The following is a 71443-nucleotide window of genomic DNA, read 5'->3' on the forward strand; positions in this document are numbered from 1 at the left end:
GGTATTTCATGACGGCCTGATACGATGATGATTTAAAAAATGAACGTGAACGTGACGTTCACTCACGTTCATTATATGAAAACGTATTCGTTAAGTTCACCGTTCGCGAAAAATATGCGCAACATGCATAACACTGTACAGGGAGCCACTGCAGAGGGGCTCCGGAGCCGCATGTTGCCGACCTCTGCACTAACCAAACACACAAAAAAAAAATCATCTGGCCCGCGAAGCGGTTTTCTATTATCTATCATATCACTGTGTGGGGAATTGGCAACTGCAGGCGCCCCTGCTTGATGCTGTGTGAGAAGGGGGAAGGGAGGGGGCGAGGGGGACAGTTCACCTCTGGGTCTCCCAAATGCAGTGATTCTCAAACTGCGCCCCAACTGCGGTAGGGGATATGTGAGGAGGAGCTAATGTTTTGAGTCAAAACTTTTGACGTCCGCATCTCTTTAACGGTGGAACTGTAAACAAATCGTTCTTTCGCCGTAGGCAGGGGTCGGCAACCCGCGGCTCTACAGCGGCTACCTGTACAGTGTTGTGCGGGCGAGTGTGTGCGTGTGTGTCCCCAGACATCACACACACACAGGCCCCGGGGCTCCGCCCTCTCACATTCGCTCAGAGACACACAGTGAGATCAGAGCTCGTTCCTGTTAAGCAGCCGGTCAGTGACAAACAAGACACGGTGTTCAAAAACCAAGTTGAAAAGAAAGTACGATGAAGCCTGTCTTGCTATTGGGTTCATATTGAATGAAGGAGGACATGAGGAGTGATTTATTTGAAAAATAAACAAAAAAATCATAAATACGCCGAGGCCCTGGGCAACTGCCCGACTTGCCCAATGGGACGCGCCGTGCCTGAACACGGAGACGTGCGCTTGGTCATCGATCGCTCTCTCCACCGACCGCAACAGGCTTCAACGTGCAGGTGCTCAGGCCCGTCAGTGCTACAACGTAGCCATAGTTTATGTTGTCATCGCTCAGACCTGCACTCCAAATATATCCAGTAAAAATCGTTGATATTCATGTATGTAGGTAGTCAGGGAGGTCCTGAACACAGGCATATCAGTCTCTCTCTGAACTTATTGAGCAATGTGTTTTTACAGTACTCTGAAGTATCCTGAAATGATCTATTCAACAGTGAAAATGTTGGACTTTACTTTGAAAAATCTCCAAATATTTGGATAATTTTTTTCTGAAGGGACTGAATTTGATCCGTGCAGAAATATTTGCATTTCCATTATATTTATATAGACTGCTTGTTTCACAGACTGCAGTTTTGTTTTGCTCCAATGTGGTGTGCAAATACTAGCTGTATCTGCAATGGGTTGTGCGGCATTAAAATTTTGTAACTCTAATTTTGTTTTGACAGACTGTGCAAGGGCCTTGAGAACATCACCACGCTACAGGAAGACACAGTCCAGTAATGGGTGTTCAGCAGTGGACGACAGGTACCGTGGAAAAAATGTATTTCCTGTTTACACAAGGTCAGCACAAAAAGGTTAGATTGTAAACTGATATTGGCACAAATTCATTTTAATCTCCTCTTCACAATGACTTACAGAATGCCATTGATGGACTCTATTTGAGCAATAAGCAGCAAACCCCTTCAGCTGTATCGTCAGACTGGTGAGACAACAATATGCCAACTTTGAATGCCAATTTCTTTGTGTTACATACTGTGACCAAATGTATTGATTACTATTTGTAGATTGTTAAAATAGCTAACCCATTCATAAAAAAAAAACTAGAATAACTGCACTGCGTTGTATGACTCCGCTAACCAGTGCAGTTTCTGACTACATATTTCTACATACTTTCTGTTGTATGCTTTAACGGTGATACCATAAAATGGTGTCCCTTTCGGCATTCAATAAATTTGGTCATCAAAATCAAATTTAAAATATTAATATTATTAAAATATTAATATTTTTAAATTAATATTAAATCATAACTTTAATAGGTTAAATTTACCTCGGGGCACCACCCTTCAAGGGAAGGGAAAAGATTGCCAATTTATTGATTGAGTCTCAAAACTACTAACTACAAATTCGGAACTCTGATTAATAATTAAATTAATAACTATAATCAAATTTACCATCTAGATAGTTAGCTAAGTTGAAGGATATCGAGTTCTTGACAGTGTAGAGGTATGCAAAATTCACTTATGCAACATTAATGAAACAAACCTTTGTGAAAGAAAAAAAATTATTATGAATATAATAAAGTATAAAAACACAAATTACTATCAACGTACTAAGTAAACAAAGATGTGTATGTTAGTGTCTGTGTCTATGTAAATCAGGGTGCTCTCAAAATGGCGACTGGCCAAAAGGGTAACACCTTAAAGAAACAGCCCCCTACTCCTTTCGAAGTGGTTTTACGACAGGTAGCTGGTGAGGAGATAACTAGGTGAAGAGATATGCGTGTGTCTGTGTGGATGCTAAGTTAGACAAAGTGTGTAGACTGAAATGCAAAGAAAGACCGTGAAGAGCATTACAAACTAACCTTACTTTCGAATAACTTATAACCCAAAATATCACAACACATATCAAACTTATAAACATCACACAGGATCAAATAAACACTCTTGCTTACCCTAGTATAATTGTTAAGCCCAGTTGTGTGACCCATCCGAGGAAAAGGGAAAAGGAAGTTGCAGTTCAGTTCACAGTTCTGTGAAGTCTTCTGCCTGGTCATATGGTTTCAGCCTTCGCGGTTCTGTTAGGCTGTGCAGCTCAAATGCTGGTTGAAGTTTACCTGCAGGACATCGAGTCGCTGCTAGGGGTTTGGTAGAGCTTGGTTTGAGAGGAGGTTTCCTTGATGAGATGAGCCGGAAGATGCACCCTTGCGTTGCTCTCGTTGGATGGGAAGAGAAGATGTGAGCTGGATCATCCAGGGTTCTCCCCTCGGCGTTGCAGGAAGAGAGGCTGGCAGCCTTCCTACTTGGAAGGATTGTGGAAAGAGATAGTGGAGGGGGAGACCTGGCCTTATATTGACCCGGTGACCTCACAGGTCATGGGGCCAGAGTGACCAATTGGAGCTGACCCTGGTGGCTTTTTCACACCTCTGGGGGAAGTTGTCGGGAACAAAAGACATGCAGCATCCTGGGAGACGGAGATCGGGAGGTTTTCTCAAGAACAAAGAAAATGCTGTTTTCAGGCTTTGACTACAATGTAGGCCGAAGAGAAGGCCTGTGGTTTCACAAAAACCATGTCCCAACATTTCTCTCATATAAATGTCACTGTAACCTCTTGGCAACTGAAACCATAAGATGAGGTCATTGAGGCCTTGACCTTTTGACTTTAAGGCAAATAGTCAGTTGGACAACCCGAAAACATACAGTAATGCCTCCGTCGACTTGCTATTGCAGAGGCATTAAAATGTAAGTGTAGTAGACTGGATTTTATTGGTGTTACATTGGACATCTTGTGTGGGTACACAACAAAAATATATCTGGTTTCACATTCTAGATGGCAATAAGCAGAGACATCAACTCAGGAAAAATATTTCTGTAGAAAACAAGCCTTGTATGTGTGTATATACACATACACACAAACGCACTATTGAAACGTTTTTTTTTATCATATACTCTCAGGCATTTACGGAGACGGGACGTGAGTGCTCAAGAGAAGATTGCACAAAGTTCAAGCTCAGCAGGCTGCAGCAGGTCTGACATATTCTGGAACGGCAACAATGTCTTTTGATGACTCCTCTGAAGAGGAAAACATGGCGAGTCACTTCTCCACTGATGAAGAACTGTGAGGGCTGTGATAAGGTAAACTCTGTTGCTGCACTGCTACTGTTGCTACTCCTTGGTAGCCTTAGGAAGGCATTAGCTTGGTGTTGGTTAGCTGTTAGCATTAGCATATTTAGTTTTTTAGCAGCCTTTCTGACGTTTATCTTTAAAAAAAAACAATCAGAGGGAACCACCTCGTAATTTATGGTTTGTTTGTGTCCATCAGTTATTCTGAAGTGAAGCTGTACCCAGTGATTTCACATATCTGTACTTTACTTGAGTATTTATTTTCCTAACGACTTTTTACTTTTACTGGCTACATTTGAACACAATATCTGTACTTTGTACTTCTTATATTCTCAAAACTGGCTCCTTATTTGAGCTGCGGAGGTTGGCACAACATGCGCTTTTACGCGCGGCGCACCTCTCTCGCTCACTCACGTCCCCCTCCCTCGGGAGATATGCAGGCCCGGCGGCGTGTTTGCCGTTGGGGGGGGGCGCAGAGCGAGACCCTAAGCGTCCGGAGGAAACCTTGTTACGAGTTTTACTTCCTCTAGATAGTCAAGTTTGATCGTCTTCTCGGCACTCCGCCATGGCCGTGACCGACTCTGGAGGGGACGATCTGAGGACCTCACTCAACCTTCCAATGGGGAGGAGCGATGTGTCTACAAAGGGCAGGGACTTATCAACGCGAGCACATTCCCCATCCATTTATTCCCTTTAGAATTATCCAGGTGCTCATGCAGGAGCTCGGTTCAGTTCAGTCTTTATTATTAGGCCGGAAATTAGGCCTGTTCTTCTCTGTAGTAGCACTGTGCATGTTGTTAACAAAAGAGAAACTATCCTATTTTGTGTGCCTAGACATTGTTTCCTTTTGCTGAGTTATCATAAGGGGCATTGTGTATCAGTCCTGCTACTGATTAGAAAGTGAAAGGTCCATGTTTAGTGATATTTACAGTAAACTATTTTTTTGTGGTTATACTGTGGACTATTAGTGATCTTAGGAAGACACAAGAGGCCCTTGTTTATTCTGTTGTGTTGCTTCTTTGTTGTCCCTAAAAGATCAGATGCACTAGTCCAACAATATTTTAGCCTCAGCATCTGGGGTTCGAAATGTTTACAAATATACCATATTTGTATATTTTTGTTATAATTTCTCAGTCAGTTGAAATAAATCCTGATGAAAATAATTTTGGGTTGCTTGTGTCTGTATAGGCCTACCATAAAAACCACTTAGCATGTTTACGTTTGGTACTTGTACTTTTACTTTTGATACTTAAGTACATTTCAACACCAGATACTTTTGAAACTTAAGTACATTTAATATGAGCTACTTTAAGACTTTTACTCAATTAATTTTCTTCGGGGTGACTTTTACTTTTACCGAAGTCACTTTCAGGTAAAATATCTGTACTTTTACTCAAGTATGGTTTTCAAATACTTTATACACCACTGGCTGTATCACTGTGCTCCAGCTCCACACTCCCTCCTGCAGACTCCTCTCCTGATGCTAACCTCCTGTCTCCATCACACTAAGCAGCAAACCTGGAGTGACAGAACTTACTGCAGAGCTGCCTCCTCCCTCTGAAACCCCCCTCTCCAAAACACTATTTTTGTAGTTTTTTTAACTCTTTTTTGCATGAGAATTGTTGATCATATCATTTCCAGGAAATGCCTTAATGTAATTTTTGTGCATAATAAATGACATTGATCATAACATATTGAGATGTCCTTGCACTTCTACACCATGTTATTGGCAGATAAGATGCTGATTGCATTAAAGCATTCTCTAGAGAGTAACTCAGTTACGGAAGTGAGAAAATTACTTTCTTTATCTGAGGTTTCAGTCATTTATAGTCACAGCAAAGCAGACAGGTCTGGTTATCTAAGTGGCGCCCATATCATATTGTTTAACATTTGTAACATCAAGCTTGTGTATCAGTGCTAAATACATCCAGTCATAAGTCAGAATCCACCCCCTTTTATTTACACAAAAATTAGGTGACCCAGATGTTTCACAATGCAATCTGATAAGGTCGTATGAGAAACATTGTTAACATTAAAGAAATGTTAAAAGAGTTCAGCAATAGATGGGGGCGTGTGGGATGACACGCCCTGCTTCCCTCTGATTGGCTAGTAATCCTTATTGGTGCCAGAGCTATATATTGGTGTTTAGGAATGAGAACCGTCAGAGTTAGGGTCAGGGGTTAGCCAATCAGAATCAGTGTAGGGGGCGAGCATTGTCATCATCGCGGGAATCCAGCTGATTCTCCTGGACAGGTATGGGCCGAGCAACTCAAATTTTTCAGAATTGAAAAGTATTAGGCATTTGTTAATAATTACCTTGGAGCAGAGTTTATATTAGTTCCAAACGTTTCAGTTTGGTATGAAACGTTAAGAATATATAGTATAGTATATAGTGTGTAAACTAACTTGAATGTGAAATCTCAACATATAGCTCAGTCCGCTGCAAAAAGTCATTGAAACCACATTTAAAGCGTAGACCAAACTAAGTTGTATGGATGTATTTTATTTATATATGTTGAAAATAATGAATATGTTAGTATGCACCACAAAACATTACTTTGATATTTGTTGTTCTATTGAGGTTGGAGTAACCAGCATCCCTCCACTCACCAACCCTCCATCATCCCTGCCAACCAGCCACCCATCAGCCTGTCTTGTGGCAATGTCGATTTATCAGAAGGATAAATAAAGAACAATAACACATCCTCAACAAATCAGGACATGTAGTTTTTATACGAGGGTTAGATATATTGCACTTAGTGAGTACTGTATGAGACTATATTTGTGACAATAAACACTTACATTCAAGAGTTACAAACTAAAGTTTAGGAATCAGTAGTCAATCACAACCGTTTTAAATCTCACTGTATGAAGTTTTTCTTAAAACAGCTCCAGTGGTTAATATTCATCTTTACCGGGTGGAGCGTCTAATGCTTTTATTTTGAAAAGTTGCCAATCACTAATCGTTGAATAAATTTCGAAAAACTTTGATGCAGATGCACGTGCTGGATTTTTGGTAATAGAAAAAAATCGTATACTGGAAACACCGAAAATAATTTACGTATAAAGGTGTTTGTTGTAATTATTATTATTATTATAATTATTATTATGATTAGTAGTAGTAGGAGTTGAAAAATGACGTGTATTGTGTAACACCTGGATCAAAGCCTGGAGAAACATGACAGATGTGTTTTTAAAACATCTGACGCACTAATCATAGATTTTGCACTATTTCCATATTTACTGAAACATTACCTTTGGAAACATAAATATTAAGCTATAATGTGATTTCAGAGGTAAATGAAAGCTGTACGAGAAGTACATCAAAGAAAAAATTATGGAATATGACTAAAATAAGCACTAAATCCAAAATGGCGGGCTTCCTGTTACGTTTTTCATATAGCTCCGAGCGCGTTTTTTGTGCATCTGGTGATGATACACAACCGTGTTCAATTTCGTGAGGATCAGTGAATGCTAAATGAGGTGCTTCTCCGTAAATGAGGGGAAGCTCCGTTGGTGGCGCTGTTGAGCCATTTTGCCACGCCCATTTCCAAAAACCCCAGAATACGTAAATTTTCACGACTTTCTAACCAACTGCAAACTTTTACAACTTTTTGAGAATGATAAAGCCCTCAAAAAGCCAATTCACTATCGGAAGAAATAATAATAATAACAATCCTTTCAATTTCAATAGGGCCTCTCACCATTCGGTGCTCGGGCCCTAACTAGTGAACAATCACAAAAGAACTCAACCATGTGAAGGGTGATAATTGAATGGATCATGTTTGCTGGGACCTTCAGAACATGATTATGTAGTAGGCCTTTAGCGCCACCCGGTGGAGAATTGTCGCCCTTACAGGAGGAGAGAGCGGATCTTCTTTCTCAATAACGAGCATTTACTGTGATTTATTACCGGTAGGGAGAAAAAACTTTATTCTCAGTGGTTTGACATTATTTCCAGCGAATACAAAAAGGAATAGTTTCAGTTTCGGTCAAAGATATATTAACAATGGTTACAAATACATGAGAGTCTCCCTTTATTTGAATGATCAATAACTTTTATTTCACAGAAAGTCATTCTGAAAGAATAAAATATTGTGGCAAAATAGATACATTCACTAGAAATTATATTAAACATTTAAATAACCTTAAGGGATATTTTCACAGATGTTCACCTCACGTCTGTCTTAAAACAATGCACATGTGCCCAAATGTTCCTTAAAATAATATACTGTAATTATTCTTCTTGTCCAAGTAGAGATCATTTCCTAATGTAAAGACAATGTGGGACAAGATCCACCTGGGAAAAAAATACGTTCAACAGAGGTTTCTGTTTCTGAGTTGGACAAACCAAGTAGAAATCCTCAGTCCTTTGGATCTCACAGGGCGGGACCTCTACACACCCAATATGGACAGGAGGAACAACTGTGTTCTCGAAAACATGTGAGTATTGTAGTCAGTCAGACGTGAAACAAAGCCAACCTATCCTTTAATGGTGAAGAAATTTTGATATTTATTCAAACTGAGGCATATTGACATTTCGTTTTTCTACTGGCTCTCCAGGATGGTAGAGAGGACTAGCAGCCATCACAGCTCAGCCCAGGGTGGATCTTTCTTGATGGAGTGCGGGCCATGCCTCGCTGTTTGAGAGTCACCATCCGGAACGCAATCAGATATAAAATCTCACAGATGTTAAGCACCACACACGCAACAGACGCCCCCACCATGAAGTAGGTGAAAACGGTCTTCTCTGTGGGCCGGGAGATGTAGCAGTCAACCAGATTCGGACAGGGACTCACATCACACTGGACCTTCCTGGGCAGCTTGAAGCTGTCGTAGATGTAGTGGAGCACGTACAGGAACAAGACCTCAAAGGTGGTTTTGATAAACAGGCTTATCAGATAGGTCCACCAGAGGCCGCCGTGCTTTTGGCCCGTGTTGTCGTACAGCCGCGTGTGCTCCCCGTGCTTGGCCTGGTACTTACGCTCCCGCTCTTCTCGATAGGCCACGTGCAGCACCACCATGAATGAGGGGCAGGTGACAAAGATGAGCTGGAGGGCCCACAGGCGGATGTGAGAGATGGGGAAGAAGTAGTCATAGCAGATGTTGGTGCAACCCGGCTGGCGGGTGTTGCAGTCAAAGTGTCCCTGGTCGTCGGCCCAGACACGCTCAGCGGCCACCACGTAGACCAACACCCGGAAGACGAAGACCACTGACAACCAGATGCGCCCGAAGGCAGTGGAGTACTTGTTGACTCCACTAAGAAGACCCTGGAGAAACCTCCAATCCATGTTCTTTTGAACGGCGACTGTTTAGATCTCTGTCTTTATTAACTATATCAACTGCAGAGCTGAGGAAAAATAAAAAAGACAAAGATGAACTTAGTAAAAAAATACAAAAAAAGTTTATTTACAGTATTTTTTCAATCTGTGTGATTGAACATTTTGTTGATACTCCAAAACCTCAATAATCTTCATCTCACAGTTAAAAATGTTTATAAAATCTGGTATTTTAAAGAGAGATACTTAAGAGAAAATAGTTGCTTGTTCATTGAAATAGAAATACTTGGTTTCAGCCTCTTCCCACTTCTTTCGGAAAGTTTAGGCTAAAGTGCGTATGTAGTTTTTTTTTTCAATGATCCCACACTGTTTTGAATTAATGACAGTAATCAACATCCAAATTCTTCTACTTTATCTCACATTCTTTGACTGAGCTAAAATATTCATTCACAAGACATCACAGAAATCTCTTTGCCTACCTTAAGAAGTGTGGTTTTCCACTCAGTGCATGATGTCCCGTCTTGGAAGCAGACTTACTGTAGGAACACGTTCCACAGGAGTCCTCTCTCATACAGTGGTTCTCCAATATTGACTGGGTTGAAGAATCAAATCTTGACCATAATCTGGAGGTGTGGCCAGTTTCGGCTTCCACCCTGATTATTCCGTTAAAACTCACGCCTCTTATGATTAATATTTTTTTAATGTTTCCTGGCAACAATTTATCATTGAACTGACCCTGAGGTGAGCCGAGGATTTCAGGAAGCATTGATGTTAATGTCATTTCTAATCTATATGTCCCCTACGTAGTGGTCAGTGCTATGACCAGACAAGGAACTCAGATACTGAACTGCAGTTTGTGCAAATAATAAAGGGGATATGATGATAATAATAAGGAGAAGAAACTTATAGCAGTTTTATTAATAATGTTGCAATGTGCTTAACAAGAAGAATGAGATTCAAAAGATTAAAAGCAGACAGGGCAGATATGGCACAATGCATAACAAGTGAACCATAGTTTGCCTCCGATGTTTGTCTGCTCTGCTCACCACGTTTCTTCACAGGTGACTTCATATCAGTTCCATTAGGCGATTGCGATGTGGAAATATGCGTCTTTGTCGCCTTTAACTAATCAGGATTAAACAGGGCCACCACCTAACATTTGTTTGAGCAAGCACGTCCATTAAGAAGCACCAGAGATATGGGGAGCCTTTGTCGCAGAATCAGATAATTACTTATTCATTTTATCAGGTGAAAATGTACAAGAGGCACTGCCTTATTAGTACACGTTGCTTCATGATACAACCCTTTACAAATCTGCTCTCGGTCTGTTGTTCTGAGGAACGCAGGATGGTTAATTGCTCTGAAACTCAGTGTAGGAGTGGTGGTTTTATCAACTTTAGTCAATAATGCTACTCCCATCAATAAACAAACGTTCCTCATTCTGTACCCAGGTCAGTTTGATACGTCACGTTGTGGTTTCTCTGATTATTGAACACGTTTTAATACAGATACTCGATCTGTAGTCATAATTTTACTCTGCACCCATATTTTTATTGTGCTTGCATATAGTTAAGAAATCAAAATATTATAATTATGATACACAAGTCAGCATAGTTTAATAGATACAACTTTTCAAAAAAGGAATACAGAAGAAAGGGCAAAGGCAAATTTCACATGATGGTCATTTATTTTAGAAAATATTACAGGCATCTAGATGTCATGACATGGTGTTTGTTCTTACATATATATATATATATATACCTCACTGCAAGGTTATGTTAATGTTCACACTGCAAGTCCAGCAAATTTATTTTGTGGCCAGGGTAGAAACAGATAATACAGTTTTATAATCATATAAATAGACAAAATAAATCACGTCTAATATTTATCAGTCATTTCAGATCACAAGCTTATAAAAAGTATATATATATATAAATTCAGTTCAACCATATTACAGAATGAAAACATTATGTATTTCTATAAATTGTTACCAAAAAATTGACCTTTGTAAACAACAATTCCTTAAAACTGCCTTTAATTTAAGCCAACATTTTAGCCAAAAGAACTAAATCTAATTTTCTTTGGTTTTTATTTTGTTCTATCAAGCCAAACTCCGACACTGGTGTCGCTCAGGACACTGCGATGCTGTACGGTGGAGATGAACTCTCTTTGCCAACTTCTCCATTGCCCTTCTCCATCATCTTTGGCTTCTCCAGGGCAGGCTCTTTGTACGCCGAGTTCTCCCGTCCCGTCAGAGGAGTTTTGACCATCATGAAGGAGTTTGGTCTAGCTGATTGCTGGCCTCCTCCGGAACACTCCCAGAACCTCTTCCCGACCAGGTAGAAAATCTCACAGAAAGTGAGGAAGATGCACACAAAGCTGGTCACCACCATGAAGACAGTGAATATCTTCTTCTCAGTGGGCCTGGAAAAGACATGTTCAAAGGTGAGAGTTGGTATTACATTTAGATTCAGTCCAGCCATTTAAATTCCAGGATCTTTATGATTTCGAATTTCAGAGCTTCTCTTACCTGGCGATGTAGCAGTCCACCATATTCGGACATGGATCTTCATTGCATTTGACCAGTGGAGGGAAGAAAGTGGCCTCGTAGATGTAGAAGAGCAAGAAGACAAACACTGAATCCACTATGATCTTGAATAGCAGGCTGCAGAAGTAGGTCCACCAGAGACCCCCACGTTTCTTGCCTGTGTTACTGTACAGAGGGGTGCAGTCTTCCCCGTGCTTCAGCCGGTGTTTGCGCTCGCGATCATCCCTGTAGGCCACATGGAGAGTCACGAGAAGGGACGGGCAGGTGACGAAGATCAGCTGGAGAGCCCAGAGGCGAGTGTAGGCGATTGGAAAGTAGTGGTCATAGCAGACGTTGTGGCAACCGGGCTGGCGAGTGTTGCAGTCAAAGTCCTTCTGCTCGTCACCCCAAACCTTCTCGCAAGCCACAAGGAAAACCATAAGCCTGAAGATAAAAACAATAGCGAGCCAGATGCGACCGAAAGCTGTTGAGTACTTGTTCACCCCGCTGAGGAGGCCCTCGAGGGAGGACCAGTTCATGATGTTGTCTCTCTCAGATAAAAAAGCACGAAAACACTCGGCTGAGTGCTTGAACACAGAACTCTTTGACTCCCTGAACTGAGCAAAGGCTTCTATATGTGGCACTTAATACTGCTGCCTTCTTGGCACAGTTAAAGGGGAGGGAGGTATATTGAACAAAGCAAACATAGACGCATTCTTCAGCTACAGTCACTGCTGCAGGTAGTCAACACCTTGACTAACAGGATGGAGAGATTGTTGGACATGATTTTCCAAAGGAGTCCAGAGCAAAGATTAAAAATAAAAAACACCCTACAGTAAACTTTATAGGCATCTACTTCAGCCAGTATTTCCAGGTTCTTACTCTAAGCAAAGGTAGCAATCTATAGTTACATGGTAATTTAGCACCATTAGCAGTGAATGGGTGAACTGGACAACGTAGTCAACAACATGATCCAACATAAAAGCTCCAGCTTGCACAGCTGCACATACAGCTTGATACCATGTGTGTCCATGCAATCTCCAGACTTTACAATCCCCACTGGCTGTGCAGAAGAGAATCTGTGTTGTAATGCCTCGATCTGGAGCCTCAAACAGTTGGTTAGGATGAAATTCTTTGTGGACTGTCCAGCACTCAGACAGGAGTCCCAGACGATGAATATATAAAAATCTGCTCCAGACAGAATCCAGTAATCCTTTGGGTTTGGGCTAGACTGTATAATATGATTAGGATATTGTCTGTGTGAAGCTGGCATCAAATCTAAATGCATTATATTACAATGGGTACTCACTCTATCCACGCTGGACAGCTGAATGACCCCGGCACAACGCAGGCATCCATTTGAAAAGGTTCTCTGAGCGAAAGGCCCAAGCTCTCCGCCAGGACCCCGAGAGCCAAAATCTGGACATTTTGCCAGGTTTTGTGGACCGACCAAATATGTGACATGACGGAAGCACAGAGCTGCAAACACAGGTGAGCCAGTGGAGACCTCAGTGGGTCAGATGGCCACACCAAAATCCTTCCATTTAAAATGTAAGGATTGTTTTAACCTTTTCAATAAATGTTTGTATCTGTATACAGACCATACACCACGGGTCTCCAGATACCTTTTTCCTCAGAGCTGCTTTGAAAATTGACTTGTGTTATTGGCTACATTCTCCAACCCAAACCAGGTGACTGAGCTCATTTTTGTGTTACCGGGTATTTATATCCAAAACTCAGAATGCCATCAGTGTCAATGATTGTGTTAGGATTGGGAGTTATAACCCAATCAAACCTGAACACACATAGATTGTTAGACTCGTTGTGAGTTATAATTCTATCCATTACAAATAGACGCCCCTAGATCCGCTTAGAAATAGAAGGAAAAAATAACTAATTTGTATTCCAGAACCTGCCTGGAATTCCTCAAGTTTAAATTTTTATAGTAAAAATAATATAATGATATTTTTCAGTACATCTGCTGGTATGCCGCAAACAGAGATGTATTATAGCTAATTAGGCATTCTTGATTTTCCAAAAGTCAAACAAACTACAAATGTTGAACCCACTATGTAACTTACTTCTAATTGATTTATTCTTTTATCTATAACTGTGAGATTTTACATTAAAACAGCAATGACACAAACAAAAGAGTAGTATTATCTACTTTGACTGACAGCTGTTTAACCAACTGTGGTGTGGTGTTGGAATAGGGGGTGGGACGTGTGTGTGTATGTGTGTATGATTTGACAGGGGCGGATCCCTGAGCTTGTGTTGTGGAATGTTTGTACTGTGTGTCCCCAGTCTGTACCGTACATGATATGCTCTGCTGTGTGTTGGTTGGTGGTGTTATATGCAGCCTATAGTGGAGCTGAATCAAGTCAGACACATTCAGTGGAATTATTTCCTTTTGCAAAATAAAAGAATACAACTCTCAACAGAGTTCCTCTCAAACTGCATAAACTAAACATAGAAGCATTGTTTGTATTTTTGATTTGAAAATGATTGTGTTATAACGACTTTACTCATGTGTCTTTCTGTAAACCGGGGGGTTAACGTGTATATGTGGTATTTTACAGCAGGTACAGTAGAACCGGAAACCATGAAGATAATCGCCGCTGTCTTGACTGGTGTCGGGTGAAGGGTCATAAATTGAGACAGACTCCCCACATCTGCATGTCTATTCCCCCGCTGCATAGCTGGAAGACAACATGACCCTGCGCCGTCCACCCTCTGCCCGTCACTGAGCCACCAGCTCCGGCCCGTTGTTTTCGGTGGGGTCCGGTGGAGCGACACTTTTCCTCCACACTTCCCACCACCGTTCCCTCTCCGCCCGCCTGGCCGGCCGCTGCGCTCCCTCCCCGGCGACGCGAGGTAAGAAGCCGAGGGGGCTCCGCGCTGGGACAACCCGCCGCTAGCTGCCGGCTAACTTTGCTAGCCTGCGAGCTAACTCGTTAGCGAGCTAGCCGAGTCCCAGCCCCTCCGGCTAAAAGCAGCAGATGTTTGCTCACAGTCCCGTTGAACCTTTAAGCTTTGGAACACATCAGCTGATCTGAGATCGTGTCCCGCTGCGTGTGTGACCTCTGTGGCTGAAGTTTCACAAGAGTTCATAGCCGAGACCAGACACACTCAAGTGTCAAGAAACCAACGCTCACTGCTTCTTTCCTAGATCGTCCAAAATAAAATGCAATTCATTTGTGCAACTGACAAAGGATTCATTATACAATTATATGTCCAACATCCATCCACGATTCCTGAAGCAGTAAGAGGCACATGTCCTTTCCTGTTTACTTTGTGGTTTATAGTTTTGATTCAAATCCACACATCATTTGATATAATCCAATGAGTACAAATTGTCCCTTGTTCACGCACATAGTGTACTTTAAAAAAAAAGGCTAGAAATTTAAAGTATTTAATTATTTTTGCATTGATTGATAGAATTGTTTGTATGTGATTAGTTTATTAAAAGTATCGTGGTGAGGACAGGGGCACTTCATGGGCCAATTCGTTGCCCCCCCCCCCCCCCCCCCCCCAGCCCTGCACATGTCAATAACTACCATTAAAGTACAATTCTTCCGAATTAATTGGTGAGACTTGTTACAACACTGCAAAAAACGTGTAAAAATAAATAACACGTTATCATATTTATTGTAAACATTGTTAGTTCGGGCCGTTTTCAGACATGAACTCCGGAGAATATCCGAGCGATTGGGTCGGAATTTTATGGAAGTAACATATTAATTCCGCTGTGAAGATTCGTTTTTGTGTGCAGCACATCGTCACCTGCATCGGCTCGTATCATCAAAATCTCTCTTAACATGTTTGACAGTGTCTTCTACATGGACTCTGGTCTTTTTTTCATCTTCATCTCTGTCTCCTGTTAGAAACGTCACCGACACATCCAGCCGCTCACTTTGAAACTTCGGCAGAATCTTCTGTTGTTTTCTTACATGAGCTCATTCGGATATTCTTCAAAGTTTTGACAAGAGGGAAAGTCCGGAGCCTCGCACTCGGACATTTCCATTCTCACATTCAGCTTCTCCGGAGAATGTCAGGAGATTATCCATCACCACTGACGAGTAGCAGACTTCAATAACTTTACACCTTGGTTCCCCTGGAAACATTTCCCTTGTCGTTTTGGCAATTTGCAGCACGTTTGTGTATTTGCACGTGTTGTGACTTTTTGCAGCACATGTGTCGTCAAATTGATGAAGATGTTTTCTTAATTTGCACGTGTTTTCTCCACTGTGCATGTGCTTTCTTAATTTGCAGTGTGTTGAGCTCTCAGCCGCTGTAGAAAACAGCCTATGACAACTGACAGCACAGGGGGCACTTCAGGGGCCAATCACATTTTGGCTGGGGCCAGTGCTCCCCCATAGGCCCCACCCCTGAATCCGCCCCTGTACACTTTCATCCTGTCTGCTCTTACATGAACACAATCAAACACACAGAAAGTCAGCAGTTAATTAGGAAACTCTGCAACGCTCACACTCAGCCTAGTATAAGGGATGGCAGAATATGCTTTTATTGTGAATGCTTCACGGCAGTACTTCCGCTTTGTGTGTGACTGGTGGTGAAGCTCACTTTATCCAAACAGCAGCTATGGATGTGGAGGCTGGTCTCCGGGGAACCGAGGAGTTGATGCCGTTAGCTTAGCCCACGTAGTCTGTTAGCGAGTGATCCGCCGCTGTGGGGGGTGTTTGACACTATGCTAATGTAGCGGCAGTCTGACCGCAGCACACCGCAGTGAGCCTGTCGTCTCCCTCCGTAGAGAACCGGCCGAGCTCGAACTCCGACGAGGAGCCATGCGACAGTGGTGCGTCCCCGCTGCGACCCCACGCACCGAGCCACTCCCGGAGCGCCTGTCTGTGTCCCCCCCTCCGCCAGGTAAGACCCCTCAGTGACGGGACACGCTCTGATTTACTGCTACAGACAAATCCAGCCCTGCTCTTTTAAATCTTTTATCATTGGGATCAGTTGCACAGGAAGAAAAAAACTAAACTCTTCAGCTCGATCATGTAAACACAGAATGTGCATCCTGTGCACAAATCTGGCAACTTTACTCCTGTCCTGCAAAGGCAAGGAACAGCCGAGGACTTGAAGCATCCCAGAAATCGTTGTCCCTCCGGGTGAAATCGGGACACATCCCATTTAACAAGATTAACTTTTTTTTATGGGCTCAGCTTGTTGGAGCTCACTGCAGCTGCTGTGTGTTTTAGTGGAAGCGTGGCTGAGAATACACCTCCTGCTGGGTTTGTACAATGTATGATGTATTATGTTTCCCCCCTTTTTTCAACCTCGCCTGGTCACATCATATAGAAAGACTTAAAATGAGTAAAATGCGATGTTTATGGTGTATGTGTGTATGTGAGGTTCATCTTCCCTGCAGCCCTGCACAGGTACACAAAGTAAAAGGACAGATGGATGTGACTGGGCTGAGGGGACCTGATGTTAGACTATGTATGCCAGGGTGATCTTACTTTAATTCCACTCTGGACAAATGGAACAAGGTTAGCCCCAAGTGCCTGTGCCAAGTGTTTTGAAAGGGTGCCAACATTTTGAATGACCCAAGGGTTCTTCAGAGGAGAATGCAGTCTCTTTCTTTTCATAAGTTGAGTTTTGTAAGTCAGTGAGTCTCGTCTCAGCTCAAAGTTATTTGGTCGTTACAAAAGAATACAATTTTTTTTTTTTTTTTTTGACAGTTGTGTTAAAGATAAATGAACCACAACAAAGGTAGTGTAGTGTTTGAATTGAGCTTTGCTCGTCTTTTTTTATTTGTGTCTTTGTGTCTATTAATAATGCTTTCATCATTTATCAGTTGGTGTGCTGGTTTTGAAGAAGTCTGCATCATATTCTCTAAATTTAAGGTGTATCAAAGATGCAGAGTAGGGATAAATATAGCTGTGTAGGTCTTGGTAACACTTTGTGAGGACTTGCTGTTTATCTGGTGAGAAATCCACCCAGCCTTGCTATATTAATAGAGCTGCTGTTGGTTCATATTCACTTACAAAACTGGTCTTGTATTTCCTTCACAAAGCCACTCTCAGGTTCACTCTGGCAAAATTTACACCCCTAATGTGCGCAGATGCCAGAATGGAGTGCTGCGACGTGGAGCCACGCTACACAATCGAACAGATCGACCTCCTGCAGCGCCTGCGTCTCTCCGGCATGACCAAACCTCAGATCATCCACGCTTTGGAGTCCCTGGAGAGGCTCGACCCAGACCACCGCCCCTCGCACTGCGACTCTCACCCGGCCCCGTCCAACACCACCCCCACCACAGCCGCTCCGGCCCCGTCCTCGTCGTCATCCTCCTCTTCCTCCTCCTCACTCTCCCTGGCCTCTGCTACCACGCAGACCTCCGGCCTGGACGGCGCCGCGCTGTCCCCCAGCCACAGCTACGAGGCCTCGCCTCCGCCCCTGTACACTCCCAGTGTGGCGGTACAGCGGTCGTTCAGTTACGACATGATGGGTGAGGAGGAGTGGGACCTGGAGGAGAAGGTGGAGGAGTACATGAGGTGAGAGGAGAAAGAGCAGCACAGTGGTGCTAAATGTTGTCAGAGAGCCAGAGATGAATGAGTGCTGGGTGGGGACGAGTTTAAAGACCAAAAGAATAGTAGAGACAAAGAGGGACTATTATAACATCACATAATGACAGCTACTGTCCCCAGAGGTGCAGACTTGTTCTGCAGAATATCAGTGGAGTTAATTCAGGTCAGGTGTTCAGGGATGGCTGTAAAAAGAGAATCAGTGAATAAGGTTAGTCGGGTCACAGGCTCATTTTTTAACCACAGTGTAATGGTTCTGATGCCATGATGGGGTTTTACTGCTTTTACAGGAAAGACAGCAACCTGGTGAAAGAAGAGATCAAAACGTTCCTCAACAATCGCAGGATCTCTCAGGCGATCGTAGGCCAAGTCACAGGTACTCTGCTTTCTCTGTTGTTTTTACAGCTCGTTAAACTGATACAGCACATGATGCATAACATAAAAGTGTATCGTTAGAAATCACACTCCAGTTTGATTTTGATTCATTCAAGATATAGATTTTATTCTTCAAAAGGAAAGCGGGCACTATTTTAATTTTCTTATTCCAGTTCACTGTGTCATGAAAAATCCTAGGACATTCTAGGATTCAGTGATTGTTCAAATCTCTTCAAACAACCTCAAACAAGCTCTACACAAAGCAGTGGATCAGACCTGCGCAATGTTCAGGAGGAATTCTGAATATTCTTCCGACAGAGCTGCTTCAGGTCCGACGTTATTTTGGTCTGTTCTTGTGTTAAGACCTGTCTGTGGTCACTCCACAGTATATCGTCAGGTTATTGTACCACTCTAAGAGATTGATTCTCATTTTATAAAGTTGGTCTGAAGCAGATTAAATTGTATCGAGTTGTAGTTCTGCTTCATCACTGGATATTTAAATTGTTCCTCAGCTAGTGGACAGGCCCACCCAGGTTGAACACATAACCTCCTTGGTGGAGGTTGTTATCAGTAATGACATAATAACATAGATGGGCTTGTGCCTCTGCAGCCATGGCTCCACTTATACACAATAAATGCTGCACTTTGCATCAACAAAGGTTTTTTCCTCTCTGTCCTCCCTGAAAAAGGTTTTGCATCAAATCACATGTCCTTAATTCAAGTATAGACATTGGATTTCATTATCTTAACAAGTGTATTCCGTGGTTGGCTCGCAGCCGATCTGTGCAGATGCCGTTGTTGCAGCATGAAATAAATCAATGTCTTAAATGTGTCAAGATAACATGTCCCACCCTCATGCACACAGGCATCAGCCAGAGCTACATCTCCCAGTGGCTGCTGCAGCAAGGCCTGGAGATGAGCGACTCCAAGCGCAGAGCTTTCTACCGCTGGTACCTGCTGGAGAGGAATAATCCAGGTGAGATGAGGGTGAGGGTTGTAGAGGTCTTGTGTAGAACATTGGGCTTTCATAAGTATCTTGCTTGGTTCGGATTTATAAACCTTTAGTCCAAACCCAAATAACAGGTGTGAAAGGTCTTGTTGGACCACAAGAGTTGGTATCGTTCTGGATCAAAATGAACCATGGTTTGGTTCATTTGCAGTGGTAAAAAACTGTTTTGGATAGTTCTGACTTTTGGACCAATTGCAGAAAGTTGAGACAGAATAAAACAGTAGAAGAAGAAAAAGTAGCGGAAGCCTTACTGGTCTTGAGTTGCCCAGGCTCTCAGTATTTCTAGTATTCTTTGCCTCCTATTACTAGGACTTGGATGTCTCATTCGAGCTAAACCCAAGTACTGTGCCTGAAATGAATAAGTAAAATGATGTTACAGTGGCAACGAAAATTTACGAAATGAACAATCTGATTAATTTTCTCCATTCAGTCGGAAAGACTACTTTTTAAAATCTGCAATCTATTCAAAAAAGTTAGCGAATACAATAGCCGAATTGGCAATACGTGAACGTCAGATGCACATCTGTCTACAAACCAATCAATGTCAAGGATAGGTAGACGCAGCCCATGCAGGTGTTGAAGACAGGATGTATGTATGTCATACGTCTCAAATGAATTGCCTAAATTGCAATGGGAAACCAAAACTAACCAGATCAAATGTGAAAAATACAAACAAAGACACTTGGTTCAGACTTTCAGATGTGAAAACGCTCTGATTATTGTAGAGCCAATGAGTGATAAATAGACTGTTGCAGGGATGATGGATGTCACTTACAGGAAGACTAATTATGAGAGTGAAGATCTGGGCCTCAAGGATGAATGTCAGGTGAACAATGGCGGATTATTCTGTAGATACGATAAGGTAGAGAGAAAGGCTTGTATTAAAAAGAGATGGCTTTTGTTGTGTTTTGTTAAACGTGAACCACTTGCTAACTAACCTTCCATCTGCCCCGCTCTTTACCCACCATCCTCTTGCATGGTACACCCACGCCCCTCTAATACCTCAAGCTAACGGCATCCTGGTCCCCGAGGGCTGTGAGGTCAGGGAAGGACATGAGACTGATCTATAATTTCAGAGGAAAGACAAATGATAAAGGTAGTCCTGTCACAGGAGATGCAAATCAATAATTTTGAAGGCCCCTGGTTTGAGAATGAAACTTTAGTGCATGAGAGTGGTTTGTCTGTACAGGCTAGAGTAACAGCTTGGGTTGGTGTTGACCTCTCCATGTCCTAGGATACAGGGACACTAACACAAATATAGTGTGGTTTAAAAAGACGCTTTTACTGGTTTGTGTGCCTCCACAGTAAATCATGTACAAAATGATACATTACAATTTAATGCTACAAGTTTTGCAAACGTGAACAAAGCCACTGACGGACCATCTGCTATCCCCGCTCTCTTCCTTCATCTTAGTCCTTTACTTTCCCCCTCTGCCCTCCCAAGCTTGGCTCCTCTGTAGTTCTCAGCCCTGATGCTGGAGGTATTCTGGTGCTGGTTTTCATTCCTAACAAACAGGCTTTTAACAAAGATACTAACATTTACTACGTTTCTCTGCCATGTGTCAAAGCAAAAGCGGTCTCAGTGCTTTGCTTCTGACGTAGGCTGCTATTGACCTGCTCGTCATGAAACGTGAAAGTTTCAGAACGCAGTGTTACCAGACCAAATCTTGATTGGGAAATACCAGTTTGCAATAGATTGTTAAATTTATGACTGACGGGTCAGTAAACCTATTTAACTCGCCAATGACATGAGCCAAACCTGTCTATAATCTGATCCATGGCTGTGGCCTGCCTGACCATTGGTTTTGTCCCGACTGAAGGGCTGAGGTGGAGTGAAAGCCAGCACAGCGTGAGCCCCATGCCCAGGGCCAGGGGAGGGGACAGAGACGGGACGGTAGCAGGGGCAAGTGGCAGCCTCCCCAACATCCTCCCCAACCCCAACACCAACCTCAACCCCAACCCTGTGTGGAGCAGACAGAGAGAGCTGCTGATGCACTTGCTGCCATGGTACACTGCTGCCGCTGCAGCCGCCCAGGCCCAGCCAGGTAACCAGTCCCTCCCTGCCCTGGCCGCAGCAGCTTGCAGCAGGGGACACCTGCACTGTAGCTGGCCTGCATGCCATTAAAACCAAAGCTACAATGACACTGTTGTATCCTATGCTGATGAACTGCTATTCGATTTCTTAGCAGTGATTGCACTCATAATGCTACATTGGCAATGTTCTATTGAAATCCTCTTGTAAGAGAGTCAGTCCATTTATTGCTCACAAATACTAAGCAGACTAAAGTTAAAAAAATGCTTTCATATTTAAGATAATATCAACTTTATTGATCACATGACAGTGAAATACCCTATAATGGGTTGAGTAAGAAAATGTGTATCAATAAATTGATCTCGCTAAATCTCGGATCACTAAATGTGTCTCTTTAAAAAAAACATATTGGTCGAGCTCTGTTAACAATGTAGCGTAAAATATAAATCTATACCAAGCAGGTGCAAGTCATTCCTTTGTTATTTTTAATGGTGAAAAGGTTAGAGTAATGGTAGCAGACACTTTAATGATAGTAGAATTTATGTACATACATCCCCCAGATATTTTGTATGTTGTGTTGCAGGTAATGATTCCACAGTGACTTTCTCTTCATAAAGATGTTTATTTTGATTGGACAGATGTTTCAGAGCAAAGGATTTAGGCATTATTAGAAGTGTAGTAATGCTAGAATCTAAGACTTCAGGTCTTATTTTTGCAGCCAGATTAAGTAAATCTCTAGTTTGAAAGTCACGCACACACACAAACGAGTTGAGATGATACAAGTGTGATTTCATGCTGCATTCACTGGAGATGGGAATTACTGCTGCCACCAACTGGTTGCGGTTGGTTTCGATCTTTATTTTAGCACGCCTCAGGAAAGACTTGCGAGTTCAACTGAAGCAAAGTAGTATCGACAGTGACTTACGCTGACTTTTGTGTAACAAAGAGGCGAGTTGACAAACTGGTGACATCGAAGCAGTTAGTGCTGACTTTGCTCTGCAACTCCAAGATCTGCCGTTCAGCTGGTGATCACTTTCATCTTTGTCTTTCCACAAACTCTCAACTGTTAAATTGCTTCATGTGCTGCGTTCTTTAGGTGCCACCTTATCAATGCGCTCTCTGGTGAAGGAGGAACCTGACTGGAGGACAGGGATCATGTCTGGCGACAGGACAGGGATAGTGGGTGGACCGCTGAGGCTACGCAGAGGAAGCAGGTTCACCTGGAGGAAGGAGTGCCAATCAATCATGGAGAGGTGAGCGAGTCTCTTTGGACTTAGGAGATAAGGAAGAGACGTCTTACAGAATACTGTTTGACTCACATTTAAAGGGAACTCATGTCAGGAACTCAAGGTTTGCATCTGATTTAACCGTCCTTCATTCTAACAACTCTAAAGTGCCCATATTACAAGTAAAAATTCTGAAACATTAAAAAGTCATAGTCCACAGCAAAACAAGTCCTTCTCTCTCACAGCAAAATAAGCTCCTGAAGAGCCTAACATATCTTGTTTACTTGCTGGTTTTCAGTTACTAGTCTGTGTCACTTGTTAATATGACTAGAAGTGGTACAGCAGAACCGAGGCCATTGTTATCGTAGCTACAGCAGTGTTAGCAGCTGATCAGGAAGCCAGTTTGTAAGGGCTTGAGATGGTTGATCAGTCACAGAGGAGTCGAACCTGTGCTCTAGGAGAAAGCTCAAACTAAATGATATACCTGTAGAGATTTAGAGGTGTCTGAAATGTTCCCCATGAATCAAAGCTTGTTGTTCACTATATTCAGTGACAAAGGAGAAGGAATAGCCGCCTTGGTTCTTCTTGAAAATGGCAAAGTATGATGAAATATGTATTTTTCTGCGTTTTTTGTCACAGTATGCCTGTAATCATTGTGCCAAGTAAAATGGGATTTTTTGAAAAATATTTCACTGGGATTGAGTTAGTGTTTTTCACTTAACTAATAAAAGTACATCAAGTTCTCGTGACTGTCATTTCCATATGATAGGAATGCAGTGTTGCCTGAAGTTAAAGTGTAGTATAAATAAAAATAAAAGGGTGAATGTCCTTTAGTGTCTTACTGTTGTGACGTTCTGCTGTTTTTGTGGCTCAGAAGCATTTGATTTATGATGCATAGAGACAGCCCGTCTTTATGTGCTGTATTACGTCCCTGCTTCTCTTCATGAGGATGCAGAGAAAGAGGAGAGGAGTAGGTATACCTCTACCCACTGCGTGCCATTGATTTCTCTATTACATGGCTGCTGTAAGTATAGGGTGCAGACTGGACACTCGCCTAATAAGACCACACAGGCCCTCATACAACACTCACGAGCAGTACCCACCGGATTATGCAATTCTACCGCAGTGCTGATCCTTATGAGCTAGTTTCGACCCAAGGACGATACAGCAGAGCTGAAGGTGTGTGTGTGTGTGTGTGTGTGTGTGTGTGTGTGTGTGTGTGTGTGTGTGTGTGTGTGTGTGTGTGTGTGTGTGTGTGTGTGTGTGTGTGTGTGTGTGTGTGTGTGTGTGTGTGTGTGTGTGTGTGTGTGTGTGTGTGTGTGTGTGTGTGTGTGTGTGTGTGTGTGTTGGAGCGGACAGGGTAGGGCAACTCTGAGGGTGAGAGAATAAGGAGGCTGGAAGAAATTGATCCCTGTTTGTATTGTAATGTGAGACAATGATTCTTTTTTTAAACGTGGATGAAAATAAAGCGCGTAGACATGAATATGGATTAAAAAGGTTTTCACCTGGTAATGTAAAATCCAGTTTTTTACAAGGAGAGTCTTCTCATTTATAGACATAAGTAGAGATTTAAGTATTTACCAAAATTAATCCACTTAATGCATCCATTAATCTATTCCTGTACAGCGAGGCCCTCTCCTGATGCTCCTCCCCTGTATAAATATTGTCCTTATCTCCCCTCTTGTTCAATACAAAAACTGAGAGTTGATAAAGTGTAAAATGAGACCCGTGTCATTTTCTTATCAATGCGTGGCCTGTGCTGCAAAATGATTTAACCGTTTCCCATACTGTGGATCTTTGTCTCCCACAGCTTCTTCATGGAGAACCAGTATCCAGATGAAACCAAGCGAGAAGAGATTGCCAGTGCCTGTAACTCTGTCATTCAGAAACCAGGTACAAGTGAAACCAATGATCAATAATTGACAAACACCAGTTGTATCATGTCTTCTCTAGTCCAAATAACTTGTTGTAGGTTTCAACTAGCCATAACTTTGTCACTGGTTAGTAATGTCTTTTTCTCCAATATTATGTTCATGAATCACAAACAGTGAAGCAGTTAGTGCTGAGTTCAAACTCCAACCCTCAGATCCAGTGATCCTCACACTTTCATCTTTGTGTTTCCACAAACTCTGAGTAGAGTCATATTGCTCCATGTGCTGCGTTCGTTAGGTGCCACCTTGAAATACGCTGTATAATGAGAAACCCGACTCAAGGACATTTTTCTTTTCTAAATTTGCTGACATGAAAATGACACGATTTTCTTTGTCTGTTTTGTTTAATCAATCAGGTTGTAAACTGTCTGAGTTTGAGCGTGTCACGGCGTTGAAGGTCTACAACTGGTTTGCCAACCGCCGGAAGGAGATGAAGAGAAGAGCGAATATTGGTGAGGATTTGATAACTGACGGTGCTTGACATACAACTGGTGGATTCTTATGGGGGAAGCATTTGGTCTCCGTCTGTGGACACTGGACCATTTCCAGGCACATTTACACTTTATATGCCTTAAAATCCCCACTTTCTTGTCCCACACAACTAGAGGCTGCCATCTTGGAAAGCCATGGAATTGAGGTGCCAAGTCCAAGCTGCCACTCAAATGGTGAGGAAGGGGAGATGCAAGAGTTTGCTGACCAGGTGAGTCATTGATTCTCAGGCAAGTACGCCGACATGGAGCAATTTAACTGCTACTGAAGAAGAAAAACCAGTAGGCCCTGACCATGGTACTGCAAATTCAAGCTGTTTGTGGCACAAAGGATTACACTTTTAGAGAGTTGTATGTCTCAGAAAAAACCCTTTCAATAATTTAAACAGTTAATATGAAACATTTTTACTCTACTAGTTGGACTAATGTTATATTTCAAAGACCATTTATCAAGATGGACAATTATGGTAAATGGTCTGTATTTATATAGGGCTTTACTAATCTTGATGACCACTCAAAATGCTTTTCAGTACAGTTTTTGCCATTCACACATACAACATAGACTCACACATACAACATAGACACACACACACACTCGCATCACTCACACTCTGCTATCACAGGTAATTTGGGGGTTAATTGTCTTGCCCAAGCACACGGAATGGAGGGGACTGGTATTAAACTGCTGACCAACAATTTACAATTTACAATTTATTTTTTTATTTTTCTCTGGAAACAGAAATATGTATTTACCTTGTGTACAAGAAGTCACATTGTGATCTTTTCCATAATAATTCGATATATTTTCTAGCCCTTGGACGTGGACACACGATACAGACCAGACTATACGTCTGTGTTAGTTCACCTGTAACTAGACATATCCGTCATGGGAACTGACATAGAATTTGTCAGTGTTTCTGTTGAGGCCGTGCTCGCCACTGATGTTACTGGCATCACTGCACACATGTTGTGTTTCACCCAGCTCAGTGGTAGGTGGTCATAAAAGCCACACTTTACTACACTGAGAACAAATTGAGAAATTGCCAAGAGGTCTCAAGGGGTCACAGCAGAAACTCCGTCCAGCTGTTAGCTGCTCACAGCAGGTGGGAGGACATATACGGCATCGCTTCACTAACCTCACGAGTGGACCCAGCCAAAAACTGCTAGTGGTGACATGAAGGCTGTTACAGACTTGCAAGACTTTAAACAACCGAAACTGTTTTTTATTGGTAAGAATGAGCTTGTTGCCAACAGGACGTATCCAAATAAGGAAAGATGCATATAAAATATATAATTTACTCATATTTGTACTGTCTGTCCTTCCACAGGAAGACCCATCCTCCCAGAGGATTGTCGACCAAATAGACTCCTCCTCACTGGCTACTACAGAGGTGGCCGCCCTGCCAAGCCCCACCCCTCAGGTCCTGGAACAGAAAGAGGAGGATTCAAAAAGGGAGACTGTGGATGAAGAGTGACCAAAGCCAGGGAAGTCTGGATCGTCATGTTTGAAGTTTAATCCGAAGAAATAGTTAAACAATAAGTGTCCCCTCCTCCACCTTTGTGTGGGGCCTTTGGGGGCTATGACACCCAACAATCACAGGCAGAAGGGTGCTGAAGCTCACTGAGGTGCCTCTGATGGTAAGGAGGCCACTGTATTTATCAACAGTAATCCTGCTTATAATAACGGCAATATACAGTATACATACATATATATATATATATAAATATATAGTGCATTCCAAGATGGTATTAAAAAGCCTAAATTCCTTAGAGGGAGAACTATGTAAAGGATACCTCGCCCATTTGAAGCTAAGCTTTTTCTGTTGTCTCTGCTACGCGCCTTCTTTTAGCTTTTCTTTTTAAAGAGCGATTGTTTGATGGACTGTGGCGACACGAACGTGCTGAGCCTGCAGGTCAGGTTGTGATCGGTGGAGAAATTAGTGAAAGGATCTGGCTTGTGGTGACACGAACACCCACTGCTTGCTTGAACGTCTTCGAGCCCCATCAGGTTCGTTAAGACTCTAACCTCAATCAGTCGACTGATCAAATCAGTCGATCAATCGACGAGTGCTGTTGCTATCAAACCCTGAGGGACAACTGGAATCTCAGGTAATCCCCAAAAAATGGTGGAAAAAGTCTGAGGAGAATTGCACCAGTTTTCTTATTTGTGTCTTAACATTTGTTGCTTTGTTTTCTTCATCTTAAATCTGTATTTAACCAAAACAGGATGTGTTATTTATACCTTTTTATATTAGCCAAACAAGCCTAGGACAATATATCGTATTATATCATAGTATCTCTTTTGTCATCCATCTTCTTTGTTATACTTTATACTGAATGCTGCTTTTTGGTCATTTTTGTAGTCCCTCATTTCAAAGTCTGTCTCAAACCTCAGCCAGTGACGTGAAGCTAGACGGGTCTACTGATGTTTTTCTGTCTTATTTTGTAACGTTTGAAAGAACGCTAAATCAAATGTGATAAAAACTCATCATGCTAGGAGCACCTTTCTCTATTGGAATAAGCTACAGCCTAAGCTCATGTTAAGTTTGTATGACTGCAAAGCTGCACTTCAAAGTGGATCTCACTATAACTGAAAGAGGAGCGACTCAGACTCCACCTGCATTTGGGCCTAAGACATGTACATAACCCAGAAAACACACACGTCTACAGGTGCTTTCCTCCACATTGCAGTAGCAGTATATAGAAACTGTTATTTGTCAAACTTGAAATATGAATAGCTGACTCTAACTCTGCATTGTGTAATCCCTTATTATATTATATCCACTGGCCCAAGGCCTCGGGAGCTCCTCCCTAAAGGTTCATGAAATGGACACAGGCGCTTGTTCTCAAACAGCCCCCAAGAGGGCGCTAACATGTTACCTCCTATTGCCAAAGCTATGCCAAGGTAGAGATGAGCTACAGTAACCTGTGCTTACAGGAACAGGACCAGACGGTCACTACAGTATAGACATACAGAGCCTAATAGATGTTTATTTGCTCAGTACAACACTAGCCAACTCTAGTTTACCTCAGAATAACTGTGTCCTGAATGTGTAACAGGCTGAGTGTCAGCCGACACGTAGCAGCCGTCATTGTGACTGTTTATGACGCGGACAGTGTCATGTAGCATTTCTGACCGCGGGGTTTGCCTCGTATCGTATACTCACCTCAGACCGGTCACTCGTCCGGCTCTGGACAGGAACCCCCAGAGCTGCACGCTGTTTCTGACGAGGACGCTCCTCTCTATCTGCTTTTATCTGACAATGAGAAAAAACGACAATAAAATTGTAAACAACCCAGGTGATTGTGTCTTGATTTATTCCCAGTCAGCGTTCAGCTGGTGCCAAGACGAAGAGCTTTGGTTGAAAACTCTTGGAACAAGTAGAGTCACATTTGAAGCAATGCCAGGCTGAGGTGAATCATTCGATCAATGACTCCTCAGTTCTGTATCCATCACTTTGTAATTCAGTGGCGGACCAAAGGACTTGTTACAAGGATTTTTTTCGGTGAAAGCTCCGCTGGTTTCTAAAGCAGTGCTGATGTCAGGAGAAATGTCAGAGTTGTGTGATCATATCTGGTAAAGCTGAGGATGATGTGGGCTGATGAATGTGAAGCAGCTGAACAACAGGGTGAACATGAGCGGGACCTCTGAGTTTGGTTCAGTCTCAGCAGCTAAAACTTAAAATCCTGCATAGATTTGACTCACAGGGAATATGTCCCCTTTTCCATCTACCTGACTTGAAGCACAAAAGAAGCATGATCTCCTTTCCTTATGTAATTGAATACATTTAATACCATATCTGAAGACATTACCTTCCATCAAAGACGTGTAAAGCCTACGTTTGTACCAAGTGGTAGTTGCTCACTTTTCAACACAAGATGGCAACAATTTCCCTTATTAATAAATCAAACATATTTGTTTTACATTTTACTGTAAGTGATGCACTCTACAGAAATGTCCATCTATAGCTCCTCATTCAAAGTAAAGGTCTTTGCACTTCATAGTTACATTTACAGCAATTTCATTCTTTTACATAAGAAACATTTGTATGCTTCTCTAAATTCAGCATCATTGATTGTGGTCTTTTTGTTCACATTTAAAGCTCTGAAGACTCAACGTCTTTTATTTTTACATATTTAGCTGAAGCTAAAAGGTCCATAGTAGAAAATAAATGTATATGCTAAATAAACAAAAACGCAATTTAAACAAGGTTACATCCCCGAAATGAAGAGCTAAATGAAAGAGCTGTCACATGTTTTTCATAACACGACATTGCGACACACAAACACATACGTGAAACATTTCTCGTTCTAATAATATGGAAATGTATCATGTTATGGAGAAGGTATTACATTATATAATAAATTCCCTTATAATTACAATATGAAATGTCTTGTGTAAAATATTTTTGTCACAGGTTTGTAAGTTGTAATGACGTGAACATCTTATTCCAATAGGCTTAAAGTTCAACTTTTAAGTTTTTACATGTCCTAACATTGTCACTTTTTTTTAATCATTTTCATAGTCTTAATGAAAAAATAAAGTTATTAACGATATCTGAATAGTTGACAACATACAACATTTCCGTTAAAAAATGTCGGTTCCTCTACATTAGTGAAGCTTTGCTTGACTGATGTGTCCTTTCTGCTATGAAACCTCTGTGGTCTTGTTGCTGTGCTGTGGAATATAATCTGTAGATTAGGTGAGGATGCTACGGTTTGCCAGGTCTCACATGTTATAACCACACAGCTCTCAGTGCAGGTGTAACTCCACCAAGGCTGAACAATCCTGATTGTCAAGCTCTAATAGAGGTGATAGATGAAAGAAGGAAGTGCTGACAAACCGAAACTAGGATTTATTTGTCATAAAACAAGAGAAAAAAAAAACAAATTCCTGGGTAAACCTGTTATTCTGCGTCTGCATCAATACAGACTAGAAATAGAAACTAGAAATCCACTCAGTAGAGCTCATACGACCGTCAAGGCCCAAATGTCCCCTTATGAAAGCACATAGAAATTCAATAAATCAGTATTTGAACTTAGATCTGTATCAAATTGCCAAACTCATAAATAAACATTTCTAAATTTTTTCTCTCTAAAATCTATGAATTATTGTTCACTCTAAAATCTGTGAAAATGTAAAAAAGAGCAAATAATGCTAAAGAAGGGGATTAAAACAAATTGCCCTTTTTTGTCATGATTCCAAAAATGAAATGGTTTCTTACTTGGCCCATGTCCCACCCCCCAACAAAGCTTGAGGCAAATCTCACCCGAGTGTGATTTTATTAAGTTTGACCACACAATTGTTTATCAGTACTGGAACTTGTAAGTACCCTATGTAGTAATGTGTTCTTCTTTACCTTTAATATTACAAGTTTGTTCTTTAAACCTTTTCACATCTGATTATTTGAAAGAAATCTCTTTGTTATATCCTACAATTAATGTGATTTCTGATCAATGCCACATTCACTTAATGAGCAGCCTGTGCTCCATCAGACCAACACACAGACCACTGCTTCTGACTCGCAGTGAAGCCTCATTCAAGCTGTGTGTAGTGCGAACGTTTCCAAAGAGAACATTTTTGCTTCAATGTTGCCAGAAAGTCATTAAACCCTCTCCTATTAGTCTTTCCCTCCCGGTTAATTGATTATGAGTTGAGCTGTGTCTGTGAAGCAAGAGGAGTTGGCAGAATGCAAAGATGTGAAATGAACTCATCTTGGGAAGTTGGCATTTGGAAAGGAAACACTGGTGCCTCGTTGCCCATGGACCCGCTCACTGATGTAATGTTATGGCAACATGATACAATTTGCCCCGAATCCCTCAGAAAGCTGTTATGTGCTTTGAGTTTGGCCTGAAGGCTGAAGTGTGGAGCTGCTCCAAATGTTTGGAATCCATTAATTAAATGAAAGCATCGCCTTGTGTGTGTGTGTGTGTGTGTGTGTGTGTGTGTGTGTGTGTGTGTGTGTGTGTGTGTGTGTGTGTGTGTGTGTGTGTGTGTGTGTGTGTGTGTGTGTGTGTGTGTGTGTGTGTGTGTGTGTGTGTGTGTGTGTGTGTGTGTGTGTGTGTGCAGAGGTGGGTGTGTGCTCATATGCATTCATGCTTGCAGGCTTATTCATGCCCTTTACAGGTTGGTTGTATCCCATTAGAATGCACCATTCCTGAGTGAACCGTTCCCCTTGTTCCCTGTGGTTCCTTCTGTACACCACATGAGGGCAGTATTGTTTACTGCTGATGTCTGAGCCCAGGAGTTTGATGGAGCTGTTACTTATGTAGTAACAATGTTTATGTGCTGCACCTACTTTTTTATTTTTGAACAAATCAGAAAAAGTGGTCGATAGGAAAGGACGACGTGATGATTGTCATCCCATTCCGGCGACCACACGTTTTTTTACAGCTCTGTGTTTTTCTTGGTGCCTGCTGCTCCCTGAACACTTGCTTTGCAGTAAAGCCCGACCATCTGGTTCGTTTAAAAGCCTGAAGCAAACCGTCCGACAGATTGTGTTTGACTGTAACTCTGCTGTGCAAAAAATCTGAATGTGGACTGGATCAGTGTCGGCTGCTGCCTTTCCCTTTATACAAGTCCTGATATCAACAGTCCCAAAAATTATTTTAAAAAAAAGTTCAAATGAAATCATATAGCCTACCATACAAACCAGTAGCCAGTCAGATTTACCTTGAGCTTAGTGTACTCCCAAGTTCGGCCTGTATCATTGTATCATTGATTACAAGGTAAAACCCCTGATGACACTAAGACACAAAGGGAATTTATGACACACAGAGCTTCTCTTTCTAGCTTCTCCTTCCTCTTCTTCATCCCTATCACATCGAAGTAAGTCATATCTCATCAGTACAGGTTACTGACTTGACCCCTTCCCCGAGTCCCTTTGCTTTATCGCCCGCAGATCCGTGCCCGCTGTGGCCGCACCATGGATTACGATTGTGGATCGTGCATCAGAGGTTGCAATGGTGGATCCAGTATGTTGAATGTATGACTGACTCCTCTGTGCAGGGAGAGCAAACACCGGCTCTGGTCCGGTACTGTGGTCTCCATAGCTGCTCTCAGATCTGCACTGAACTCTTGAAATTATGAAGGGCCCCTGGTAAGAACTCCGGAAGGTGTCAAGAGAGCTTTTGCTGATAAGTTTTGACACCAGTGTCAATAAAACAAAATAAAACACATGATCTCAGCATTTACACGTTACACCTTGCCTCTCCCTGCTGCACCACCCCTCACCGGAACGCTGCAGGGATTTCTGTGTTGTTGTGAACGCGTCGGAGCGGAGAACCTCCAGCTGCGTGTTTCGTGTGTGAAAGGCAAACTTCACAGAAACACAGGACCTGATTGTGCGGACATCCTCTGAAAACCGACATTACACTTACACGAGGGTTGTTCTAACCTAAACAATAACTGCTGCTGAATATCCTAACACTTACTTTAACCTCAACCCAAATCTAACGGTAAAAAATGTCCTCATCTTAAAATGTTATTATTTTCCATTATGTCTTTCTGCCCCATAAGGAAGACAAGTCACCATAATGAGACAGATTTAGGTCCCCACGACACTGGTGATCCCTGGACCACACACACACACTCACACACACACCACCAGGCGCACAGTGGTGTGTTTTGGCAGCGTCAGGCTTTGAGACCAACGTGGCTCTTCTATCATTCATTCCCCTCAGAAGTGTGTTTCATCTTCGTTTCTTCCCCCGTGGAAAACAGAATTCATGACCCGTCACCTTTTCTGCTGACTGCATAGACCATCTGCTGCCTCGGTAAACGATTTCCCAGCTATTTTCGTCGCCTCACAAAACGCTTGATGACACAAGTGGCATGAAAAGTATGCAATTCAATTTGTCAGTGGATATTACTTTGTAGCGAGGACAGTTGCAGTTATGTTTGGATTACGGGCACTTTCTGTCGAGGTGGACCGGTCCCAATTTTTTTTTTTTTTACTTTGGACCGTTTTGAGAAGCAGAGAAAAAAGTGTTTATGTGTCTCTCTTCCAGGCAACCTATATATGTCGCCTTCTTGTCTGATTACATTGCATCTCATTGCCAAGCTCACCTTTTACAGAGGACAGAGAGAGAGAGAGATGAGGAGGTGAGAAACGAAGTGGAAAGCGAGTGTTACACAAAAGAATAGAAAGGGAGGAAGCGAAAAAAGTTACTTTCAACCCAGCAGTGGACTGGAGAATATGTGTGAATGTGAGAGAAAGTTCAATATACTCCATATACATCCTCTTACAGCTACAGGTCTGTGTTTTAAATAAGGCTGCAGCGCCAAAAAACGAGTGTTTGCCCTTGAAAGAATGACACAAGAGTAGATGAGTAGGCAACCTTTTTGAATCATGTCCTATTTCACAGGACATATAAAAGGGAAAACACACACGCACACACACACACACACACACACACAATGACATGCTGTGCCCTGAATCTGTCAGGGCCTTGGTCCCGTTTCCTCCAGTCAGATAAGGATTTCCTCAAGGACTTGTCGCAATCCCTTTTTTTTTCCCCTTCCAGACTAATTTTACCCAAACCTCAGAGCATCTCTCAGCAGCAGATCACAACTTCTCAAATGAGCGCGAGCAGGCTCAAATAAAACTAAACTCGTCTCCCCTCCGAGGCCCCTCCTCTGAGCTATATATGAGTTTTCTTTTTAATTCCTACTCGCACCTGCTGTCTTTCTCTCTGGCCCCTGAAACGTTTTCTCTTTACTTTCCATCAATCCCCCTCACTAGGGTTGAAGAACCAGAAAAAATGTAAAAAGCCTTTCATGGTAAAATAAATCCAACCTCTGGATATTTTTTAACATTCACTTCATTCCCTTGTTACACCTTCACTGTGAGTTCAGTTTCCTGCTGCTGGCCCCTGGATGAATCCACTGCTGGCTGCACTTTTTCTCAAGGACACCTTTTTTTCTGATGTTCCAGTAGGATCTATTCATTCGCTCTACTCAAATCCTCAAATTTCCCCATTCGGTCCTGAAACCCGTGAGACCTCACCAGAGAAGCATCAGCCACTTTACTCAAACACTTAATATGTGTCGCGAGCTTCTGTGGCCGTGTGAATGAAGACTGTGGTCTTAAAAAGCCAAAGGCAGGAATTACAGGAGGAATAGAAAACATCATTAAAATTGTACTCACTGAAGTCACTGCCGAGATCTTGGGACTCAACGGAAAAGTCACAGCTCTTGTTGAAGTTGAAGAAGCTGTTAATTTGGCCAGATGAACTAGAACTCACTATGGAGGTCAAACTAGAACTGAGCACTCCTGTAAAGTTGTTAATGACAAATCGGTGGTGCGGTGATGTCTGGTGGATGTTAGCAACGTAGAGTTCAGGTCATGATTTTGCCGGGTGATAATTTCAAATCCTAGCAAAACCTCTCATGTTATATGTAGAAATTTGATCTACTGTTATTATGAGATTGAAAATAAATTTGTGTTACTAATTCAAGCTAAATTCAGAGGCAGTATGATTAAGATGAAGATTAAGATTAATATTAAGATACATTTATTTATCCCAAAAAATGCACACACATGCACAGACATGCACAGGCACACTCATGCAATTGTAGGGAAATGTAACCTCTGCTTTTGACCCATCTGGTGCAGGACACACAGAGCAGTGAGCGACCACGTACGGCGCCCGGGGAGCAGATGTTGGGGGAGTAAGGTGCCTTGCTCAGGGGCACTACACAGGGTAGGGAGAATCTTCTTGGATTTTTGGACAGATCAATCCAGGTTTGTCTTTTAGTTTTTTCTCCGTGGAGTCGAACCAGAGACGAACCAGAGACCTTTTCTGCCCATAGTCCAAGTTTCTGCCACTAGTCCACCGCCTCTCAATGATGTACATATCATCAATGGAATATAGAAACAAATTAAATTCTAGTGCCAACAACGTTTGCCAACCAGTGCAGCTTCAGTCCCTGAAGGTGTTCCTGACAGGTTTTGCATTCACGCTAATATGAGGTCAATTTGACAAATCTAATCAACTCATCTTTGAGTCCAAGTGAACATTTGTGCCAAATTTCAAGAGATTAGGAATGGCAGACTTGTTCAAAAAAGGCCAATTGCATGTTACGTGAGGCCACAGTGACCTTGACCCTTGACAACTCAAATCGAATCAGTCTATCTGTGAGTTATGTTTCTGGCTAATGGTTTTGCATGATCACTGCAAAGACAAATGAGCAGTCAAACGTGAACAGTCCATCCATCCAGCCTGCTCATTCATTGAAGGGTTGTGAGGTGTGTGCCCCTTTGTGGTGGGCTACACCCTGGACAGGTCCGTAAGAGTATAATGTCAAGCACAAATGTGTTTCAATCTAAACATACTGTTATAATGTAGTTAGAGCTCAACACAAGCTCATCTCCCAGTCAGCTTTAACATGATCATCCTCATTTACTAGCCTCAACCATCATTTTTCTAATTTTTATCATATGGGCACTTGTGTGGAATTGTGTTGAACGTCTTTTACTGTAAAGTACGGAGGACATGTTGGACCTCAACACTCACACCTGCCTTATCTCTCCCGATATCTCACGTCTTTGTGTAACATTAGCACTAGTGGCTCACCAGACGGCGCTCCTTCACAAGACTTCGTGTTCCAGCCACCCCGCTGTTTCATGAGGGTTTAGGCTTTGCCTTCAGAGGACACAGGAGATGAAGCAACCTGCGTGCGCTGAGCTTCACAGGGTGTTACTCTGACCACGCCAGATAAGACCCCGTCTCCGCCGTCAGCCTCCCTCGCCACACGCTCATCCCTCGGTGAAAAAGATTGTAAAGGAAGATTTGCCGGAAAATTTCAAAAAGCAGCAAACAGGATCAACAGCTTAGACGGCTTTCACTTCTCAGCGACTTCCTCGTGCCTAATGTTTAGGGTTTTTTAAAAGAGGGATGCTGCTGCTAGTGTGTGTGTATGTGTGTGTGTGTGTGTGTTTGTGCATGTGTGTGTGTGTGTGTGTGCGTGTGTGAAAGGGTGGTCTTGTGAGGGAATTTATTCTCATGTGTATTGGAGTGTAAAAGATGCCAGAATGCTGTCTTTCACTTCACTGATGATGTGCAGCAGCCACATGAAGCAGGAAAGTAAACCTCCCTAAGCGCACACACACACACGCGCGCGCACACACACACACACACACACACTGTAACTCCTGGCTTTTTACCATCGCACTCATTGTGACATTCATCCAAATATACCCACTCAGTACATTCGTATTTTAAAACAGGCCCTTACATTATGCTCCTGCCTTTTATGGCCGCTGCTCCATCGTATGAATCCAAATGAGGTTTATATCCGGACACACAGCAGATGCACAAAAAAACAACAACCTGGAGATAAAGGCTTGTAGCAACCGGTGCCAAAACCCAGTGTCTTTCTGCTGCCTCTAAATTCCTCAGTCTCATTATTGTTTTCTTGATGTTTTTCAGCAGTTGTGCCCTTGCGAGGGATTGAAGTGATTTCTTACATCTTCTATGTTTGCACCCAATGTTTTGTTCCGCAAGCATCAAATTCCACATCAGCGCCAGAGGCTGTTAATCCATCAATCAGAAGAAAAAAAAAGGAGACAGAGGAAGGAAGAGGGTTGGAAGACACAGAGCAGCACACTGGCTGCTGACAGCTGCAGCTGTCGGGGTCGGAGAGCTGTAAAGCAAGGTCTCAGCATCGATCTCTCCAGCAGTGTCTTCAAACCGGGGCCTCAAAGGCTTCCATAGAATCCATGTTGAAGCACAGAGCATGCATGAAGCTGGAAAGGTCGGAACACGTCAAAAGAGTCAGATGCATGAAGCTGTGCGGATGCAGGACCCTTTGTACAGCCCGAACAGGAAGCTGAGCACTTACTGTGTGCAGGTATCACCACACTCCAACCTCTCTCCAACCCGAATGTTCGCACAGAGTACAAAGCTTTATCTTCGCTTCCCCGATTGACACAATTTGTACAAACAGATAGATCTTTCAAGATAGATAGAAAAGTAATGTGTTGTATTATCTCACACTGAGGTTCATCTGTTTACCTTTCCAAGATTTTTTCAGGTAGGGACAAATGATGTGCGAGCCGGGTGCTGCAGGCAACTGATGCCATTGTGCAGCCACAGAAAATGGCTAAAGCAAGCCTCTAATTGGCCAAATAGAGAAATCTGAGGTGGAGGTGCTACTTCAAGAGTTAGACGCCAACATTTTTTTTATTTTCATCTGACACACTCTGTCTGCTAATATTAATACAAAAAGAAAAAACATATACAGTGGGAAATTGTAGAGTAAGCACATTGGATTTAAAAAAGGTCATCTATCAGATCTATTTTTCTAATAATTTTCATTTTGCTAGGTAATATGGAAGAAGATGTATGTTTTTAGTCTGGTAGGGGTGTCTTGTATTCCCAGAAAGGGATGGGCCACATGCACTAGCACGAGACAAAAATCAAGATGTATGAATGAACCATGGGATAACAGATGTGATGTTGGCTCCCCATCCAGATTTATAATAAATAGGCTGCATGAAGCATATGTTATTTACTCTAGTGTGATTTTTTTTTTGCTCCCAAGAGAGCGAGTGGTGGCAAAGCTTTTCAGGTCGGTATAGAAAACATACAAACACTCCTGTGGAGGCGGCGCCACCTCTTACTCTCTCAATAACTGACTGGGTGAGGGATTGCAGCTCATTGTACCTTCGCTCTGGGTCAGTCATGAGTGGGGGGGGGCTGGCGAGGGAGGTTTACAGCCAGGACTATAACAGCAGAAACCGCAGTCTCTTAAACAAGTAAAAGACCTGCACACACACAACTTCAGACCCACACATAAAATTGACATGTTTTATCATTAAACCTCACAAATATCAGAACGACTACAAGACTCAAAATAGCGTATATTAGCACAATGACAAAATAAACACTGCAAACTATGATATACAACACACTCAGCACAGAAAGTTGCACAGATATCTTTGCACTGTACTCAGTTATATGAAGCTTCTTTTTCCCCTGCCTCCATGTCCCTGAACACAACGTTTACCTGACGTATAATACCTGCATGGATGGTCAATCTCTTGATTGAAATGATGATAATGGTTCACTATAGTATTTGCTTTATTAATATATATATAAGTTATTATTCCACCATAAACTATTTTGATTTACTACATACAGACAAAATGTGAGACGGTTCCTCTCTTTTCCAACATTACGCAGTAGTTTATTCAAGGAATTTAATTACTCACAAAGACAAACGGATGCTTATCAGAAATCACTGATTCTGTAATTCTTCAGGGAAACATGCATATCGTGTTATTTCGGGGGTGAACACTCTCTTGGGTCTACATTTCCCACAATGCAACTCAGTCACAATTTCTGTCTGAGATAAGGTTGAAACCTGAAACCTCCCATCAGTCAGTTCGGAGTGAAGAGGCCCATCGGCTGAGATGTGAAACGTCTTCAAGAAACACAAGCAAGTCAAGTTGCCTACGTGCGCCTGCACAGCTCCTGAAGATGATATCAACAAAGGGTTCATATTAGACAAAAGGACTTGAGTGTTGCATTCTGTGAAAGTCAAGATGCTGTGATCATGACAGCACCGGTGTGTGCCAATTCCTCTAAGCATTCAGAGGAGAGAGTCTGCAGCTGACAAATGAAATCCTGCTGTTCCTTCTGCTTGTTATTTGGGTTGTGGGCAGCTCCTGTGTGCTGACCTGTGCTGACTTCTGGCTGTATGCACTTTACACACTGAGCTGATGCTCTTCTTGTCAGGCGGCACTGCTGGCCTCCTCCAGCATGTCGAAAATTCCATATCGCGATAACGCTCAGCGTGTGTGTGGCATATACAGTCGGCACATCAAGAGAATCTGTGAAGTTTGACACTTTGTTTTTTTGCAGAGATGCTGAAGGCTTTTCAAGCTGCGCTGTGTGTGTGTGTGTGTGTGTGTGTGTGTGTGTGTGTGTGTGTCCGTGTGTGAGTCTGCTTGGGTTTGCCAAACACAAACCTCACTCTCTGACAAAGAGATAATTAGAAACTTAAGAAATCGAGCCGTGATCACATCCAGTCTCCGGTAGGATCACATCCATTTCCTCTCTCGCCACTTCCCGCTCTCTCTCCCTGCCCCTCTGTTGTTTCCTCTGTCGTCCTGATTGACCTTGTATTATTCTAATTACGCTCATCCCTGCGTGACTGTAGCAGACTTCCCGTAGCAGGTTGCGCTGCTAACTGCAGAGCCTCGGCCGACCTTGGAGACAGTCGGACAATGATGGCTCATTTAAACACAACGCCGACAGTCCTCGGTCGGTGTGTGGGAGGAAAAGAGGTGTGGGGGGGGGGGTGTGGGCTCGCTCTGGGAGCTGGTTTGTCTCCTACACAGGTAATTAATATGCTTATTAACTCCTCGGCTCATATCATAATCAAAACCACTAAAGAGAGTGGTGGGGGTGGAATATCTTAATGGAATTCACACAGCTTTAAGTTACAGGGTCGAGCCTGATGGAAGAGGAGGGAAAAGAAGTAATAAAAGTTTAGAGGTGACTGAATCACTGGGTCGTTTGATTGAGTGGGCTGTGTCTGGTGTAATAGGGATATGCACGGGGTCAATTGGGAATGACAAAGTGTGGGCAGCCGCCATATCTCAGCCTGTAAGGGAGGACAAACTAGATTTCTTAAGCTGATTTCAGACATGGACGGAAATCTTTGACCTTTTACCTGACATTTTTTTAAGGAGCTGCACGTGGGAACACAAATGCACGAATCAGCTGCTCCGGATATTTTCCAGGACTCTGGTTAAATGTTCGAAAAACACCGGCTTATCCCATTTGATAACACAGAGGGAAACTGTGCGAGTGGGTGGACGTGCTGTTGATGTTTTGAATGGCGCTTTCAATTTTGTTTAGTCTGAACCAAAATAAAAGGTGTGAAAGGTGCTTTGGATCATGTTCCAAACCGAAAGACCAAAATTAAGTCTGGCCAAAAGTGGTTTCAGTCTATATCAAATGAAAGCATATGAATAAAGTTGAAACAGCATTAAACAGTAGGAGCGGCTCGCAGGAAAGTGAGGATTCTTCATAAGATAATGTTTAAACGATGATTTTGATTTTGCTGGAACTAACAGCACAATATATAAATCATATCCTTACCCAAACTGAGCTGATCACATTCATACAATGTAACAAATACATGAACCTTGGCTCGGACCATGGTGGAGACATTCAGGTGTGAAAACCCCCTTCCATGGAACAAACATGAAACTGGATGAATACAAGTTTCTCAGGATGAAAAAGAAGCGTCACACACGTAAAAGGCGCAGACCAACATGTCACCTTGGACAATACATTTCAGAGCTTTTGGATGAAATTGTGCGGACTTCAGTCTGAAAGAAGCTTGAGTTGGTTGTCAGCTGGTTGGAATTTTTGTGAAATCATTAAAGCTGGAAGAATTAAAGCATCAGCTGAAGAGATTTGTGTGTTGTTGTTGTATCTAAATAAAGGAGCCAATATGTTTTTCGACTTGATTTTTCACAATTTGTCACCACACAAGGGGAAGTGTGTATTATTCAGAGACGTTTCCAGTGATACAGGCTTCACCAAACTGCTTTTCCTGTGTGAAGGAGGACGATGAGGGGATTTAATGCACAAAGCTTCACAGAACACTGCAAAAGAAATGCAGAAAAAATAAAATTTGAAAGTCTTTCTTTCAAATTCATCTGAAGTAAGCTCGTGAAGTTGGATGGTCGGCCTGACCCCACTACTGTAGGAAACACTGCAGGTAAGTCCATTGAGAATGCAGGGTTTCAGACACCCGAGGCCACATCACACCTCATCAGGCCAGCTGTCTGGATCCAGGTGTTGTCTGAGTCGGGAGGCCTCACCCTCCGCTTCGCCCACAGCTTATGTGTGAGTCTATTTTTATTCAGGCACGTGTGGACATTGTTTGGGCTGCGTGCGTGTGCTTTTTTTTTACCAAAGGCCAGAACAGACAAATCTAACTCGACACTCAAGAAGGACCTTGTAACCTCAGCGTGAGGGGGGGGGGGCTGCCAAACCATCAGATTACCCAGAACGAGAGGGAGGAGGTGGGCTGCCTGATATGTTAACGGACCGAAAAACTAAAGTTCTTCAGGATTTTGATTGATGTGTATGTGAACCTTACCCCAAAATTTGATTACATTCGATTTTAATAATGCATGCTTAGTGAGGCGAGCAGCGAGGTGAGAAACAGAACACTGTGTTTTAAATTAACAGGTGAGACGATTTTCCGCTGGGGGGGGGGTTCGCCGCCCTGAATGCAAAGCAGCATCCACATATCTAACATACAGTTAACATACATTGCTTACGTTTCCCCTTCCAGCAGCGGGGAAGATAAGTGGAACATTACATGTCGGAGGAACAAGGACGTTGCAAAAAATGCTCTCGGGAGAAAGCCAAATGTCACGCGGATGTGCTCCTACACTGCAGAACGCTGAGTCAGAACATGAATATTGTTCTAAGGGAATGCACAGGAACATGTCTCCTCCACCCATGAATAATTTTTAGCGACACGTGGAGCAAAGAGGTGATGAATTGCATATCACTGCATTTGTTGCGGGCACAGAACATTCAAAGCACCGTGAAGCAACGGTGGAGGGGATGTAAACTGTGGTGGCGGCACTTTGTTTATTCTTTTTGTTTGCATTCAAAGTTGCGGTGTCTGTGATTAGCTCAGAAGAACCAAGCACTCATTTCCACGCATGCACTCTCTCTCTCTCGCTCTCTCGCTCTCTCTCTCCCTCTCTCCCTCTCTCTCTCTCTCTCTCTCTCTCTCATATACTTCAGAGGGTTGTATTTGATCACACATATTTGGCTCTCAGGATATGGTGTTTGGTTTGCTGTTCATATACACACACACAGACACACACAGACACACACAGACACACACACATACCCTGACATGGATCAAAGTGAACCCTGAACAGAAGCTCAAAGGCAGGATTTCTCCTCTCCTCTCCTCTTCTCTATTTTACCTTAAAAGAATAGGCTAGTGCTTTGAAGAATCAGTATGAAGACAGGTATATATCATTTACAACCATTAAAAACTGAATGTGGGATGAGTAACGGATGAATTTTCATAAATACCCTGAAGGTAGAAAGCAGGCAAAGGGCTGACATTTCTTTACAGGGCTTTAACGGCTAAGAAAGGGCTCTGATCTCCATCTGCAACCAGCCTTTGAAGGCCTGGATGCATTTCTAATTGCAGGAGCCCTAAACCAAGTGATAAATCCCCTCTTGCTTTCAGAGATTATTTATAGTATTTGTGCTTTATAGGCCCTATTCAGCGGATTCAGGCAGGAGAGACCACGGTCTGACATGTCAAATGGCGAGGAGCCGATGCTGCACTGTGACTGAGCCAGCAGAGTCTCACCTTTTGTCCAGGACGGCCCACTTGTTGTGGGTAAGAAGGAGCTGAACCGACAACAAACAGTGACACAAATAGAGAGTAGAATGATGGTGATGCTGACTCTTTCTCTTAATTTAAGTTACAATAAATGGTGAATTTGAAAGAAGATGTTTTGGGGAGATTGTCCTGCATCCTTAAAGTTCAGTATTCAGTCCGTTACCAATGATTGTCTCTAAATAATCTAGTCATTTATCAAATGCCTGACTTTGGCTAACCCATCCATCCATCATCTATATCGCTTATCCTGTGAGGGTGATGGTCAGGGTCAGTCCAAGCTGACATTGGGTAAGAGGTGGGGTACACCCTGGACGGTTCGACAACATATCACAAGGCCACCAGCAAACAAAGACACACAACCATTCACACCTATGTTTGGGGTCTCCAATCAACCTAATCAACCCAACCAGCATTTATTTGGACTGTGGGAGGAAGCTGCAGTACCTGGGTTAAAGACCACGCATACACATGGAGAACTTGCAAACTCCACATAGAAGCGGGATTTGAGCCGGGAACCTTCTTGCTTTGAGGCAACACCACTCCACCCTATTGGGCCAAAATTGATTCTGTGACCTGACCCCCATCGAATCAAGCACTGAATGAAAACAACAACTTTCATCAAGATTAATCTTGTATTTCTGCCAAACAAGAAATGATGCCATCAGATCAACTTGAAATAAGACATAATACACAAAAAGAAACTACACACAGGGAGTGTAAGTATTGCAACAACCTACTCCATAGAAACTGAAGCAAACATACAAGAGAGACTACTAAACTCCAGCTGAAATGTGTCTAAAACACAATGAAACCTTCACTCGTGTATGTTTGGCACAACAGTCCCGTCTGAGAGAATAAATATGTCCCACAGCCGGTTTACTGTTTGCTTACTGAGGGCATGGAACTAGGGTTACCGGAGTGATCTCTCTGAAGTAACACTGGATATGAAATGTAACAAGCCTCGGGACATTATGTGATGATATATATATGTGTCTATAAAGACCTCATTGGCTTTCATTTGAGTTTGATGAAAGTGTGAAGGAGAGAGGGAAAGCCCCCTAAGTGTAAAGCATGTTCTAAATAAATCATCACACACAAGTGCCCACCACACAAACACACACATTGCTACACACCCAAAGAGACAGAATAATAATAATAGCTGCACTCACAGAAAACACGTTTAGGAATTTTTTAACCTTCCACATACATTACTGTATATGCCACTATATATTACGTATATTTTATATTACACTATATCTGTAAAGGAGAATAGTGCCTGTCTAAATTCCACAGATACTCCCTTCTCTCTCTAAGCAGCACAAGGTCAGTTTATAGATAAAGGGCCATCCAACTGTTCATTGTAGTGTCTACGTTGAGGGACTTTCATATTTAACTCAGATGCTCCAGACAGAGAGACACCAACTTTCACCAACTTTATGTCTTTTGCATATTTCACCAGTGGCAAAACGAAAGGACAGAACAGGATTTAGTTATGCATACTTAGGCTTAACTATCCAATAGGACGCAAACACCTACATGTAACATAGAGAGTGACAGCAATTCTAGCCATTCATGGATAGGCTGTTAGAATGGGTGATGCAGGTAGAGGGAGATACACTGGGATGCTGTGCGAGACATTTTCAGACTTGGTGGTGACAATTTCTCATTTTGCTCTGTTAGCGTTTGTATATTGTTTCACCTTCTGATCTCCTTGATGCATCAAGTCTACTTGATCTATCAAGTTGCATTGGTAAAGTTGGGGGGAAGTTTTAGTATATATGTCTGGTTCTACGTCATTACATAAATCAGGCCAAGTTCAGAACCCTGAGGGACCCCACAGTCCAGCCTAGAGGTGGAATACCTCACCTAAGCAATACTGACAAAGAGGGTCCTTTTTTTTAATTTATTTTGGGTATTTCCCCTTTATTGACAGGACAAGGCAAGTGCCCAATGGGGAGAAAGAAAGGGAGAGAGATGCAGCAAAGCACCAGGTGAGAATTGATTACCTTCAAGATTTAAACCATTCAAGCCACAGATGATGAACCGTTGCTCAGAATGTGATTTTGTGCTACGTGTGAGTCACTCAACACTCAATGGCTCTTTATGGACCCTTGTATAAATATATAACCCATAATACGATCAATATAGGGTTTGACAAAGTGTGAGCGTGTGTTCCAAGTGCATATTTATATTATATTTATATTAGTCTCACCATATTTTTTCCCATAAATATGCTGCACAGATGGGTGGAATAATGGTATCCACGTTTCAACAGAAAAGACATGAGTAGAGTTATTATGGCATAAAATATTCTCACCTTTTCAACCTGAAATTTCACATTACTTATTTATTGACCCCCCATGTTTTTTTTTTTTACCTTTCTGGTTTATAAAGAAGGTAAATGAACGTTTTTGGCAGCTGATGCCATTTTTTTACTCCTGTTTTTGCAGTACCAGCAGAATATATAAGTGCCCACACTAATGGGTTTTCCAAGAACTCCTCTGAGTTGTGGAATCAGACTCAGATGCAATGTCTTTACTTTCCAATTCACATATAGAGTCAGATAGATGGTCATCAAAATCCAAACAACTAAACATTGATCATCAACATCGATAATCATGCCAGCGACGTAGAGAGAGCACCTGGGGGATGGGATGAAGGGCGAACTTGTTTTCTGTGTTGAGTGGGTGATGAGGGAGAAAGGGATGGGAAGTGCAGGAGTGCGGGAAGAGGGGGAGATGGAGTAAGAAGGGGGTGCGGGTGGGGTGGTATTACAGACCTAAGCAAGTGTGACAGTTGTGAAAGCTTTCAAGGGGAAAAAAAGGTTTCCCTGGCCTCGTAGCAATGCTAAACTGAGTGTGACCCTCGGACTGAACTCAGCCATCTCTCTCAACCGTGCGAGGACAGGAAAACCCTCCACTGACGGTCTGTGGGATTTCAGCTTACAAATACAGATTCTCCATGTTTGTCTCCTGACAACTTCCATTTGAACTGTATCTTCTGATATGAGATTGGAGAAATAAACTGTAGTGATGACTTTCATATTCAACTTTTCTGTGCCTTGAGATGATCATGTTAAGTCAATATGTATTTATTTATCTATTATTTAGATTTATTTTTATGTCAGATGTCTGAGCATAACAAATTATTCATAAGCAGTGTAGGATGGCAGGAGCAAACACTTGCTCCACCACTTTGACTTCACCAGTCAAGACCTGCAGAATGTCATTGTTACCAGAGGATGAATCCAACTCACATTGGTGTGTCCATGAATATATTGCAATAACACCAACATGAGGTCAACATCTTGGTGATTCTGTAAAATGTTTCAGGTTATTTTGTGGAGATGATCCCCACAGAATGCGTTTCTATTTACTTCAGTGATCTCTTGACCTTTCCTGTAGCTCTATCAGCAAGGGAACGACTTAAATTTGTCCATAAAAAAAAAAAATGATGTCATCTAGCTTCATAATCAAAATTCTAGTAGTAGAAGTAGTAAATTGGAATTTCTTTAATAATTTCCCTTACAATGCAATACCTGAAAACTCAGCCTTAAGGTCTTTGCATAATAAGTCCAGATTTTTTTTTATTGCAATTATTTAATACCATCATCCAATAAAAATCATTACACATAGAGTCATTTAAGTAGTAGCAGTCGCAGTAGGAGATAAACCAAGTCGAGCGGTGAGAATGATTTTGTGGTCCTCTCACTTCTGGAAAAAGAAAGCCATCTGTAACAAAGAGAAAACATAATCTTCTGATTAAGGAGATGCAAAATGATCCTGTTGGCCTTTAAGTCTATTTCAGGATGTCAGTAGTCCAGTTTGATACGCTGCAGTACTGACACCACACATTCAAAAGTAGAAAACAAATTCCTGTGATCCAATTGATCACGAACAACGGCTGGCAGGTTAGGACACACACACACACACACACACACACACAGACATACACACTAAGCATATATGTTATCAGCTGTTATCAGTGCAACAGGGCACAAACCACAAACAGGGAAATCTCGGTGTAACATCTTAAATCTAATGCCAGATGAGCTCAAAGATGTCTCTGAAATATCTTTGACAGAAGCAAAAATGTAGCAAATCAAACCTGTTCCAAAAACTCTGAAACCGGATAAGGTTTGGTGTGTAAATGTGATTGACATAACACAAGGTCGTATTTTTTTATTTTATGTGCAACAATTTCAGATTTGGCGTGCTAAGATATTTAGCCATACATGTGTCAAGTGCAAATTCATAAATTGTAGCATAGTGCCAGACCAACCAAAGATGGTCCACATGGTCAACATTACACCTACAATGATGGAGGACTCCACCTCCTCCTGTTGTACAAAAGAGTTGCATTTTTATTTATGTAATTTGGAGCTAGAAGCCAGAAGCACTCGTGCTGTTGAGCTGCGGTGTCAAGGTCAGACAATCGCGAGTGAGTCTCATCCTGACATTTCATCTCGATTTTATAGCATCTGTGATTAAAAACTACCAACTTAGAACGACAGAAACCATTTTGAATTCAAATAATCGTGACATTGACTTTATTGTTTGGCCCATGTTCAATCCACCAACATGGAGGACATTTGGCTTAAGTTTTGGAGAGCAGTAATGTTGTCTTTATATACAGTCTATGATTATATCTGTTAAATCCACCATGTTAGCATTGTCATTGTGAGCGTATTAGCATTTAGATATAGGTCAAAGCACTGTGGTGTAAGCACAGCCACGCAGGGCCACTGATTTGGCTGCAGACTATATGTCTTGTTGTACTTCCGTTTCTGATAAAAAGGCAAATAAATCTGCCATAAGGAGCAGAGAACAGTTTCATTTGTTTGACGTTTAGTGCACCTTCAGACTCCCATGATGCTTGATATGCCATTTTGCAGGCTCCTCTGCTCTAACAAGGATGAAACTCTGGGGGAAAACTGATATCTTGCCCTTTTTTGGGGACTATGTCGGGCATTGCAAAAAATGCCGGAAGCAAAGATCTTCAACAGCTGTGCCGCTTACAAGCCTAAACCCCAGTGTTTACCCCCTTCCATCTGCCCCTGTTTACCCCAGACCGGGGCTCTGTATGTTAGGGGACAGGGGAAGTCCACACTAGCAGAAGGCAAGAGTGCGAGCTATCGAATTGGAACTCCTCCACCTGCCAAGAGAAGTAACTCTTCCTTTTATGAGCCAATTGAAATTCAGCTCACAGGCTATCCATTCTGTCAATGACAAGCAGAGTCAGGACAACCTTGCAACCCCCCACACTAATAACACTGTAATGGTCAGAGATAGATCATGCTGAGCGCTGATAGTTAGAGCGGGTCTTCGGCCTCCCATAAGTGTTTATTGCAGACAATTTTTGCCTTCATTTGTTTTGAGCAGATGCATGCCTGGGTACACCTGCGGTCGATCTTAATAGTTTTCACTCCGGCAGCGAACTGACAAATGATCTGCTGTTTTTGCTGTTTGTTCAAAGAGAGCATTCCTTCTGCAGAGGCTGCACACTGCAGTATGTGCTTAAAGACCCGATACACAGGTAATGGTCTGCTCTTGAATTTGTATGCATTAGGCCCACTCTGACCTCTGACCTCTGACCCCTCGTGCTCCACTCACCGACTTGACAGGTTCATTACCAGCATCTGAATCTGAGAAAACAATCCCGCACCTTCTCTTCACGGCGCCTCTCACTTGCATATGGTTGTTTGTGGAATCAATAGAAGCGGAGAGGAAGGTGGGAGACAGGATTAAGAACACTTTTCTTCCTCTGGACCCAGTTCATTTTTGAGCAGTGTTTGGCCTGCTTTGTCGTGATTAGCACTGCCACCAAGGGGCAGTAGAGAGCCTGAAATGAAAGTGCAAAAACTTCAGGGAATGCAAGAGCTGAAATCATAATTACAAATTAAATACTGAAGATGTTTTCCCCATTAACTATTATCACATTTACACAATATAGCTCTTTTGAAAATGTGTTACACTATGATACATAGCAACTCAATACACATGGCAGTATAGTCTATCCATCTATATAGTATAAAGTGACATGTATAATCTAGTAATTTATCTTTTGAGATATTTTCTAATTAATAGCCACTCTATGATGAAGATAATGAACTTTATCAATTGGTATCAGTGAAACAGTAAATCTGACATAACCTGCACTAATGGAGCTGACCAATCAGTCTTATTAAATATATGAATACATGACAAACCCCTTTTTGTTACAGAAAAAATGCATATTTACTTGCTATTCACCATAACACATGTGTAACACCTTTAATCCAATACAGATTGAGACGTCACATGAAAGATATGACCGCCTATAGCAGTGTAATATAGTGCCACCGTATTACCATATATTCCATATGTGACCATATCTCCGCGATCGTAAATCTGAGTGAGGGTTATCTCCGCTGGAGGCGGCGCATCCTCACAGGAGAGCGGGGCTCACGGTAGGCGGCGTCAGTTCGGACAGCGACGTCCTTCTGAGCTCACTTCCGTCGGCTTGACTCCGATCACTATTCCCCCCACTAGTCCCACTCCCCGCTTTTGTTCTCCCAGTCCCATTCAGCCATCGCTGCCGAGAGCAACGGAGCCAGCCGGTCGGGAAACCGCGAGCCACCGCAGAGTAGCGGACTCGTATTACGCAGAATAAACACCCGTCCGGTCGCCACATGCTCAGCGCAGTCCGCACAGAGGATACGCGGCACTCCGTAGTTACATAACTGGACTATTTCTTTTTTTTTCTGTCACTGTTTGGGCTTTTTGTCACGCTTTCTCTTTTTCATCGCACCGAACACTGACCTACCCCCGGTGTCTCAAGTCAAGATGGAGAACGACGACAAGTACCTCCCCGAGCTGCTGGCGGAGAAGGACAGTCTGGACGCGTCGTTTACGCACGCCATGAAACTTTTAAACGCAGGTAAAGTCGTGGTTTTGCTTGGTGCTGTGTTATTTTCCATCCTCGCTCTCGCGGGGCACCTGGCTCGGAGCGCACCTCCCCGCGCGCACCTCCCCGCGCTCCGAGCGCCATGTGTGTGCGGGCGGGACGTGGACGCACTGCCCCGGTCGGCAGCGGCCACCCCGACACTGAGCGCCTTCACGGCTCACTGGTTTTGGCTGAGTGCGCTGGTTGGCCCTGTGGGAGACATGCAGCAGTTAGTTAGATGCGAATCCCTAGTGTGTGGAAGTGTAAACAGCCTGAAGCCGCAGCGCCACGGGATGAGCCGCACTTTGACGTGTCCGTCTCCTCCCGGAGCAGCTGCTGTCTCCAGTCACGTGGAGGCAGGTGTGCACTTCAAACTGAATAACACAAAGAAAGTGTGTGTATGGCAGCAGCTTCATAAATGAGCCCGGGGCCCCGGGGGGGTCACTCGCGCTGCTCCCGGAGCTGTGAGGCGGCAGCGGGCAAGGAGACCTCCTGGTGCTCGCTGCCGAAGTGTCTCTGAGCAGGAGGTTGCAGACAAGTAGCAAACACAATTTGCTCTCTTTGCTATTCAGCATTTTAAACATGCCCTCACATTATTATGAATAATGTATTCTCATAGAGGAGCAGCAGCGTTAAAACCAATTCAGTTTACCTCCTGTAATGACATGGAGGGGTGATGGGTGAAAGCAGCCACACGTGTTTATAAATACACAACACAACAGAGGGACATTACAAGCTGTGGACACCAGGTGCACCGGAGGAAACTGAAGGAGAGTGGTTTCTTTCATTTTGTTCATCTTGTTAATCTATTTATAAAGTAGTCTTTTATTGTTGATCACATGAGCAGAGCGCCCTCCACATACCACTGCATGTTTTACTGTGTGACAAAACCAAATCCTTGAAGTGAATATTTAGTGACGGTCTGTGTTGTTGACCGTGCGCCCTCTCAGTGGCCGTGAGTCGTTTACTGCCAGCGACTTCTTATCGGCTGCTCGTCTCCCTTTATGCTAAACATTGAGTTTGTGTGACAGGATGTGCGATATCTTCCCCCCTTTAAACTTGAGAGTAAAAGTGTGTCAGCGTGCAGTGTGTGTGTGTGTGTGTGTGTGTGTTGTGGGTTCCCTCAGTTAAACATTCAGTTAGGTTCCTCCCCTCTCTCTCCTCCTAAAACCTGCAGCTGGTAGACTGCGGTGGATCTGACATGTTTGCACACTGCAGGCTCAGGTGTTGTCATGACCAGGAGAGAGGAGGTGGTTGGAGATGGTTGCAGTTGGTGCCGGGGGGCCAAGAGAGAGAGGTGGCGGGGAGGTGTCGAGAAGAGCCGGGGGCTGCTTCTCCTCTGGAGCCGTAGGTTATGTGTTTAAAGATTCAAAATTACATCTAAAGCTCCTATTGATTACCGATTAATGTGACAATTTTTTATAACACTCTTTGGTGTGTGAACGGCCACTTGGTGAAAAAACATCTCACACCTTCTCAAACCTCAGAATAATGTCTTTAAATGTTCCAAAGCCAAAGATGTTGGGTTGAGAGTGACAGCTTTCGCAGATGAGCAACAGATCCCCATGTGGACGAGGTGCAACCAGAGTGTGTGTTCTTTGCTGCAATGGTTAATGGAATATCAGAAGAGCAAAAAAAACTCTGGCTCTGCTCTGTGTGTTGCCAAGATCACAAAAAAGTGCAAAATGAAAAACCCATTGCGTACATTCTGTTATCATCTTTTATTTATCTGTGAACAGTGTTGTTTGGGAGTTCAGTTAACATTGATCCGGTGATTTGTCGGTGTGAAGAATTCAAGATAATGTTAAAAAACAGGAAAAACTTGGAGAGTAAAGCGAACACGCGTTCCAAAGAACTGCAATGGATAAATTACAAGAGGTGGCGAAAATGATAACTTCCATTAATATTTGTCGTAGACGACACAGTGGTTTTCACCATAAATCACCAAAATCACTGCTAACTTACCTCATATGAATCCACCTGATGATGATGTGCTCTGTCTCTCTGCATCCTGTTAAATTGCATGAATGCTATGCCTGAAACAATGCCTCTTCCCCCCCTTCTAGAAATTGATAGAATCCAGAAAGGCGAGACTAAAAAGGAGGCAGAAGCGTACCTGGACCTTTTCACAACAAAGAACATCAAACTTAAGGAACGAGTGCTCATACCTGTCAAACAGTACCCGAAGGTGAGCATCCTCTGCCTCCCCGCTTGTCTTTCCCTTCTCTCGCCTCTTTTTCAGCGTGCACCCCTCTTGATTTAATTCATCCTGCAGCCGGGTTTCGATTATACAAAGCCACAGGGTTGCTCTGGAGTCTCAAATTACTCCTCTCGACCCCGATCTTTAAGCTCCAGCGTATAATTACAGCTCATACTGGCATGTTTTAAAATATCACAGTGAGGATCCAAATGTTAACCTCGCTATGGTTGGGATGGATCTGTGTGTCGGTGTAATTCATATTGTGTTCGGTGGATTCGATGTTGGCTAGTTGCACAAGGCTCAATCTGCTTGTCGTTAAGTTTATTCTCATCAGTTTGGGTCAATCTCTTCTTTAAGTATAAGGATTTTTTAACAAAAGTTTTATAGACTTGGATTTTTTTTTTTTCAAGCACTTCTAACAAGTTAAAATCTATAGATGCTGCCCCCTCCAAGCATCAGATCAATATGATGTAGGAGTCTGCTCTGTGTTGGTCAGACAGCCCTCTGATCTCCCAGACTTAGATTTAATTTGTGCATCAGTCCTCTGTGTCAGGAATGACAAAGCTAATAAGCGTATTACGATTACAAAAAGCCACCTTTACAACTCCAGGAGGAATTGCCTTTTTTTTTTTGCTACATGTACATGTAAAATGTTTGGCAGTGACAGCTTATTGAGCGACGCATCATACACACAGTAATTACATTGTTCAAAGATTGAGGGGGTCAAGATTGCAGCTTTTGATCACAGGCTGGTTCTGGCTCATTGCTCAGATGATCGTAGCAAATAGTAACTGACGGTATTACTGCCCTCAAGGGCTCCTATCGACCTCCTCTGGTAAATCTACTCCTTAGACCTGCGGTATGCACAATAAGACCCCTGCCAGCGATGGCTCCTTCACTCTCCTGGTATTAAACTCGCCTTTGCTTTGATTGTCGTGCTGATTCCCCCCCCCCCCCCCCCCCCCCTGCTTTGTTTTGTCATTAGTTCAATTTTGTGGGCAAGATTTTGGGACCTCAGGGCAACACAATCAAACGGCTACAGGAAGAGACTGGAGCCAAGATCTCTGTGCTGGGCAAAGGATCCATGAGAGACAAAACCAAGGTATGACACACACACACACACACAGACACACGTTATAGACCTACAGTAGGAAAAGGCACTTAAAGCCATAAGACATCTGGCCTGTACTTGAGAAGGATGGCACGCAGTGAGTCCAGATGGCGTCAACTCGCGGGATCGCTCGGCTGAACGTAAACGTAAAGCCAAGGGCGGCTACGCAGCGCGCAGCTGCTCCGGGAATCTTTAGGGAAGCCCATGAGACCTTTTCTCCACCAGTGTGTGATCATTAAACTATATAAAGATAGGGAATGAAAAACACATGCCTAAGGCCGAAGAAACACAATTAGTTATTGCATAATTCATTTAATCTGTGTGCGTTAGCCTTGTGCTCTCTTTGATTCGTGGACAATCCCTTGCGCCTGTGTCAGGAGGAGGGGCTGAGAAAAGGCGGCGAGCCCAAGTACGCACACTTGTCCATGGAGCTGCACGTGTTCATCGAGGTGTTCGCCCCCGTGCCCGACGCCTACCTGCGTATGGCCCACGCCATGGAGGAGGTCAAGAAGTTCCTGTTCCCTGTGAGTCTGACTTTGCTGTTGGCTTGTTTGTGTCTGTTGTCATTTGTCTGTTCGCCCGCAGTTTTTCTTTGAATTTGTAAAAAATGTAACAGCAAATTGTTTCAGATGATAACTGATCAAATTGGTTGACAGTGGAGTTGACTGTAGATCTGCAGTTTTTCCTGATCCATTATCCTACCTGATTATTTCCTTAACTGCACATGTCAAATGTTAAAGTCATGTGAAAAATGCTACATTAATATAATTCCCTTAATTCTATGTTGATATTTTCAGTACCTTGAGTTTTTCCAAGCGATACTTTAAACCCTATAAGGATTGATTCATCACGTAAGATGAGAAGATTAAATCGGAGAATGTTTGCTCAAAAATTACATAAAAGATTGAATTTCAAAGTAATTTATTAATTATCTGCTAGACTACTTATTAATTAAGGAACACTTTTTTTCAGTTCTAAATGGAGCATGAACACAGCAATATACAGCTTTAAAAGTCGTTTCTCCCAACCTGGGATCTATGATGGCAACAAGTCTAATTGCTGCTGTTCTGCGAATATGGGCCGGACTACAAATTGAGTATCTGAGTTTGCGGAACCCAGCTGGAAGTGTTTTTGAGTGACTGAGGGTCACCTGTCCGAAAGGTGAGCAGTCACAGTGTGTGAGTAAGACGGCGCTCTGGGAGTGGGTCCCAGCAGTACATCTAGAGGAGATAGAGTGGGTGTTCACCCGGTGCAGACAGACCCCATGGCACAGTCCAGGCACGTAAAGCAATCGGCTTAAGAGGAGGAATTGGGTTGCTTTCACTGTGTCAGCAGGGTTACCCCATCATGTTTTGCGCCTGCATGTCTGTCCATCACTGTGTCTTTAACCCAAGTCTCATTCTTCAGCGACTGAGAGGAGTCAGCCTGGAGACGGCTCCGAGACAGATATGTGGGCTTTATTGGTTTTATGTTGAGAGGTTCTTGAGCGCCGGCCAAAACCCGATCTGCTGTCAAAACCCGGCTGAAGCCCATAGTGCCGGAACAATGGCTCTCGCCTTGGGGTCTGTGAGATGCCTCACAGTTTTTTAATTAGTCTGGAGGGTTCTTAAGAAGAAAGAATAAGTTAAAATCAGAGGCGGGATGAATTGACTGATGAAGCAGCTGCTGTGTTAATTCTGCCATGTTGTGCAAAAAGCAGAACTTGTCGAATTTAAGGCTCTAATCTGCTGGGCTTGATGTCCCTCATTGGAAAGAGGACATATTTTAATGAGTGATTCTCAGAGACTGGGTGGATGTGACTTGTTGGAGAAATGTTTTATGTATTACCTGTACTTCTCAGGTATTCCACTAGGCTTTGTCCTCCCTCATCCTTTTTATGTCTGTGTACCCGCTTGTCTGCCAATGTAAATGCAAAAGCAGTGCCTTGCTCGGGTGTGAATGATTTGCATAGCTTCTTATGTGTCGACATTGACCATTTTTAAAAGCGAAATGTCGTCCATAGAATGTAAGGTCTAAAGAAACCTCATTAATCTGAATACCTCGATAGGTGAAGATACTGTATTTCACCTCACTGGCTCGTTAAATGCAAGCGCTGCCACACTGTTACTGGCTGAGATGAATTAGTATCAGTCAACGGGTTTGTGTTTTTCTGCTTGTGTTGCATTGAAAAAGACTGAAAGCTGCAGTATGAGCTGCATATTCTCTCCACCTTTCCCTTTCACCGTCGTTAGTGCGCTGCCACTACTCCAGTCCAGGGACTGATTTATGAAAAAGGATTGATTGGGTCACTATGTGCCTCTTGTGATTGCTCCCTGAAGGAAAGTCGGCGGATTGTGTTGCTGGATTTGTGCTGCTCCGACAGGCGGCCACGCTAATCCACCGCCAACTTATTGTTTTTTTGCAGCTAGAATAAGGCAACCGCTGATGCAGTCATACCAGGCTTGTCAGGAAGTGCAGGCAGAAGTGATTTACATTTTGTGCATGATGGAGAGGAACAGGAAGGCGGGGAGTGAGGATGGATGGTTTCCAACCTCCCACATTCACGACCCCCCTCTCTCTTCACACTCTGACTCACTGGCGCTAAGACTTTTTCTTCCACTCGCTGTGTTGGCCATTAGGGGGATGCCGTGTTTTGATCTGCTCTGTAATTGTGTCTCACTCTTTTATTCAGCACTCCTCCTCCCTCTCTTTTCTTCCCCCTCTTTATCATCTGCATGGCCTCACTTTTCCCACGTCACATGCTCTTGTTTCTCACACTCGCTCGTCTTTTTCATTTTCTACTCCTTCTCCCGTGTGTGTGTGTATGTGTGTGTGTGTGTGTGTGTGTGTGTGTGTAGGATATGATGGATGATATCTGCCAAGAGCAGTTCATGGAGATGAGCTATCTGAACGGAGGCCAGGAGCACGTAGCCCGAGGTCGAGGGGGCATGCCGGTCAGGGGCCGTGGGATCCCTCCTGCTGCAGCACACAGGTGAGGAGATGCAAACACACACACACATACACACACACACACACAGGCTTTGTCATATAACAGCTGTCGATTCAGAGAGGCAAATCAAAGACACTGCTGTACATCTGCTACTGTATCTATGCATCAATGAAAATGCTGAGCAGGGCCTGGAGTAGATTCATATTTACTCCTTTTTCTTTAACGGTATAGTTTTTGTGCACCAATATGCTGAGTGACAATTTATGGATACTGGGAAGCTTTTTGACTGAGAATACCTTCAGGAATACACAACATACTGAATCAAAGGTTCTAAACTAATGACTTTTCACACAAAGCGTGAGTTAGTAATGGTAAAACGTATATAACAGTAATTGAAGTTTTCCTTTACCCATCATGACCTTTAGTGCCCTCTAAAGAAACCAAAGCATTTAATGAACATGAAAACTCTCCTAAAAACCTGTAGGTTTCCTCAAAAAACAAACCTTTATTTTATATCAGTTTCCGACTAAAACATGAAATGAAAACCGTTTGACAGCTTAAACCTTTGGCTTTTATTTTAAACCATTTCCCTTGCCTCAGAAACTGGATTTGACTTGAAACAACAAGCACATTTGTCAACATATTATTATTTTTTTTTGCTTATTGATTTGTTTTCATCTTGATGAAAATGCGGGCAAAGGCAGTGACTTACAATGAAAACCAAAGATTTGAGCTTGCAAAGGTTTTTATTCCATGTTTCTTTGGCTTCAGAGGCTCAGACATAAAGGTTGACCCTATAACATGCTGCTAGGGTCAATCTTTTACTTCTGTTTTGTAGAGATACTGGCTCTTACTCACCGAAATCCTCCACCACCCCGTCTCTCAGCCTGAGCTTTCACTCGCATCTGGCTTAACCCACTGACACAACTCGAACATCTGGCGCCGAAAGGGAGATGCATGCATGTGTTCCAACCGGGCTTTAAGGGTTTTAAAGAATTTTAGAAATGCACCTCTTTCCTGTTATAGTTAGATGAGTGCATCTATTCCACTGTCATGCATTTATGGTAAACACATCACTGGAGCCAGCAGCTGGTTAGCAAAGCATTAAGACTTGAAACATGGCTACCCTGACCAGCTCCTGTAAAGCTCAATAACTACTATTTAAACTAACAAGATGTAGCATGCTAATAACTGAGCTTTAAAGGTGCTAGGCTAGCTGTTTCCCAGTTTCCAGGCTTTTTGCCAAGCCATTTCCACAATATCAAACTGTACAGTAGTAACTCTGATCTTTTCTCCAGGGGTAGGGGAATGCCTCCTCGCGGTGCTGCCCCCAGGGGAGGTGTGAGTCGAGGTGGCCCAGTGAGGGGCGCCCCTGGAGGCCGAGGAGGACCCCCTGCAGCACCTGCCAGGGGAGCTGTGGCACCCCGCGCCAGGCCCCCAGCTGCTGGACCTCCCCAGAGGATGGCCCCCCCTCACCAGCACTCAGCCACCACTGGCCCCGAGAGCTACGATGAATATGTAAGTACAACTTAAAGTGGAGGGAAGTCTTTATTTATTCATTTAGTTTATATGCGTATATATCAGGAAAATGTAGTCTAGAGACTAGCGTTCCTGTAAAGATGTGATCCTCTTAGATGTGACGAAACTTTTTAATGTCCCTCTCCAACACGCTTCCGCTCTGAATGAAATTGTTTTGGGCACCTTAATAGCTTTAAACGGCATGTCCATCAACAGAGGAAAGAGTGTTCTCAGATGCTCGAAAACATAAGGGGAGCCTGTCTTCTTTAGTACCAGTCTAGCGGTTTGGGGACATCTTGACATTCATGATTCATGGACACATCTCTCCTGAAGTCTCACTCTGTTTCTCTGTTTCCTTTCCTCTTCAGGGCTACGACGAGAGCTACACAGACACGACCTACGAGTCATACGACAGCTACTACAGTCAGCCGCAGGCGTGAGTGAATCAGACGTCTCCTTAGTTTTCAGCCGCTCCTCACAAACTGCTCACACATCACAGAGTTGCTGGTTCCACTAGAGACCGGACTTACAGAAACACGGTTTGGCCCCTCTGCACAAATACAACACTGGTGGTTTCATTAGGAGGAACCATCCTGGACTCAGATGTTCCATGTTAGAAAGCAAAGCTTTGATCTTAGTGGAAGCCAATTATCATCCCCCTAGACATTAAAATCAGCAGTTACTTGATGTTTCTCAAAGATTAAAACTGATTTTTTTTCCCCATCTCCCTGTTTTTTGACCATCAGAGAGCCAGAATACTTTGACTACGGACACGGAGAGACCACAGATTCGTACGAGTCGTATGGTGAGGGAAGAATGTAATTCACTGTCAACAAAGATGTAAAGTAAAATAGAAGCTGAATACAAAAAGTGTAGAAACAAACAGGACCAAAAGATTGTGTGTGTGTGTGTGTGTGTGTGTGTGTGTGTGTGTGTGTTTATTTTGTCTCTGTGTCCATCTCCAGGCCAGGATAACTGGAACGGGACCCAGCAAGTAGGTCCAGGGAAGGCCCCTCCCCCCTCCAGAGGTGCCAAGACGCCTTACCGGGAGCACCCATACCGACAGTACTGAACCGGACTCGCCACCCCTAACGCGTCGCCCTGACTACCGCCTGTCTCCCACGGCAGCTCTTGCTTTAAGCAGCCCGACAAAAGTAATTGTCCGTTTTGTCTTTGGTTTGGTCTTTTTTCCTACACCGGACTTAATACAAGAGAGCAAATTGGGAACTGAAAATCGGAACTGGTTTTTGAGATTTGACAGTGAACTCCCTCCCCCACCCCTACTTTGTCGCACCGGCCAACCACCCAACCATCCATCCAACCAACCAAAGCGGCTTTTAGATGGGTTAGACCGAAGTTGGCATCCGTTTTTTGTTCTCTCTTTCATTTAAATTTTGGTTTATGTTGCTGTATTCTTTCTCTGACCCTTTTTACCCCCCTCTGGCTTTTTTGCACTGTTGATCATTACTTTTTTAACTGTTTGGGAGTAATCATTTCTAGTGGAATCAGTGGCTCATTACCCACTTGTCTAAGGAATCCATATTAAATGTTTTTAAATACAAAGAATCTGTCGCGGGTCAGTTGCAGATTCCCATTTAGGCTACATTTCAAAATTCTGTTAATATAGCCAAATAAAAGACCTTTTAAACTTCCAATTATGTAATATAGAAACAAAAAAAAATCTATCTTAAATCAAGTGACGGTTAAAGAATCAATGTTAATGGAATCAGTACAATTCGTTCTTGATGATGGTTTGTTTTTAAATAGTTCTAAAACGTTGTCCATTTAGACTTAGGCAGCAATATTTGTTCTTGTACTTAGAGTTTTGAAATATAGCCCTAATAGACACTGTTGAGATGGACTGTCCTCAAATCCTCAATTTGTTATAAATGTTAAAAAGTTAATTTTAAGATTCTGAAAACAAAATGTTTGTTTAATAAGAACACGGCCAAGAGATGGCCTCCTGTTATGCTAAATACAGATCAGGTCTTCATTCTGTGATCTGATTCTCTTTAAACTGCATGCACAAAGTACTCAAGAAGGATTGGGACACAAATCTCCACATGGGTCTTCTCTTCTATAGAGAAGGGATCCTGCAGCTCAATCCGAACTATTGTACATATTTTAAAACTAACTGTACTTATTCTGCCACTAGTATCTGTACCCTCTCCATAAAATGCATTATGCTACATGTGTAAGCTTGCCTAAATAGGTTACTAAATCTGTCCAAAAGATGTTTTTGCAGCAGTTTGTCAATAAAGCTTAGTTTGTTTTTTATGAAACTTAACTTGCTTTATTTGTTTCCTGTCCTAGTAAAATTCTGAAATGGCCTTTTTTAAACAACCTTCAGTCAGATGTAGGTGTTTTGCTTTGTTTCTCATTCAAAGCCGCATTTTTAAATCTAAATGAATGTATTGACGTCTGGAGACTTTAACCCTACTAAATGATGTCTTGATTGATTATCAAAAGAGCACAACTTATTCTTTCTCTCTCTTTCTATACTTTTATAAAAGGACCCAGAGGTAAGACCTCTAAAATAACCTGGATAGCTTCCTAATGTGTATAGAGTTCTAAAGCATTGAATGCCTGGGTATGTATAAGACTTTTTCAATCCTCTTACCTGTGGTCGTAATCGTTAATGAGAATTGCTTTTATAGCATCTGAAAATTAACTGAATCCAAACCACCACCATTCAGGTCTAGACTTCGTCGTCATGAATGACGCTGGCGCGATGGCTACTTTAGTACAGAGTAATGGCAGTGCAATGGAGAGGATGGTTATAACCTAGAGAACTCCACTGTAAAGGTAACCTAACCCTAAATGTTTAATTTCGTAGTGTGTTTATCCATTGACATAAACTTGCTGGTAAATGCGTACACTTTCTTAAAATATTATTGCAGTCATGGCAACAAAAAAGAATCGACTCAAAAGTAAGACAAACGTAACTTCCAATATCATATAGTAGTGGATTTCATGTACCAAAATAACTGTTCTGTGTACTAACAAAATATATTAGCATAGTTTTAATGCAACTCATGCTAAAATGAACAAAGCCAAATCTATGTCAATCTCTTCTGTACAGTTGAGCTGCTGTTACTTTTTTCATTTGCTGTGTAAAGGTTGCTTACTGTAATATTGAAAAAGTTCTGCCTGTACAAAAGTTATCCAAAAAAAAAGACAGCTTGAGTTGCATGAGCATATCTTCTCCTGTAGACGTTGCATGATCTCTGTCTCAAGTTTCTCCCAGTGTATTTCGACAAGATATTGATTTGGGGTTTGTCCTTCCTTCAGGCACAGCCGTCGGTCACCGAGTGCCCAGAGTCTGACAGTCTGCTGAAGTGAGACCATACAAAGCTCAGGTTGGTTCCCTGCTGCACGTTTCTCCATTTTAAAGGACCATTCTGCTGTTTTCTTTGCAGGTCCTCACCACATTAACTACACGCTCCATATTTGTTTTCCATCACTGCTATCCATCCATACAGCAGCTTTTAGATTGAAGTTCCTACCTCCCAGGCAGCCATTAGTAACCACTCATGTTTTCGTAATATGAAAATACCTGCGTAGACTTGAGACTTGCATGGGATGTGTAGTCCTAAGAGAACAAATCCAGCTGCTTTATTGAATTATCCAAGCTTCATTGCTTTTGTAGCAAAATGAGCTTTCCCAATTGGTGCATTCTTGGACACTCAGACAACTCAGATCTGAATGTCTGGTCTTAGGCAGAAGCATTTTTTAAACGAACAGTGCAGCAATTTTGGAGGGCTTATTCAAATTTTTTGGGGCATTTTCAGTAACTATGATGCTTGCCTGTTAGCGAAGCTGTTAGCATGATTAAGTCTGAAAATGGAGAAGAACCTAGCCTACCTCTTGTTGAAGTCAGTCAAATCTGTATCACTATTGGGTTATTTAATTGATTAAATAAGAGATAGTGTGTTACTTAGCTAGGTTTATGTAGGTAGGTCGATTTTAGTTTTTTCAACAGCGCCAGGCTAGCGTTGTTCCACGATGCTAAGCTACGCTAATCAGCTGCTGGTTGTTTTACAATAATAATCAATGCTGTGAATCTTTTTGCATCTGCAATGAAAACTAGGCTATAGAGTGTTTTTAGACATTCATAATCGACTCAGACAAGGTCATTTACACCACATTTTAAGCTTAACATCCTCTGATATCTTCTGACAAGGTGCACGCAGGGACCGCCCGTCGGAAATGCTAATGTCCACTAGCTTAGCCACTTCTGTTGGAATTTTAACCTTATAACACAATGTCAATGGCCTCGTTTTGAATCGAATATGAATGTCAGGGCTTGCAGACACTGAACCTCCAAAAGTGTTTTGTCACCCACCCAAACATCGGCATAGGGGTGCGTAGACTTCTGGTTGGGCTATCCCTTTAAGTTAAAAAAGCGGACACATTTTTTCCCCAATGGGAATTAGCCAGTTCTAACCATATACATTTTACACAATAGGTAAATGTCTTAAACATTGTTACCACTAGTTTGGTCCTTTAACTTTCCCATTTGTCAGCCTGTGTAACAGTATGCAACCGCAGCACGTCCGTGAAATTCAAAGCATTTCAAAGGTTGGTTGATCCTGATGATTGCCCGGCTCCTGTTAAGTCGCCTCGCTTTTGACAGTGTCTGTGAATTGGTGTGTGGCCAACACTAGCCTTCAGCAAGTCTCAGTGAGGGAGAAAGCGGTGGTGTCAGTTCAGTCTCAGGGAAAGTGACTAATGAGGATCCGTAGGCTCAAGGCTCTCTGACAGAAGGAAAACAGCAGCAAGAGACACTCTAGAGATTCCCGAAATGGAACCAGCAGGAGGGGAGAGGTGTCAGAGGGATTTCTCATGATGTCCTGTCTGTGCCTTGAAGGCAGGAAAAAGTTAAATGAAGGCTCGGAAAGTAATGCTTGGTGGACAGACTTTGGGAAACGTCACCGTCATTGTCATTTTAGTTGAGAGAAGCTGGATATCCAAAACCATTCGAGGGCACACTTTGGGATGTGTTCTGACAGAAGAGTCACTCACTTGTTAGGGGATTATGTTCTACAAGACTACCACCACTTTTTAGAATTGTTAGAGAAAGGAAATTCTGCGTCTTTGTGATGACAAAACAACACAACAACTATTTCTGAAATCTCTGAGCAAAATACTAGTGTAGCTTCGTGTCTGGACATTAGAGAAACCTTAAATCATGAGGCGGTGTCTGGGCCTTCGGTTAAATTTGCCGTTATGTTCAAATCTGCTTCAAAATACTCGACAACCGGGACCTGTGACCACATTAGCTCTTGATTGAAATATGAATGCACTGACCTACAATCACCTGTCTCGCCAGTAATTATGTCTCACTCAGGCAAATGTTGCCTAGCTACTGTTGAAGAGCTGCGCTGCTTGGCAGGAAAATTACCTTTAATAATTATAGCCGCAGCTTAAAAAATATAAAAGAAGTTGGCTTCGCTAAGCACGGCCTCTTATCTGTCATTAAATCGCCGTAAAGCCAACAGAGATTTAGTGACTCAAGGAACCTGCTTTCACGCTAATGCCAACATCTACCCTTTGCTTTTTGCAGGGAGGCCGTGCACGGGAGCAGCTCATCATGAAGGAGTCGGTTGGACGACGCTCTCTGGGCGCCCCGTTGAAAGGAGTGGCCTGAAGCCCATTTCTGTTCCTGGATGGGGAGAGGGGGTTTGGTGTGGTGGCCGACTGCCAACTGACCCACAGGTGCCAGCTGGCCCAGACGCCCACTGAAAAGGACTGAGGCTGCAGCTGGTCAGCGAAGACACTCCGCTCAGTGGGAACCCAGAATAACCACAGACTGACAAACAGCTCCCATTCTGCGTGGACTGTTTTCTACTGTTTCTACATTTCATGACAATATTGAAGTACCGTGCTTTATCCGTGTGTAATTATTTTCGAACATTGAATACACCCACTCAAACCCTTTGCTGGTGGCATGCTGCCGTACAGTTTCCCGCGGACCACCCCCTCTTCCAACAAATGTAATTTTTACAGCCTAATTTACCATAAAATGAGCACTCCTCTTATAGTCAGCTGTGAAATTGTTTTTAATTTCTATTAACACTTGAATTAAATGTGAATCCAATTCTTGGACTTTTTGCAAGACAAGCTGCATTCAAGAAGAATCGCGTGACATCTGCATTTTAAGTATTTCAATTAAATAAAAATTTAAACTCCAGGCTTAAGAGTTAGAGATGCACAGAGAGTGCGGATCACTATCTCGCTACAAACGTTCACTGCGAGCTACATCATCGCATTGCACGGCCTGTGTAGCCCTGAGGATATCAAATGCTAATTCATCATCCCATTTGCATGTACTCGCATGTGCTCCCCTTGCGAATGTGCAACACTTTCATAACCAACGCTGGCCTGTTTTCAGCGTTTTCGCATCCAAGTATGATAATTGAGCAAGATGGAGCTGTGGGGAGGGCCGCTTGTGAGAAAGGGACAGAGGGCGAAGACAGACTTTACTTGCTTCCCTTCATCTATCCATCATGCCTCTGTTGATCTGATTCCCCTCCATGCCATTTTCTGCCATTATCACGGATATTACAGCTGCCGCTGGTTACATTGGAGGTCAAAACTGTACTTTCCTGTATTAAAAACAAATCTCTTTGTCCCGATCCACTGGTCAGAGGCAGCATTAGCCAAGTCAGAGGCTCCATTTAGTGTATTAAAAAAAAAGCTAGCAGCTTAGAGGATAGAGCATTAGATATTAGGAACGGGCAACCGGCACATATCATTTTTCAGCCTTTATATACTATTATGTCAAATATAATGATTTCTTTGTCTCCAATAATTTAATGAAGGATAAGCGATGGTGTGGAATCCGTCTCCTTTGTTTGAATCGATGAACTGTCAAGAGCGTAAAGGGTGAAAAATAAAGTAAATGTTACTGTGCAATGATCAATAAAAGCAGACTTGGATATGAGCGGAGCCGTGTATCATTCATCTGTGATGTTTCCTCTTGGCTGCAGCTCAGCGCTTTCTACCCGGCTCCAGGTGGTGTGGTGCGTACACATAATGCTACGTGAGAAAGTATAGAATAAAGAGAAAGGGGGGCCAGGCCGTGTTGTCTGTCTGAAGCTTGCGGGCGGAGGTGGAGGATGTTGAGGCAGGGGTGGGGGGAATTGCAGACTTTGGAGGCAGATGCGTTAAAATGACAAGTATGTGTGGTTGGCGGAGATGCTGTGGGCGGATGTGGCGGACAGCTGGATTGCATCTTTCACACCATCGGAGGAACATCACACACTGATGCCTGAGTAGACGGTGACAATTAGCCCCCTCCAGATACACCGCAGCTGCTGTTAAATCAGAAGGGGCAATAATCCGGTTGACTCATGGCACTTAAAGTGGAGCGAGCTCACCCCCTCTGTGTCCTTGATCTCCCAGGGACATTGAAAGAGATGGTTACTATTATCAGTGGTCTTGGTTCTCTTGGTTCACACAGTATAGGTATAACATAAAAGTGTAAAATGACAACAAGTGGAGGTCGAGGAGTAGCTAAGTATATTGTTTTTGTTGATTAACCATCAAAAGTTACAAAAAGATAAGGCTAATATTCTATAACTTTTCTTATTTTAGCAAATCCTGTAAAAAGACCTCAACCAACAATGAGTTTTACATCCAATTATTATATTAAGCTACGTAAATTCCAATGTGGTATGAAACTGTTATCCTGTAATCCAGCAAGAGCAGGCCACACTTTGAAAATGCAACTGATGCAACTCGTTAAAGCTACACCTACAAAAACAACTTAATGCAACAGCTAGAAACGGATTTCTCCGTCACTCGCTCGCTAACTTCTGGCTTTTGACTCTGCTTCAGCTGTGTATGTTTCTAACTGAAGACTGTGACCATGTGCAGTGAGAGCACGGGCACGGTGGGCAATGGCAGGCAGGTCGGTAAGTGACAGGTACGAGAGCCAATTATTTAATTTGGTCAGAATCAAATGATGGGTCGTGTTTATAGCACAGTCCGCAAGGTTCGTTTTTAAGTTGATTATTTATTGATGGCTGAAACTAAGGTGAAAAGTGTTTCAGAAAGAACTCTACCCACATTAAAGCAGAACAATTCATATCTACTCCAGTTTTATTCATTTTACTTGATGAAGGTCTGGGGACCAATTAAAATGTATGTCAGAGTCACATCTTCATTCATTCTAAACTACACGACCCCATGCCCTTCATGCCAATATGCTTAAGATCATTAAACCATGGCATTGGAGCTAAACTACCATTTTTATTCCATCCTATTAATTCCTGTAGTCATGTAGCACATATCCCTGGATTACTTTTCAACCGGTGAATTTGCATATGATGATTTTTCGTGTGTGTGTTCATGAGAAGACTGAAACGTGCCGAACAAACCGACAAAAAAAGATACAAAATAACCCCTGCATAGAAATGCACAATATAATTACTCAGATAAAAAAATAACGGCAGATTTTTCACACTGATCAAAACAAATTCCAAACTACAAAGAGACACAGAGCAACAGTTAATTAATTTATTATTGACAATTCATGCTACAATTCTACAGTCCATAGACACACTCTGCTACAACAACACATGCTGCTGTCCCAATTCAATGTGATAAGGAACCCCAGAATTAATTGAGTATGCATTTCCATGTTTTTTTGCATGTGCAGTTTTCGTTGCTAAGTTAGATTCTCTTTATAGGTAGATTCTCTTTTATTCTCTTCTTATCTATGTTAAACTGTTGGTAGAGGAGGAACAGTATAAAATGACAAGAAGGAAAATCTTGCAATCTTGACAACTACAAAGAGATATTGAACAACCACAATGAGATTTTGAACAACGAAGCCAATCACAAGGCTGTGTACTCATTTGGACTTTTAACAATCTGGATGTCTCCAATGTGCAGCGTTGTAGGGTCTGTCACATGTTTGTAGCCAGGGGGCCGTCGTCGCTCAGTTCTGTTAGTGGATCCGACCTTCCTTACAGTCTGTGCCATTTTAGGTGTGTACAGCTTTGGAGCTTAGTATTCTCTTATTAAAAGTCGTCTCCCTGTTTTATCTAGGTCTTTCCGAGGCCTTAGAAGGTAGAACACAAAGTTTCCAGACTATGTTGCTGTTTGCACAGGGATTTTGCCCCCTCCCCTCCTCTCCTGTGCCATGTTGTCTGCACAGGGCCCAGTCGTCATCATGGATGGCAGTGCTCAGCGGGGGCTGGAGGAGACAAACTAGGCCAGCTATATAAAGTGGATGAATCTTTACTTTTTGAAATGGTTACCATGGAAGACTTACTAGATTCTGCAGTGCAATGTGGGAATACGAAAGTGTGTGTGTGTGAGTGGAGTGTGAGTGTGTGTATGCGCAAGACAGAGTCCGGAGGAACATCTTAGGTTGTTTATTAATGAACGACATAATGAAGGAGGACAGCGAGGATAGATTCAGTGAGTGTATATCAGTTTCTGTAGAGAGACAAGAGAGGATGATAGAAAGCCAGAGCGAATGCAGGAGTGTGGGAGCCCGTTGCCAGAAAATGTCATACCTGTCGTGTTTCCTGGATAACATTTATCAAATTGTGAGATCACATTTAAAGAGCAACACGGCTGTCTTCTAGTGTAGTTTACACCCTGAAAGCTCACGACAGTCAGACCTTTCACTAATCCTGCAGATATTTCAAAAACCCAGTGTCTGTGTACGTGAGGATGCACTGACATGTTCACATGTTGAATCCGTACATCCCCCGAGTGGCAAGCAGAGATCAATAGGAGTCTGGCTTTACTGAAGTCAGCGTTTTCTTGAATCTGCAGACGGCTCATGTACAAAGTGAGGGAAACAACGAATGGTGCTCCAACCGGCCCAGTTTATGATGTCCTCCTGCTTCTTTGTCACGTCTGATTTCCATCAAAAATAATGAAGTTAGTTCCTCTTTAGTTCACTGCCTTCGCAGCGGCGCTGATTTAGGAGACGCATTGGCGGGAAGCCCAAAGCAATTTGCAGGAGGGGGAGGTGATTTTTGAAGGAAGTCGGTAGGAATTGTTCCGACCCGTTAGTCACAGATGAGACTGGTTTGAGCAGTAACCGGCTCTTTTCCTCTCTTTAATCTGTCAAGAATGTGGGACTTTGACCTTGTTCAGCGAATTCAGGCAGTTCTTTAAACAAATGCAAGAAGGAAAATTGTAGAATGGAAATCAGACCAATTAGGAAGACGTTTCCCTCAAGACATATTGAGCCACTCAAAACCCTTTATCTAAAATGGATCAGGTTTTGAATGAAGACTTGTTTATGCTCACTATTAAGTTCCACACGGACCTCCAAACTTCTTTGACTAAACACATGTTGCACGTCTTCTACAACATGAACTGGGCTTGAGGCCAGAGACTGTGAACAGGTGTGTCTCTATATTCTCCCTCCTCAAAGTCATTAATGAAGGTTCATGGAGATTCCCAGATGGCTCCTGGAGGGAGATTGCGGACTGATGGTATTCAGAGACATTCTGCAGGAAACAATGGAAAAACCTCAATGGTTTCCTCTTCTTCTTGTTTGTGATTTTGGCTGCATTGAACTTTTCTCAACAGCGGCGGTGTCAAGATGCCATTCAACCATCATCTGCTGCTGCGTATATGTTGAAATCCAAGGTTGCCACAGTATTGAACAAAATGGAAGGTACATTTTATCCAAAAGAAAAAATACTCTAGTCACAGCATTTGTTGACAGGCTCTGTCACACTTTTCAATTATCAGATTGGTTGTAGGTCTATCCAACTTTTCCCAGAGGCATTTTGTTATGTGACGTCAATAGCACACCTAGGAAATTGAACATGAACGGACGCAAATGCACATTATTCTTGCAATGCAAGGCTGTGAATACAGGTGACAGGAGCATCAGCTTTAATGACACTCAATGGTGCTGTGATTATTACCTTCAAAGATAACTGTATGTGCAATGTGAGATAGCCCAGGTGAACAAGCTTGGTGACTTACAGTAATGGTTGAAATCAATGGTAAATAGACATATTAAAACAGGAATAAAACTCAGCTGGAACTATGGGCAAAGAGAAGTCAAGGATTTCCATTCATTTTGGCTCTTTTCCCATCACAGGAAATTTCTACTTTTAATCTCTTATCCTTTTTACATAGACACAAACCACACTTGAATTTTACCTGAAGGAAGATACTCTCAGGTCTGGCTCTTATACCATCCAAATAGTCTGGGCTCTTGAGGTAATACTTTACAGAAGCCCACAAGCTAATTTATTTTATCAGAAGCCTCGAGCCTGCTACAACACCCTACAGCCAGCCGCAGACAGCCCGTTGAGAGCACCAGAACATTTCACACTTGCCTGGTGTTTTTTTTTTTAACAGTCAACTTGACCGGCAATGATTTGACAAGCAAGAATGAGTTGAAGGAAGGAAACCTCGCTGAGCTGCTGTGGCTCGAGGTGTGTGTTCACACTGTTGCTGCTGGGGTTCCTTGGAAAAGGATAAGATGTTGGAAAAGTGAAAAGTTGTAACCGGAGAGCTGTCGTGATTTGTGATATGGATGTTTGACATGGTATAGTTATTACTTATACTTGGTAGTATATGCTGGCGGTGGGAAACTCACGATTCGACTAGGAGGGCTACGATTCTATGAAAAAAAAATGCATCAAAAAAATGTACTTCTATAAATGATTATTTTTTTTATCTCTAGGTGACTGGAGGTGTTCATCTTCACTAGCCTCTTGATTTGTGCTTTAAAAAGTAAACTGTGTGATATTTCAAATGTGTTATAATTTACAAAATAAGGTTTTTAATTAAAAAACAAGACTTCAACAGTCAGTCTATAGCAGTGGACAGTGCTCTCCACATTGATTTGACACGCATTCAGTTGAGACTTTGAATGTGCTGCATCTTTAGCGGCGTGGCCTCACCTGGCCCCCCCGTGGCAGCATCGAGGCACATTACTCAGCTGGGCAACAAGACACTCCGCTCTTCTGCTCTTTTCTAATCACTCACACTTTGAGCTGACCTTTAGAAAAAAACCTGCTGAATTAATATTTATGTTCCTTTATAAGCGGGGCGTTGCTTCTTCTGCAACAATTAAGTAAAAAAAAAATCTGCATTGTGTGATATTCTGTGGGAAGTATTCTTCTCCTGTCTGCAGCCTGTGTGTGTGTGTGTGTGTGTGTGTGTGTGTGTGTGTGTGTGTTTGTCTGCCGATAACGTCTGAATAGTGTTGGTGTTATGTTAAAGTGTAAAGTGAACACAGGTCAGCGGCAGAGTGGAGGAAGGAGACGCTCTTGTTAATGCTATGAATGTATAGTACACATGTAGCCTCAACTTTCTCCTGTAACAACATGCATGTGCCAAGATGGAATATCATGATTTCATATTTGTTGATCAGATGCAAAATCATGTATTTTTTAATTAATATATTTGAACAAGAAAGGTGTCTGATGTGAATGAAAGATGCTACTTGTACGAACAAATGCATAAAGATATATTACTTGGCTCTTATGTTCCCTTCAGCTCTCTAGAGAATAGCATCTTTCAGCTCATTATTTGTATGTGACGTATGTGAACTCATGTGAACTCACCTTTGTCTCCAACCTTGTGTCCAACAGAACAAGTTTGTCTGTCTGTCATTTGGTCTCTTGCTATTGCAACCAGCTGGTAAACAGAGTGGATCATTTAGCTGCTATAGAGGGAGATATTTCCTCCAGGAATTGGTAGAAAGTAGGAGCAGAGGGAAAAAAAACGACTTTTGTGAATTTAAAGCTAACGATAATATTGGACTGAGCATGGAACAGTTTGTCGAACATCCTATCAATAAAGCAAATATCGATAACGGTAACTCTTTCTTTCTTGTCCACAGTGCAAATACAGCAATATTGTTTGCCTTGTCATTGTCAATCTAGGTATTTAGTTTTGCTAGCCCGCCGGAGAGCTAGTAGCCCACATGAACAAACTGGTATGCAGCTGAAACTTTTGCGATGCATAAGCTATTACCGAGAACTTTTACTATGAATGACAGCAGCAACTTCATGCCCACATGGGTGTTAATTGAACGAACAGTTCTTCTGCCTGAGTAGAATATGCTAACCCACTGATTGTAGTTTTACACCCACACACAGACTCGCATGCGAAAAATCTCACTTTTTCTCACTCATCTTCTTTTTTTTTTCTCCTTCCTCTCGTCTCGCAGTTGGCAGGGACCTCGAGTTGGAAATTATAACATTTCGTCTGCCTCGTTTCTCTCCGATTTCACTTCAATTTCTTTCCCACTCCGTGCTCCCTCCCTCTAATTTCTGCCTGTGCGCTCCCTGTCTCATTGGGCTCTCTGCTTTCCTTGTTAGCTCTGCACGGGTCTCTCACCTCTCATTAGCTTCTCCTCTACTGACTCGAGGCACCTGTCCTCGGGTCCCACTGCGGATATCTCAGCCTCTGTTTAAATCAATTTCCATGTTAAATAGCTGCTGTAGGGAGTGGGTGGGGTGGCAGGGGTGGGCGCCGTGGTCGGGGATGGATGGAGGATGGGGAGGTGGGGGCAGGATGGAAGAGGTTGAGACATTACAATGAACCACAACTCTTTCACACCGCTGACCCTCTAGGCTGATCCACAGCCCCTGTCTTGTTCTCTTCCGCTGTCTCTCTCTCTCTCTCCCCTTCCCTCTCCCAGTTTGGCCTTTTATCACTCGGAGTTCTCCCCTTTGGCTTTTCTCTTTCATTTTATTTCCCTCCCTGTCCTTTTTTTTCCTCCCTTTTTCACGTTCTGTCTTTGACTTCCATTCTCCCAGCTCGGCCCAAGGCATGTTCTCATTTTAGATGAGAGCTAAAAAGAGTTGTGACAAGGTGGTTAGTGTGTGTGTTTGTTTATGCATGGTTGTATGTGATTGTGTGTGTGTGTGTACGGTTAGTTAACATATTAATCTCTATAGAAAGAGTTTTTTGGGCTAAAACAACCCAACAGTGGAAAATAGGTTTATCTCTTTAAACAAGCATGGCAAATAAGTTGCTGCACATGTCATAGACCCAAATTGTTTCAAAAGTCACTTAAATGACAGGCAGACTGATTTGAGTCAATACCACACTGCCAATACAAACAACACAGTCAACCTCAGATAACCTTGTACGCTCTCCCCGACAAGATTCTGCCAAAATGTCACGTGCATTAAGTTAAATGTCATTGTGTCCTAGTGTCTTTCCAAGAT

General features: G+C 42.7%; 4 protein-coding genes across 5 annotated transcripts; 2 read left to right on the forward strand and 2 right to left on the reverse strand.

Annotated features, from left to right (window-relative positions):
• Window positions 1-8339: 8339 nt before the first annotated feature.
• LOC128462141 (gap junction beta-3 protein) lies at window positions 8340-9610 on the reverse strand. The gene is made up of 2 exons (XM_053447439.1): window positions 9521-9610; window positions 8340-9112 (listed from the first exon to the last, which is right to left on the reverse strand). Exon 2 carries the CDS (start codon window positions 9051-9053, stop codon window positions 8340-8342), a length of 714 nt encoding a protein of 237 aa, XP_053303414.1. The 5' UTR covers window positions 9054-9112; window positions 9521-9610.
• A 1560-nt stretch (window positions 9611-11170) lies between these two features.
• On the reverse strand, window positions 11171-12110 carry LOC128461838 (gap junction beta-4 protein). The gene is made up of 2 exons (XM_053446973.1): window positions 11572-12110; window positions 11171-11465 (listed from the first exon to the last, which is right to left on the reverse strand). Exons 1-2 carry the CDS (start codon window positions 12105-12107, stop codon window positions 11171-11173), a joined length of 831 nt encoding a protein of 276 aa, XP_053302948.1. The 5' UTR covers window positions 12108-12110.
• Window positions 12111-17310: 5200 nt separating this feature from the next.
• Window positions 17311-28474, forward strand: zgc:91944 (uncharacterized protein LOC436941 homolog). Of its 2 annotated transcripts, XM_053447235.1 has the most exons (9): window positions 17311-18086; window positions 18407-18492; window positions 19357-19467; window positions 21321-21545; window positions 22629-22785; window positions 24569-24651; window positions 25046-25141; window positions 25295-25389; window positions 26506-28474. In XM_053447235.1, the coding sequence occupies exons 1-9, from the start codon at window positions 17644-17646 to the stop codon at window positions 26650-26652; spliced, it is 1443 nt and encodes a 480-aa protein (XP_053303210.1). In that variant the 5' UTR covers window positions 17311-17643; the 3' UTR covers window positions 26653-28474. The 2 variants fall into 2 exon arrangements, with proteins under 2 accessions (XP_053303210.1, XP_053303211.1); XM_053447236.1 differs by lacking the exon at window positions 21321-21545 and having other exon boundaries at window positions 17313-18086.
• Window positions 28475-49089: 20615 nt separating this feature from the next.
• khdrbs1b (KH domain containing, RNA binding, signal transduction associated 1b) lies at window positions 49090-59548 on the forward strand. Its single transcript, XM_053446876.1, has 9 exons — window positions 49090-49502; window positions 51575-51696; window positions 52694-52810; window positions 53197-53343; window positions 55657-55790; window positions 57047-57266; window positions 57635-57702; window positions 58013-58071; window positions 58232-59548. Exons 1-9 carry the CDS (start codon window positions 49409-49411, stop codon window positions 58336-58338), a joined length of 1068 nt encoding a protein of 355 aa, XP_053302851.1. The 5' UTR covers window positions 49090-49408; the 3' UTR covers window positions 58339-59548.
• Window positions 59549-71443: the final 11895 nt, after the last annotated feature.

Source organism: Pleuronectes platessa, chromosome 18, assembly GCF_947347685.1.
Source record: "Pleuronectes platessa chromosome 18, fPlePla1.1, whole genome shotgun sequence".
NCBI classification, from domain to species: domain Eukaryota; kingdom Metazoa; phylum Chordata; class Actinopteri; order Pleuronectiformes; family Pleuronectidae; genus Pleuronectes; species Pleuronectes platessa.

What these genes read in the sequence shown, in the direction of transcription:
- LOC128462141 (XM_053447439.1), bottom strand. Translation starts at nt 9,053, where the DNA reads ATGGATTGGAGGTTTCTCCAGGGTCTTCTTAGTGGAGTCAACAAGTAC.
- LOC128461838 (XM_053446973.1), bottom strand. Translation starts at nt 12,107, where the DNA reads ATGAACTGGTCCTCCCTCGAGGGCCTCCTCAGCGGGGTGAACAAGTAC. An exon ending in GTGGACTGCTACATCGCCAG is followed by an intron (nt 11,466 to 11,571) that starts GTAAGAGAAGCT and finishes TGTCTTTTCCAG; the next exon opens with GCCCACTGAGAAGAAGATAT.
- zgc:91944 (XM_053447235.1), top strand. Translation starts at nt 17,644, where the DNA reads ATGTGCGCAGATGCCAGAATGGAGTGCTGCGACGTGGAGCCACGCTAC. An exon ending in AGCCGCCCAGGCCCAGCCAG is followed by an intron (nt 21,546 to 22,628) that starts GTAACCAGTCCC and finishes TGCGTTCTTTAG; the next exon opens with GTGCCACCTTATCAATGCGC. An exon ending in TGCCAATCAATCATGGAGAG is followed by an intron (nt 22,786 to 24,568) that starts GTGAGCGAGTCT and finishes TGTCTCCCACAG; the next exon opens with CTTCTTCATGGAGAACCAGT.
- khdrbs1b (XM_053446876.1), top strand. Translation starts at nt 49,409, where the DNA reads ATGGAGAACGACGACAAGTACCTCCCCGAGCTGCTGGCGGAGAAGGAC. An exon ending in CTGTCAAACAGTACCCGAAG is followed by an intron (nt 51,697 to 52,693) that starts GTGAGCATCCTC and finishes TTTTGTCATTAG; the next exon opens with TTCAATTTTGTGGGCAAGAT. An exon ending in TCAAGAAGTTCCTGTTCCCT is followed by an intron (nt 53,344 to 55,656) that starts GTGAGTCTGACT and finishes GTGTGTGTGTAG; the next exon opens with GATATGATGGATGATATCTG.